This window comes from Tursiops truncatus, chromosome 9 (genome assembly GCF_011762595.2).
Source record: "Tursiops truncatus isolate mTurTru1 chromosome 9, mTurTru1.mat.Y, whole genome shotgun sequence".
In the NCBI taxonomy this organism is placed as follows: Eukaryota; Metazoa; Chordata; class Mammalia; order Artiodactyla; family Delphinidae; genus Tursiops; species Tursiops truncatus.
In genome coordinates this window covers 1,603,852-1,675,940 of record NC_047042.1, presented here as the reverse complement: position 1 = coordinate 1,675,940, position 72,089 = coordinate 1,603,852, and the positions used below count along the sequence as shown (strand labels likewise).

The 72,089-nt window shown below is 38.0% G+C and overlaps 1 long non-coding RNA gene and 1 other non-coding gene across 2 annotated transcripts; both read left to right on the top strand.

Annotated features, from left to right (window-relative positions):
* The first annotated feature begins 45,208 nt into the window (after nt 1-45,208).
* LOC141279450 (uncharacterized) lies at nt 45,209-51,291 on the top strand. The gene is made up of 3 exons (XR_012333702.1): nt 45,209-45,430; nt 47,428-47,764; nt 51,020-51,291. It is a non-coding gene; the product is annotated as an uncharacterized lncRNA (long non-coding RNA).
* A 2,952-nt stretch (nt 51,292-54,243) lies between these two features.
* LOC117313649 (5S ribosomal RNA) lies at nt 54,244-54,362 on the top strand. The gene has a single exon (XR_004528237.1). It is a non-coding gene; the product is annotated as a 5S ribosomal RNA (ribosomal RNA).
* Nucleotides 54,363-72,089: the final 17,727 nt, after the last annotated feature.

The following is a 72,089-nucleotide window of genomic DNA, read 5'->3' as shown; positions in this document are numbered from 1 at the left end:
CCCATCCTTAAGTTTCTTGAGTCTTTCTTCTGCCAATTCAAACTTCTTCTTAAATCTCTCTAGTGATATTTTAATTCAGTTGTTGTACTTTCCAGTTCCACAATTTCCATTTTGTTCCTTTTCTATAATTTCTATCTCTTTATTGATATGCTGTTTGGTGAGACATCATCCTCCTAGTTTGCTTTCACTTTTTGAACATACTGAAGACAGTTGCTTCAAAGTTTTTGTCTGGTAATTCCAACATGTGTGCTCCGTCATAGATAGTTTCCATTCATTTATTTTTGTGTGTGTGATTGGGCAATACTTTATTATTATTTCCATGCTTCATATTTTTTGGTTGAAAAGTGGACATTTTGAACTTTATGTGGCGACTCTGGAAATCAGATTTTCCCTCTCCTGCTGCTGCTTGTTATGGGTATTTTTTGCTTGTTTAGGGGGTTTTCTAAACGGGTTTTGTAAAGACTGTATTTGTCTAGTATGGGCACTGAAGGCTCTGCTCCAATAGCTTTGTGGTCATTGTGTTGTCTGACAGAAATTCCCTGGAATGTCTGAAGCCAAAAGAGAAATATTGATCCCAGCTTTGCAGATTAGCTGTGTGTTGGGGCATTCCTTCCACACTTGGTCTGACAACTTAAGAGCTCAGTTTCAGCCTCACTTACTGCTTGCACAGAGCTCAAATGTCAGCCAGAGGTGAAAGCGTGGTGTCTTTTCTGAGCATGTATCCAGCCTTGGGCTCACATCTGGTCTTCTAGATTCCCCGGATTTGTGGGAAGATTTTCAAGGTCCTTTTCTCTAATGCGTCTATTTCTACAGCCTGTTCCACCCCAGGCTTTTTGGTCTGTCTGTTGCTTGTCTGTCTGTCACCCCTTGCCCCAAGTGACTTTTACTACTGTATTCATTTTTAAATATTTTCAACCAACACCATCTGGGAGGCCATCACAACCTGAGAAAGTTCTGAAGGCAAGGCCCTGCGCTGATAGCTTAGCCCCACACAGATAAAACCACAAAACCTCAGTTATTCAAGGCCAAGGTCCATCTATAACCCTATGGCACCAGAAATCTGCACTAGAAATACCGTCCCATCTCCATGACCACCGCTGAGCTGAAAGTGGGGGATGGGAGGGGGTAAGTTAAGAGGCATTGATGCTCTCTTATAGAATTTCAGCAGCTGCCTTCTTCATTAAGTATTCTCCTGCTTATCACAAATTTGCATTAGGTACCTGAGTTTCAAAAAAGTTGATTCAGACAGTTTTTGCTAGCTTAATCATTGTTTTAGTGGAGGCAAAGTTTTGGAATTTCCAACTTTGCCATTTTGGGTGATGTTGCTCTCATCAGGTCCCATTTTTATAAAACCACTCCAAACCTTAACCCGTTATCCATTTAACTGCATCCAATATTTTTTAGTGTTTAACTTCCAAACTGCTCTTCCAAGTTCATTGACTTATTTTCCTCCACCCCCCTTTCCACTTTCTTCTATTGTTACATTTGAGCACATATATTGTACTATGAATTTCATAGTTTATTTTCTCACATAGGTCTTTTGCTCAGAATGCCTTTCTTTCCTATTATTTGTTTAATATGAATTTAATGAACCACATGCGCAACTATTCTCTTTTCTAAGAAGCATCTCCTAGTAGTACATCTAGGCATAAAATAATTGCTCCCTCTATTTTTCTTCTTTTATGTATGGTTTTGTATGTTAGAGAAACAAATACTTGCATTCCAGGGGAACAGATAACTGTAAAGATTGCTGTTATTTGTATTGTATTATAGTAACCATCTTCACATCTGACCCAAGAATCTTATGTTAAAATTTTCTTATTAATCTCCTCAAATATTCTTTGGACTGGTTTTAATCTTTTATGTGTTTTCTCATTAGGTTTAGAGGTTCTGTTGAGATGGTCAAGCAGATTCACTTGATCTGTTGTTGGAGAATTGAAATTCATGGTTATTAAAAGCCCAGAAATATAAATTTTGGACTACCAGAGCAGATTCCAAATGGCAATTGAACTTTAATTTTACCAACTAGCTACTTTTTTTTGCCTTACACAATTATGTTTTTGTTCTGTTTTTGATTTCACACAGCCAATAAATTATACCGATAAAAGATAGTACATTTTGGGAACTTGTGTTTATGGACTGACCATTTGGTGATCTCTGTCTGATAGATGATGAATATCTAGTGTCTGTTAAGTGTGAGGTGATGGAGAATCTGGTTTGTTTTCTTGATTAATATCTGTTCATTTATTTATGAGATCAAGTCAATTAAGACTTATATACTCAGTTGGAAGGACAGCATGTCTTTGATATCTGACCTGGTGAATTCTTATGTTTCTATGTTTACCTTTGCTCTGTGACTATGATATGCCACTGAGGCTGAAACATCTCTGTGTGTCTGATGTCCATGTGATGGCAAATAGGAAAGACCTTTATCTCTCATGGGTAAGGGTAAAATGTTTTCTTAAATTCAGAAGCTATTAATAAATTAGATTATTGTCAGTTGAATCGTAGGAGCTCTGTTCTTATTGGTTTGTATAGAAAAATAAAGGCCTATAGAAATCTAATTTTCCCAAATTCTATGGAAAATTAGAAAACTGAACTTCCCATACTTTAAAATTTCTAGCCTTAAAAAATGTTTCTAGATCAGAAATATATTAAAAATCCAACTTTACAAAATTAAGATGAGGCATTCACAAACCAACTGGTTTAATAATCTTGATTAAAGGAACAGCTTTATGTTTTTGCCTGTGATAATACAATAACACATTTTACTTTTTAGAAGATTTGGGTTTGCTCTCTTATGAAGATACTAGTTAATCAATACCTCTTAAATTTCTTATGTTGGCTTACTGATCAAATAAGATAACTTTACTCCTAGATACCTTTTAATATTGCTAAAAAATCCAATTTGTATTCAACTAAATTGAATGATAATTTTTACCAGCATATTAATAATGTCTGTTATGCTTTGTATTATGTCTGATTAATTATGAATTTCAACATACTTAGGAACTGTCAGCCCTGTACTAATATTAAACTGAGTTAATTAATGGATATTATAGGATACTTAGATTATTTCTATATATGATTGGATACTGAAACATTGATCAATTAACAATTTTAAGTTTAGGTACTTTTGTTTTTCTTATATTTTATAGACAGGTTTTATCTGTTGTTCAAGTTAAAGATTTTTTTTTTATTTAAGTGGTTATCAAAGGAATATATGTAGTGACAAGTATAACTTCTGTACTTTGATAAAATACTTATAAGTGACAGATTGCTCTCAATTATCTTCCTCCTAGTATTATATGTGTTAGAGAAAGTTTTACTTTGGGTTATAACTTTTAGTTATATAGAGAATTGAGTTTATGAGTAGAATGATTGTGACAGAAAAATACGATTTTTTAATCTATGATCATGTATGGGCTTTTGTTTTCCATCAAAATATGGAGAATAGCTTTTTCTTTTTCTTTTTTTTTTTACATCTTTATTGGAGTATAATTGCTTTACAATGGTGTGTTAGTTTCTGCTTTATACCAAAGTGAATCAGTTATATATATACATATGTTCCCATATCTCTTCCCTCTTGCGTCTCCCTCCCATCCCACTGATGCAGGTCCCGTCCCTATCCTTTTGTCTCTGCTTATTCCTTTTTCTTTTGCCCTACCCAGGTACATGGGGACTTTCTTGCCTTTTGGGAGGTCTGAGGTCTTCTGTCAGTGTTCAGTAGGTGTTCTGTAGGAGTTGTTCCACGTGTAGATGTATTTCTGGTGTATCTGTGGGGAGGAAGGTGATCTCTGTGTCTCACTCTTCCACCATCTTCCCCTCGTCCCCGCTTTTTCTAATATAGTAGTAATTTGTTCCAGAATATGAAACAAGTAATACAGAGAAAGAAAACTTGAGGAAGTTTAGCAGGCTACAGAAGATTTGAGGAGAGTAAATTTTATTTTCATAGTTTTATATGTAAGTCTGAAAATAAGCTATCAAATGTGTTAGAAATATTTGCAAATTCTTTTTGTGTTCTAAATTTTAAAATTGTGCATGTTATAAAAAGGCCCTAGAGACTTGTTAGTGACCGTGCTTTGCACAGTATGTTCAAATTATAGCAGAAATATTCATCAAACCCTTGTGAAAGAGTTCTATATTGTATGTACTATACTTAGCACATAATTTTACTCTTCTGTTATGATATTATTGATTAATATAATAAATTGATAAGAGCTATTTAGTCTTGTTATCAAACAGATTTCTGCCCCTCTCATGCTTGTCTGAAGCTCTTCTGTGTCCTACAAGCCAGAACTTTTGAATCTGTGAAACTCTAGCCACAAACTAAAATTTAAGGAAAGGACAGCTGGAACCTTGTGGAAAGGACTCACCAGGGACTCTGAACTTCTGGTGCTTCAGAGAATAGACAGTAGGGTAAAGGAGTCCAAACACAATTTGCTTGGAGAATTTTCAGAATAAGCCAGCCAGGTTTTCCAGGTAGCAGCAGATATACTTCATGAAAGCAGATTATTGACTCCAAATCTAGAAAAATTATTAATTTCATAGAACTGAATGAACTGATGAAGGAAATTTAATTATAGTTATTTGCTTGTAGTTTTATTGATGCATTTTTTAGAGTTTTACTGAGAAGTGACATACATATCTAAACTTGGACAAACACTACCCTTTTTCTGAACATTTGATATAACTGGAATCATACACTATGTGGCTTTTTGTGCTTGGCTTCTTCACTTTGGATGTTTTTGAGGTTCATCTATGTTGTATTATGTTATTAGGAGCAAAAACCTATTGTTGGACAGTAATTCATTATGTGGATAGGTCACATTTGTTTTTAACCTATCTACCAGGTGATGGACATTTGAATTTTTTCCACATTTTGAGTGTCATGAATACACAAGATTTAGTGTAGTGACATATATCCATTTTTCTTGGATAAATACCTAGAAGTGGAATTACTGGGTCATATAATATGCTCAACTTTTTAGGAAATTACCAAACAGTTTGCTAAATTGAAAATAGCATCTTATGTTTATGCTTACAGCGTGGGAGGGCTCCAGCTTCTCCACATGATCAAGAACACTTGGTATGTGGATCTGTTTGATAACAGCCTTATAGTTCACATGTCATGGTGTCTCATTCTGTTGGAAGTTACCTCCCTAATGACTGTTGATATTGAGCACAGAAGGCAGAGTGACTGGATTAGCAAAAACAATTTTGAAAAATAACCAAAGAAGAAAGTTGGAGGAATCACATTACCCAATTTCAAAATATACTCTATACCTGTAGCAAGTAAATCAGTATAATGTTGGCAGAGGATGGGACACATAGACCAATGGAACAGGCGGGAAAGTCTAGAAAGAGACCCAGGTGACCCAAGCGATTTTAAGAAACGTGTAAAAGCAACTCACTGGGGCTGGAGTAACTGGACACAAATAGGACAAACAAACAAACCTCAGTGTAATTTTCACACTTTATTGAAAATTGACTGAAAATGGATTATAAGTATAAATATAAAATGAAACACTATAAAACCTTTACAAGAGAACAGAGGAGAAAAATATCTGTGACCTAAGTTTAGGCAAAGCGTTCTTAGATGTGATCCTTAAAACATAGCCCATAAAGTAAAACAATAAAAATATAAATTGGACTGCATAAAAATGAAAACCTTTTGCTCTGTGAGACACTCTGTTAAGAAAATGAAAAGGTAAGTCACAGGTTGGAAGAAATTATTTAAAAATCACATCATCAGGTAGGGAATTTATACCCAGAATATATAACAGACATGCTAAATTCAACGGTAAGGAAACAAAAAATCCAATTAGAAAATTGTCCCAAAATTTAAAGTGACACTTGAACAAAGAAGATACATAAATAACAAATGAGTACATGAAAAGATGTTCAACATAATTAGCCATTAGGTAAGTGTAATTTAAAATCATGATCAGGTAACATGCACACACATTAGAAGAGCAAAACAAAACAAAACAAAACAAAACAAAGCAAGGCAAAAGAAAATAACTAAGTTCCAAAAGCTGAGGAGGATGCAGAGAAGCTGGATCTTCCATGCATTTTTTTGGAAATGTCAAATTGTACAGATGCTCTAGAAAATAGTTTAGGGTTTCCTATAAAACAAAACTAAACTCAGCTTAACACATGGCATAGCAATCACACTCCTGGGCATTTCTTTTAGAAAAATGAAGACTTAAGTTCATTTAAAAGCCTGTCTATGAATGTTTATAGCAGCTCTCTTTGGAATAATCAAAAACTGGAAACCACTCAAATGCCTTTTAGTGGGTAAATGGATAAATCGTGGTACCTTCCTACAATGGAATACCACTCTGCAGTAATAAGAAAAGAAGCTAGTGATACACTCAACAACTTTTATGGATCTCAAAGGCATTATTCTGAGTGAGGAAAACCAATATCAAAAGGTTAGATACTGCATGATTCAATTGATATAACATTCTCAAAATGACAAAAATATAGAGAACAGGTCCATGATTTTTCAGGGATTAGGGAGAGAAGCAGAAGATGTGGCCATAAAAGGTAGCACCAGGTAATTTCTTTGTGGTGACTGTCCTGACTGTGATGGTGGTTTCCATGAATCTATCCATGTAATAAATTTCCATAGAACTACACATACACACCTACAAAAGAAAATGAGCATATGCAAAATACGATAAATCTGAATTAGATGTGTAATCTAGTTAATTGTATTATGTCACTATCAATTTCCTGGTTTTCATAATGGACTAGAGTTATGTAAAGTACTGCCGTTGAGGATAAGTTCACAGGACTTCTTTGTACTTTTTTTTTTTTGCATCTTCTTGTGAGTCTACAATTATATCAAAATAAAAAGTTAAAAGCAAAAAAAATTTTATATAAAAATGTTAACAATACTTTTTTCTAGTGAGGTAACTTAGTAAGTGTTAGTGTTGAGATGTATAAAGCTTTCAATATTTCTGTATTGGATAATAAATTTTTTTACAGTAAGAATGAGTTGGTGAAAATAATTAAAATAATTGCTAAAGAAATAAGCAAATTGTAATTCTGGTTCATGAATCAGTGTCTTTCGAGATCAATTTCTAGGAACTTGTCTTCTGAATTCAAAATCTCTTTAACACACTCTATTTCTTGCTGCTTCTTCATAAGCTCATTTTAGAGAAATTTGTAATTTATTGTTGAAATATCCCTTTGGCTTAAGTGATCTTCTAGAAATTGCCAAAATTCAGCAGGTTAAAACTACCAGTATCTCCAGTATAGTACTGGCACAAAAACAGGAATATAGATTAATGGAACAGGATAGAAAGCCCAGAGATAAACCCACACACATATGGTCACCTTATCTTTGATAAAGGAGGCAAGAGTATACAATGGAGAAAAGATAGACTCTTCAATAAATGGTGCTAAGAAAACTGGACAGCTAAAGGTAAAAGAATGAAATTAGAACACTCCCTAACACCATACACAAAAATAAACTCAAAATGGATTTAAGACCTAAATGTAAAGCCTAAATGTAAAGCCTAAATATAAAACTCTTAAAGGAAAAAATAGGCAGAACACTCCATGACATAAATCACAGCAAGATCCTTTTTGACCCACCTCCTAAAGAAATGGAAATAAAAACAAAAATAAACAAGTAGAACCTAATGAAACTTCAAAGCTTTAGCACAGCAAAGGAAACCATAAACAAGTCCAAAAGACAACCCTCAGAATGGGAGAAAATATATGCAAATGAAGCAACTGACAAAGGATTAATCTCTAAAATATACAAGCAGCTCATGCAGCTCAATATCAAAAAAAAAAAAAAAAAAAAAAACAACAACCAAATCCAAAAATGGGCAGCTGACCTAAATGGACATTTCTCCAAAGAACATATACAGACTGCCAACAAACACATGAAAGGTTGCTCAGCATCACTAATCATTAGAGAAATGCAAATCAAAGTTACAATGAGGTGTCACCTCACACCGGTCAGAGTGGCCATGATCAAAAAATGTACAAACAATAAATGCTATAGAGTGTGTGGAGAAAATGGATCTCTCTTGTACTATTTTCGGGAATGTAAATTGATACAGCCACTATCGAGAACAGCATGGAGGTTCCTTAAAAAACTAAAAATAGAACTACCACATGACCCAGCAATCCCACTCCTGGGCATATACCCTGAGAAAACCATAATTCAAAGAGTCATGTACCACAATGTTCATTGCAGCTCTATTTACAATAACCAGAACATGGAAGCAACCTAAGTGTCCACTGACAGATGAATGGATAAAGAAGATGTGGTACATATTTACAATGGAATATTGCTCAGCCATAAAAAGAAACAAAATTGAGTTATTTGTAGTGAGGTGGATGGACATAGAGACTGTCACACAGAGTGAAGTAAGTCAGAAAGAGAAAAACAAATACCGTATGCTAACAGATATATATGGAATCTAAAAAAAAAAAAAAAAAAAAGATCTGAAGAACCTAGGCGCAGGACAGGAATAAAGACGCAGATGTAGAGAATGGACTTCAGGACATGGGGAGGGGGAAGGGTAAGCTGTGACAAAGCGAGAGAGTGGCATGGACATATATACACTACCAAACGTAAAATAGATAGCTAGTGGGAAGCAGCCGCATAGTACAGGGAGATCAACTCGGTGCTTTGTGTCCACCTAGAGGGGTGGAATAGGGAGGGTGGGAGGGAGATGCAAGAGGAAGGAGATATGAGGATATATGTTTATGTATAGCTTATTCACTTTGTTATACAGCAGAAGCTAACACACCATTGTAAAGCAATTATACTCCAATAATGATGTTTAAAAAATTAATTTATTAATTTAAAAAAAATCTCTGCCCTAACTTACAGGGATATTAAAAATAACTAATAAAGTAAATCTCCTTAAAGTATATATATATATATAAAAATACACTATCAGTATCTCAGTTGAGGAGCTGTGTGAAAAGATGTTTTCTCTCTGAAGCCTTGGGAATTTAGTCCATCACTTTTACCCTGAATTTTATTCTACTTTTCTGTTGCTGAACTGTCCTCCCTCTTCCCAGACTGAGCCCTCCTCAAGAGTGATACTTTCCAGGTCTTCCTAAATAACTGATTGAAAGAAACGTGGAGACAAGGGAATCCTTTTGTACTGGTTTTGTGGGGGGCATGATTACTAATTTAGAGTGAGAGATTTTAAGGCTTCCCTATGCCTACTTTATACAAAGCTTATTTTAGTTTGAAAATAATGGAAACACATTTCTACATATCTAGATCCCTGCACAAAATAGTTCTGAACTAATTGCAAATTAAACGTATTTAATGTCACCCTTCCCTCAGATCCTCAACACCTTTGTCGGTGCGGTAGGGAGGGGACGCATGGATGGGATACTGTCGGCGAGGACCCCAGGGTTAAGAGGGGTCGTAGATCGTGGATGGCAGAGGGCAGGGCTAGACTACTCAGAGAGGGAAGACTTTGTCCCAGACTGAAGGACATCACTTGAGGGCCTGTGTCATGTCCCCTCCACCCAGGGTCCAACCTGTTTCCTCAATTTTCCTGTGTTGGTGAGTCTGACCTTTAAGTGGGAGGCTGAGTCTCCCTTCATGGAGTTCTAAAACCATCATTTCTAAGAGAGATCAGGAAGTGATTCCAAAGAGAAGTCTTCAAAAACCTGTTTTTTTCACTGCAAAACGTTCTCCATCACAGGGGCATCGCCAGCAAGAAGAACAGCTCTGTCTGCAACATGAGTTCTGGGCTGTTTGCTCAGGGTCTGAAAGCCCATGTCCACCCACCAAAGCCAGGTTATGCCCACTAGGTTTGTTCCTATGGGATATTTTGGTCTTCACTAAGTATTTTCCCATGAGAATAGTATCCCTTAAGCTTGAGGTTCATTAAGGAAATGTTTCCAAAACCCAGATTCCATACGTGTATTTTATACATGAAACATGCCAGCTCTTAGTCACGTGTGTGGTGAACAGACATGACTATGGCTAAGATGCTGAGGCTGCAGACACTCTCTCCTGTCCTGGACTCAGGAGGGGGCATGGAGCCCCCAGCAGGTGAGTCACCCTGTAAATGTTGCCACACTTCAGCCCAGATGGATTTGACCACCATCTGCCAAGGGAGTTCGTTTGCTGAGTGGAGGCCGGCCTCACCCCTGAGCTCAGAAGAGGTTTAGTTTCCTACTTGGGTTGTTCCCCCTGTAATCACACCTTAGTAGTAGCTGGGAAAGGAAGCTGGAGGAAAAATTCCGCAAAATGATAAAAGTGGCATTTCCTGCTAAAATCTCAAACAGAATTTACTCATTTTCCTTTGCTTAATAAACTGACGTAATAAAGAAGACCAAAAATCAGAAAAATAATTCAAGTTTAATAGAAGTAAAAAACAGGACTAAATGTTTATGTATAGCTGATTCACTTTGTGAATGTTAAAGGCTGTGTCAGTCAGATCTGGTTTTTAAAGTTTTAAAATTCTTGTACAATTTTTAAAGGTTACTTTCTATTTACAGTTATTACAAAATATTGGCTATATTCCCTGTGTTGTACAACACATCCCTGAGCCTGTCTTACACCCAGTAGGTTGTACCTCCCCCTCCCCCCACCCCTATATTTCCCCCCGCCCACTGGTAACCACTAGTTTGTTCTCTATATCTTTTAGTCTGTTTCTTTTATGTTATATTCACTAGTTTGTTGTATTTTTTAGATTCCACATATAAATGGTATCATACAGTATTTGTCTTTTTTGTCTGACTTATTTCACTAAAGCATAATGCCCTCCAAGTCTATCCATGTTGCTGCAACTGGCAAAATTTCATTCTTTTTTATGTATGGCTGAGTAATATTCCATTGCATATATAAACCGTATTTTCTTTATCCATTTATCTGTTGATGGACAACTAGGTTGCTTCCATATCTTGATAATTGTAAATAATGCTGCTATGAACATTGGGGTGCACGTATCATTTTGAATTAGTGGATTTTTTTTTGGATTTATACCCAGCGGTGGAATTGCTGGGTCATATGGTAACTATTTTTAATTTTTTGAGAAGCTTCCATACTGTTTTCCACAGTGACTGCACCAATTTACATCCCCACCAACAGTGCAGGAGCGTTCCCTTTTCTCCACATCCTCGCCAACATTTGTTATTTGTAGACTTTTTGATCATAGCCATTCTGACAGGCGTGAGGTGACATCTCATTGTGGTTTTGATTTGCGTTTCCCTGATAATTAGTAATGTTGAGTATGTTTTCATGTGCCTGTTGGCCATCTACATTTCCACTTTGGAAAAATGTCTATTCAGTTCTTCTGCCCATTTTGGATCTGGTTTTGAGGGTGGGGAAGCTGGGGATGGAGGAAACCTCCTTGGATGGTCTATAAAAGTAAACTGTACATCCTCTCTACACCAACAATCCATATCTAGTTTGAAAAATTGACTTGGTCGGTGCTGGGTATCTTTCAGGCTTCCTTGATATGGATGGATGGAATATCTAAATGACAGCCATGGTATATGTTGGAAAGCAAGCTGTCAGCCTATCAGTAATAGAAAATGGGGGAGAGAAACGTGGGTGGCAATCAGCTGTGTAGCTAAGGACGCGGGTCAGCTGGAAATAGATAAATGTTGCATGACTACCTGAGAGAGGAACAACTTAATGAGCCTTGCTGGTGACCACACACAAGTTTAATTGGCCTGAAACAGACACGTAACTGCGAACAGGGGAAAAGGTTTAGAGGACTATCTGAGATGCCTGTGAATAAACTAAATTTCCTATTTCTGCCTTAGATTATACTTTAAAAAACAGCCACACTGTGATGGTTGTAATCTTCTTCCAAATTAACAAATGTGAAGAAATTGTAAAAGGAACACATTTCGGCAAGTAGAATGGAGAAAAACAAGCAATACAGTTTCCTTCAGGAGACAAGCAGACCAGAACTCTCCCCACAGCAGCATCCAGCAATTCCAGATACTGTAACCTCAGATACATTTACAGAAGTGGACCCTAATAAAGAGGAAATGCCTGTGTACCAGCAAGGCCATGACATCCCTGAGGGCATAACCCCAAAGGCTAGCACAGGGGTTTAATACCATGATGGGTCAGAAAATGAGATATAGGAGCTTCAGTATACATGTCATGTAATGAAATTGTCAAATACACATAAAACAGGAGTTCTAGGGGAAGAAAAAGTGGAGAAAATGGACAGGCACACTTCAAAGAGAAAATGGCTGATTTTATATGACTGAAAATCATGAATCCTAAGCTTGAAGAAACACAGTAAATGCTGAACTGGATTAGTAAAAAGGTAATCTACACCTAGAAACATCATGGAGTGCCAGTGGACTACTGCAGGCAATAAAAATCTTAAAGACATCCACAATCTTAAAAACAAAACCAAAAAAAAAACCCCAACCCCCCCCCTCAAAATACAGTGGAACACCAAAGCCAACAAAACTGATTACGTTCTTTCCAAAGGAAGATAATGCCTGAGGATAATATAATGATATTTTCAAAGTGCTGAGGGAAACCAATCCTCTAAATTATGATTAAAGAATGAGGATGGAATAAAAACCTTTCAAGTGTTGAAGTGTCTATAGCTCCATTCACAGACTGTGCAGGATATTGTTTACTGCATTCAGCATTCATTCTCAGCCCCCCCCCCCCCGCACACTTTTTTTGGTTTTAAAAAGTGTACATATAACAATGTTTGCAAAGGTTAAAAACTTATTTTTCCCAAATCCCTTAAAGCTGGGACTCGATATAATGTTGATTGTGCTGAGATCTCCTCACCTGAAATCTACAAGGAAGAAGAGAGATGGGAACCACTTGCCTGTCAGACCTCAAGGGCATGATGCTTAAAGGGGCTACGTTCACCCACAACCATCCTGAGTCAGCAGCTCCAGGCTGCGAGGACAGTTTTGTGGGTAACCATGGCAGCCCCTATTCTGACATCCAGGTGCTAGTTGCCATGGTGAGCCCTCGAACTTAAAGACAGTTCAGATCTTCATTACAACTTTCCAATGGCATGTCTATCTTATGTTTCTGTGGAACAATAGAGTTTTCTGATACATGAGAAGTGGGTCTTATTGTCACAAAAAATATATATATGGTTTTAGAATAGAGAGAAGGGGGAAAATCACTCAACTAAATTAATAAAATCTTGGAGAACTTACTTTGGCTTCTCTGAATTGCACTTTAGTCATCTTGTCAGTAAACACAAGGAAATCATCTACTACATGCACACAGCTATACATAAGATAGATAACTGACTAGGACTACTGTACAGCATGGGGAGCTCTGCTCAGTATTCTGTGGTAACTTATAAGGGAAAACAATCTGAAAAAGAATATATATATGTATACATACTGGTGTCATATACTGGTATACATGAACTCAAGGTAAATTCTATGATTTCAATTGGCTATAACACATCATTTTATGAAGCAACTTTACCAATATTCTTATTTTACTATTCTACTGCCAAAATAATTTGTGTTTTTCTTCTGCTGAAGCTGATAATTGGAAGTATTCCTTTCTTCTGAACTTCTGAGACATAACTAATATTTCTTAAGTCACCTGAATATGCTTTTGAATGGTAACATCATCAAATTATAAACTGAGTAGGAATTTAATAAAAATAAAAACAGCACTGCTCCTCCTTTATCCTATATCTTCCTCTGCTATTTCACTTAAAAGCGGAATAAAGCTCTTTGGAATGAAATGGCAAACTGCATCTCTTTGCACTGCAAATTTTTCACTGTAAAATTCTATGCTATCATGTCTTCTCTGGATTACTGTCATTTCTTTTTACTGGAATGTGTCCCACATACTTTCAGTGGTCATCAGTATTCATAATCTCCATCGAGGAAGATTCATTTCTGGAAAATCACTGTCATTACTGCAGCACCAAATCATGTTAGGCTCCGAATTACCAAGGAGCACACTTTTACCCAGACTCATTCTTTGCTCTCCTCCATAGCCCCCTCCTCAAATTACCTTTACTCTAACCTGAGATGTGGTAGAACCATCAGGTAACAATTTACTATTCTCATCTTTCATGAGATTTGGATGAAACCATGGCAGGAGACAAGAGATATCAGAGTTGAAGTTCTTTTCTGTGTGTACAGTTTCCTTATTTCAACTTAGTTAAGACCAGGAGCTGAGGATCTGGATCTGAAGACTTCTACTTGGGAGACAATGCCCACTCTGGAAAGCTGATATTTGGGGAGAAATGGATCAAGGCAAGGAGATATTTGTTAATAACTCATTATGTGGCAGTCATTCGTTATGTAATGATATATAGATATAGATATATACACACATGGTATTTGACTGAGCCTCACTGTAGTCACTTGAAATGGACATGATCCAAATTTTATATTTGGAAAAGTCCAGAAGAAATTTATTAACTTGTCCAGGTAAATTGTGGGCCTGGGATTTTAGCCTAGGTTTGCCTACCTTGGTCTATATTCATAGAAATGGAGTATAACTTAGTATGTAGACCCAGTGTTGGCCAAATTCTGTGAAAGATGGGCCTTGTAGATTGTCACTGGAAATCATCCATATTCAAAAAATAAGAAATAAAAACTTAAACAACAATAACAACAAAGACATCAACTAAACAGTATGGAATTAAGCTGGAAGTAGGCTATGCCTATGTAGTGAAAAAAACAGCTTTTCTCCAAGAGAAACCTTTGCCCTCAGCTTCTGGGGGATGGTCCCTAGGCCCTGTAATGTCCTGCCTGACTTTTGTGTCCTTGTTTCCTTGGGTCTCTGATCCCCAGACAGCCTAACACTGATTTATGATGTGGTTTTGGACCCTCTCAGATTTTGTTTTAAGCATCGTTTTTATTTATTTATTTTTTTTGGCTATAGTTCTAATTTGTTTCCTTTGGCTATAACAAAACCGTGACTGTAAGAATAGCACTTTTCTGAGTTCTGTGAGTTATTCTAGAAAATATCAAATTTAAAGGTGATTGTGGGACATCCCCCCAAATATTTAGCCAGCTGGTCTGAAGTGAGGTGGCCCTTGGGACCCCCGGCCTCCAGCTGGCATCGAAAGTGAGAGCAGCCCTGTAAGGACTGTTCCCTCAGATTCTGCAGTTGGTGTCCCAGAGTTTGTGCTGTTTTACTTCACTGCTGCCGAGGCTCACTGTGGCTTTTTTGTATTCTTGCAACTGAAGGAAAATTGCTTCAGTGGTTCCGAGGTTAAACGCTGCCTCTAATATGTGGGTTGAGCCTACATCTTGTCCTTTTACAGCTCTCTGTATTCTTCAAATCCCCAGGAGAGAAGTGAGCAAAGTGAACGAAAATATACTAAGTGAAATACTCTTGATCAAAGAACACATGAAGACACATTAAGCCACTCTACTCATCAAACGTGAACAATTTTCAGCAGATATTATTTACTCTTCCTACTCTTCACTTCACTTTGATAAGTGAAAAATTATAAAAGTGTATGTGCTCATTTATGTTGTTGTGTATGGGTTAGAATTTAGCAAAAGCTTTGAAGATAGAAGCTTTACAGTGTATTTCAGGAGTAAAAAAATAATAGAACTTTACCCATATCTCCCTTACTATGGATTCTCTCTGAAAGAATCAGTAAAAATGCACAGACTTATCTGCAAAAAGACCATCACAGTATTATTTATTTTATATACTAAGTACCCATATTGCTTAAAGAATTAAATTAAAATTATTAACCATTGATTGAACAATACAAACCCAATGAAAATGATGTTTAAAAAGAGAAGTAAGTGACATGGACAAAATGCAAGCTATAGTGTAAACTGGAAATGTATATGAAGTATATATACAAAGTTTTCTAAGTTGCATGAAGAAATTAATGAGTAATGAAAAGATTGTAGAGAAACACATCAAAATCTCACCTATGTTTTAGCCTTTGGGTGGTGGATTGAGGGTGTGTTTCTTCACTGAGCATGCATTAACTGTATAGAATAAATTTACTTCATGATTTAAGACATAGTCAATGTAGTATTTAAGATCCTCATCTATCTAGTTGTAAAGACTCTGTGACTGATTTCACAGGTCATGAAGCAGGTCATGACATGTCAACCCCGATAGATTCAGGCGTCCAAGTTTAAGTGGGACCAGAAATTTCCAAGACTCAGTATGGGTCTTAACCCACCTGCATGTATTACCATGACTTGTTAAATCAGATCCATTAAATCAGAATCTCTTGGAAAGAAGCCCTGGGGCCAGAGTTTTAAAAAAGCTTTTCAGGTGATTTTGTTGTGAAGTGGTGTTGAAATTCCCAGTCAAGTAAAAAAGCAGAAATTCCCAATCCAGGGTACTGTAATATTAAGATATAAAGCTGAGACAAAGCTAAAAGTCCTGAAAGAGTACACAGATTTCCAAAGGACTAAAGAAAGGTGCTTGAAAGGTGACAGAATTCCTTGGGGCTTGGAGCAGGTACTAAAATTGCATTAGAAAGTTGTATGATTAAATGCTTTTCAGGACAGTGGCTATCCAAGAGTTTAGCAAGGAAGAGACTGCACTGATCTTTCTAGACATTGTGAATAAAGTGCTTTATAGACAGTTAAATAACATAGCCTCCAACCTAAAGGATTAATGAGTGATAATACCCATTAGCATATTAAAGTTTCTTGAACTCTGTTCAATTTAGTTTAATCTAGGATTTCCTATTCTTCTTGGACATTAAACAATATATTTCCTCATAATGACTATTTTGATGATATCTTGACCTAACTTACTGTGGAAATTTCTTTTATCTGCTACAGTTAGGGAGCTGGTCACATGACAGCTCCCTTGTCCATGTAGACCCATCTTTCTGGAAACGTTGAGGGGGGATTACTTGGGGAGACGAGGTGGGGACCCCTGTGTGCACACAGGAGTTCTGTTATAGTAAAGGAAGGCTGCTGTGATCAGGGGGCCAAGGTAAGAAAAAGGATTCAACTTTCCTAAAAATTGCTCCCCAGTGGGAAGAAGAGTAATGGGTTCCAAAATAATTCCTCTGTATTTCCATCGAATGTGACTCTAATTTACCACCTATAATGACAAGGTAGGGAAAACTGGACTTAACCACATCCAATTATCCTCTCCTCCTGGAAACACAGAAGGACCTCCCAGCCCTCTTATCATTTTGTAGAGAGCACGTTTCTAGTTCTGTTGAAAAGGCTGGAAATGAAAGTGATTTGTGTCATTTACTTTATGAGGTACTTACAAACGAAGGCGATTCTTTTTAATACCACCTGTCTTCCTTCGCTGCAGAAAATATGAAGCTACATTTTGAGGCAGTGACATCTCAAGATTGCTCATTGGGTATAAAGCTTCAGTTACGTTGAAGAAGTAAGTTCTGGATCTGCTCTGTACAACATAGTACCTACAGTTAAAAATATAATATTTGTGTATCGTGCAGTTCAAGATTTGTGGAGAGGGGAGATCTCAGGTCAAGTGTTCTTACTACACACACACACACACACACACACACACACACACACAACAAGTGCACAAACAAACAACAACAAAACCCCCAAAACAGAGGGACACAAGGTAACTTTGGAGAAGTTAGGTATCTTTATTACCTTGATGGTAGTGGTGGGATCTGAGGGTTTGCATCTGTCCAAACTCATCAAATTGAACACATTGAATATGTGCAGTTTTTCTATCAATTATATCTCAATAAAACTGTATTTTTTTAAAGATTGAAGACTCTCCATCAGTCTCAGTGTCTGAGTAAGAACACGTTGTGTCTACCTGCACTGGACGTGTAGCAGGAGCAGGAAATATGTATTTGGTGTGGTGTTGTCACCAGAAGAGTGCCTGGCTGCTCACGGCTCTAAAGCCAATAAAGAGGCAAGGTTGGTAGAAAGGAAAGCTTGCTTTATTTTGGAGGCCGGTAACCAGGGGAAGGGTGGACTCATGTCCAAATGCCAACTGCCCTCCACCCCGCCAATCTGTGGGCAAGAGCTTTTATAGGGAGACAGAAGGGGCCATTCAGAAACAGCACAGTCAGCTCTGACACTCATCTTGAAATTGGTCATTGGTGCTCTGATCAGCATCATCTTGATTGTTTTAAATACAGTTAATCTTCAGTTCCAGGGTTGGTTTGTTCCCATTTCTTTGAGGCCAATTATCGGAACTGTGGCAGCTTATGTCTTGGCTACAATCTGGTCATCATGAAGCTAACTTCTTCCACCTGGTGGGAGATTCAGTATCTACAAAACAGCTCAAAGGACGTGGCTCAAAGTATTATCTATAGGCCTTGAAGAGGAACTAAAAGTCCTTGACTTTGCTTGGTGACTAAACTATTATTATTTAGTCTTATTGCACTGTCCTCCTTTGTTTCTGCATTTTCTCACTTCTCTGATTAAACTTATTTTTGGCTAAAGTTTTTGCACAGAGAAAAGGCTGTCTGAGGACATGGGGAGCAAGGACTATAGGGTCCTGCTTCATTTCAATGTCACTAGGATTTGGGGGCTAATTTGTTACTGCAACAGGATTTCATATCCACTGAAAGAAAGGCTGATATTATCAGCTTAGACATGTCCTTGTAGAGCCTAAAATTTCAGTGTTGTCTCTATCATTGATAGCTTTCTTCAGACTTTATCTGTTCATTTAAAAAGCTTAATCAAGGGTAGTGCATATCAGTATTCATTAATATTCTAGTTATAAAAGTAACTACCCACCCAATACTGGTCAAATGCGAGTTAGCCTACATGCAGTGTAACCCAATAATAAGCCAAAGTTGACTTTGAAAGACACAGTCATCATGTTGGCTGCTCAGAAATAAAATGTGATGAGTGAATCAGTATTTCCAACAAGGGACACACATTTCTCATCTGTGCAAATATATTTGTGGAATTCAGGAAGGAACAGTTATGAATGGTTCATCACAGAGTTCAAGGAATGGTCAGTAGGACTGAAAAAGTCAGTTACATCAGATATTTTGAAAAGAAGACCTGATATATGAAAGTCAGCTAGCCTTCACATCTGGAAAAAAACACACAAAACACACAAATTTATAGAAGACATGTTTTTGAATGAAAATTTAAGTTTAGAATGATTCTTTTTTTAAACCATTATTGCCAATATACACACTACTATATTTAAAATAGATAACCAACAAGGTCCTACTCTTTAGCACAGGGAACTATACTCAATATTCTGTAATAATCTAAATGGGAAAATAATTTGAAAAATAATAGATACATTTGTATGTATAACTAAATTACTTTGCTGTACACCTGAAACTAACACAACATTGTTAATCAACTATACTGCGATATAAAATAATTTTTTCAATAAACCATTATTGCAATTTGGTCATTCAGTTTTAGCCCTCAGCAGAATTTTTTTCCTTTAACATAAAAATTAATAATTCCTTACTCAATGAAATGATCGAATCCCTAGGAGCTCTTGGTTCCCAAGGGTCTTCATCCCATGCACTTCCCTACGTTCCCAGGAGGTGGATAAAGCAGAGCCCACCTGGTACATCCCAGAGGTCACCTCTCAATCTCCCAAAGCCTACATTCAACACAGGTAATTATTCTTATTTTCAAATTAGAAAACTGGTGTCCAAGCTTAACAGGCTCAGGGAAGAAAGATATTCACAACTGCACTTTACAAAACAATGTCATGATTTTTAGGTAATCTCATAAGAAGCAGAGGACCAGGAGATGCAAAGCAACCTGAATTCCAAATCCTAAACCTTGGACTTCACTTCCAATTTCCCCAGCGAACAGACCAGTCATCTTCAACCTGACATCCTGCTATCCCTCGAGGTACTCCAGAATTTCCGGGGATCACAGAACCATGGGATAATAGTAAAAAGTCCTGTTACCAGGGCCCTCACCACCGATGTCACCATGCTTGTTTTCAGGTGTATATTTTACAGTCATGTGAGACTTCATATCTTTCAAGGTGATTAATGCTGATTTAGTGAGGTTTCTACAGCCAATGTGGTGACTGCCCACAAAAGTCATGCTTATTTATATTTTTACTCAAACCCTTATCTCTCCTTTCATTAAGTCCAAATCAGAATTTGAGTGATTTGGGAATAAGTGACTTATTGAGGGTAATGACTGTGTTTTACTATTTAGCAGTGGCCTTTCTTGAATGTCCTCAGAGCTTCGTGTACTCGCACGATTTTTTGGAGGAAAGAAAAGGCGAATTCACTGAGGGAAAACTCTCATCACTTTGGCCGCCTGAACGTAGAGCTCAGTACATGCCACTGTGGGTCAAGATACTATTTAAGGAAGGACCTGAAGACCTGTGAGTTGATAACATTTTATTCAACATCATTGACTTAAAATTCAAGCCTTCCTTTTGTTTGTGTTCCATTTTAGTACTCTATTTGGATGGCTGTCAGACCCATCTTTTGTGAAGTGGGAGAGGTTAAAGAACATTCAATAGCTGTGGGGATGCTGTGTACATGAATGATGGGACATGCAGATGGGTGGCCCAGGGATGATTCCAATCGTTGCTGACAAAGACCCTCACGCCAGTGGAGCATCACACATGAGATCACATTGTACAAAGACGCAGACTGAAATGTCCCTGGTGAAAAGATAGGACATTTTCAAAATTTAACATACATGTAGTGCAACTGACTTGGGCTTTTGCTGGGTTCTGTGCCAAAGAATCTCTCTAGACAAAGCTGCTGCAATTTCCAAAAACAAGAGCAGCCTTATTGCTTTTATCCATGATTTCAATCCTATTTATTGGGTGAATATTTTTCTGCATGAATAATTGTTGGTTGCCCAAGTGTTGCATTTTGCTTCCTATGAAGCATCAGATATTGCTGTACAAGTATGAAACCAAGGACATTAAAGTTGTGCCTTTTTCAAAGGGATGTGTGAGGACATGGCATTCATTTACATTGAAGTGGTCGTCATAGGGATGCTTATGTTTATATGAGTGGGAAAATGAAGCCAGACTTTTTCTGAAACAAAGTTAACTCTGATCTGATCTAATTGTTTTGTCAATAAGTTTAGACTTTGGAGATTACATTTTATTACAGACATTTTCCATACTTCAAATGAGCTGAGCTCACAGGTCCAGTTTTAGCCAAAAGAGAGGAAAGCATTCCCTGGCAGTCAGGAGCCGATGGTGCCCCCACATGGGCTGTGTCTCAGGCTGGGATGCAGCTTTCCCAGGCCACTCTGAGACTAGGACAGCTCAAGACCAAAACAAGACCTCCTGATAGTCAGGCCACCTGCACACGAACATGAACATTGTCGGAACACAAAAATGGCCAAACTCCTGTTTTCTAGCTAATATGAGGGACTGTTGCTTATTTATCCATCACAGATTTAGCTTTGGTTCATTCCTGTATCTTTGTGGATGGGACTTATTAAGACATCCAGTCACAGCACCATCTGTTCCCTGTTTGTCCCTGTTTGACCCTGTCATCTGTTTGTCTCTGTGTCCAGCCTGGTCAGTGTTGTGTGTTGTTAGAGAAACCCCTGTGGGGAGAACGGCTCCAGGTCTACTGTTTGTCACCCAACTGGCCCCTCAGCCCTGCGACCTGTGTGTCCCTGAAACCCACCTTGTGTGGCTTCCTCTGTCAGGATTTGGGGTTTGTCGGGTCCTTTGTCTCGGATGACTAGACTTTGGCCAAGTGGTAGCGATGCAGAATCACAAAAGCTCTCTGTTTACAGGTGGCTCACTTCTCCTGGGACGCTTCGGAGCTAAACCCCTACCTCCTTGAGTTTTGATGTGATGCAGGTTCGGGTGCCTCTCTATCACTGGTACAGTCTCACCAGGGTTCCTTTCAGATCACAGGGCAGCTTTGGGCACGACCAAGAAGGTTCGTTTGAAAGGTACCTCAAAGCAAAACCCGAGGAGGCTCATGAGTGGTCGAATTGTTTATCTGAAAGAGAATCCTTTTCTCTAACACAGGAGACGCCTCTTCTATGTTTCTGTACTTGGAGGGTTAATAGGGCGTTTTAATGGTGTAGATTGATCAAATTGTCAAAGGCCCAAGTTATGTCAAAACCCACTTTTGTGTGTGTTTATATCACCATTTCTTTTTTCTACATCTAAACATCCTTCCCAGGAACATAATTAGCCCTTTAACAATGATAATTTTACACTTGTCACATTTTCATTTTATTTTGTTACTCTTCCTTTTTTTTCTTTTCTTGGAAAAATCTTCGACCTGGGAAAGATTGATCAAAAAATAAATCATTCACTTTTTTATGTGTATCATTTATGGCAAATAGTCAAAATATCTAAAAGAAAGGAAGAAAGATAAAGTTATTAAACTGTATTCTTTTTGTGGACCCTTAAAAGTACATTTATAAAATAGCCTTTGTTACTAAAGTCACGAGCTTAAAAAATAGCCTCATTTCTAAGATAAAAGATAAGTTTGGGGCAAAATCAAAGTCTTTAAAAACTAGTTTACTATATAAAAATAATAAGCACACAATATTTTTGTTTGTATAAGACCACCATTAAGTGTTTTCCTGATTCAAACTTACTAAAATCCCTACATGAGTTTTATGAATTAACCATTTTTTCCATAACTTCTTTAGAATTAAAAATATGTACAAAGTGGTATTCAAATGAATGGAATGATAGTAGATGTAGTTTTACAGAGATAAATTTTATAATATTCTCATGATGCAAAAAAAAAAAAACACATAAAGTTTTAACGTATTAGCTAAAACTTTAGTTTCCAGATACTTAGCTAACTTTCAGACTTTAGACAAATGATTAAGTTAATTAAATAATCTCTGAACAGCTAGACACTTTCTAAATAAGAAACAGGAGAAAAACACTAATTTCTAAACATAATTCTAATTGATCCTTATTTCTTAAAATGGCAATAGATTAACCACATACCAAATGCCTTCTTGCAGGCTAAGGGTTGGGGACCCCTCTCAGCCCCTGGAGGTTACTCTCAGGTTCTTGCACTAAGAAGCCTCCTTAACCGCGCCCCCCCTCATCCTCTCATTTCTTCTGATTCTCACAACCTTGGTCTGCATGTGTCCCTCCAAAATTCATAAGTTGGAGCCTAACCCCCAAGGTTCTGGTAATAGGAGGTGGGACAATTGGGAGGTACTTAGTCATGAGGGTGGAGTCTTCATGACTGGGGTTAGTGCCCTAATAAAAGAGACCCCTCAGAACTTCCTTACCCCTTCCTCCATGTGAGGACATGGTGAGAAGTCGGCCCACGGCTACCTGGAAAATTGCCCTCACCTGACCATGCTGACAACTGATCATGCACTTCCAGCCTCCAGAACTGTGAGGAATAGCTTTCTCTTGTTGATAAGCCACCAGATGTGTGGTCTTCTGTTATAGCAGCCTGAGCAGAGGAAGACACTGACCTCAGGATCCTCTTCAAAGGGCTTGACTGATTAGGGCAGGCCCACCCATGCTGAAGGGCAGGTGACTGTATAGGTGTGCAGCCCAGGGGAGCAGAGGTGATGGGGGTGACTTTGGCAGGTCACTGATGACCAGCACAGAGGCAGGAACAGTAACTACATGCAAAAAATCTGTTTCCAGGATTCCAGATCCACAAACTCCTCTCTTCTCTTCTCAAAAGTTCTGGACAGGGATATCATCAGGGACCGTTGCTTACTTCAGTCTTCTCTAAAATGCAGTAACCAAGACATAACCAACTTATCTCAGAGCTACAGCAGCAAAAGGAGAGTGTGTGAAAACTTCAGGTGATTTCAGTCTGGGATTTTTTACTAAACTTAAGGGTTTTCTGTGTTGTACAGACACATTTACGAACAGAAAACTTTCAGCACTTTTGAGCTATCACCTAAACTCCACTCAAATTGCTTATTATTTTTCTTTATGTATAACAGCCCATTGCTACAACACTTTAATAAAAACTAGTCATCACCCCTTTTCTTACCTGAGAAAAGAGAATTGCATGATGGCTTAACATCTATCAGGGGACTATGCATGTCCTGTAGATGTGGGTTCCTTTGGATAATCCTGATTCCTATGTATTGAAAGTTCACACATATAAAGGAAAACTAAAGCATGCTAAAGAGGTTATGCTACCGCAGACCTAAATTTACCCTTGAAATAAAAGCTTTTCATAAAAAATAAATCAGTTTAGATGGTTAAATTAATTGCATTTGCCCAGATCGTCCATCTGACATAAAATAAAAGAGCAAATTTTACACTGATGGGAGGTATATGATAGTGTATTATCCCATAAATTTGAATTTCTTTAGAAACAAACATTTCCTGATGACTGCTGGCACCCATATGAAATGAATCATAAGTTACAACAATTTCTTGAGAGGCTTTGCTATTAGCTAAGGAGTTAACCATAGTAAAAGGAGGGTTTAGCAAACATACTTCATGGTATTACCTACGGTAGCAGAAAAAAATTTGAGCCTGACATTGATCCAACATTGATCCGATAATTTTAAGTATTTCTGAGGCAGTTTCCAATACATGCCCATCTGTCAACGGCACAGTCCTGGAAAGAGTGTGACACCAGACACAGACTAGAATCAATGCCTTAGAGCCATTTTGATCACTTCCAAATGGACAGTGACTCCATTCTGATTCTTGTTGTTTAGTCTTTAAGTGGGTAGCTTCTGTTGCTGGAAAACAATGACTATCATAATTATAAACATTAAAAATAATTAATACTTGATCTTATTTTTCCAACTTGGTGAATCCTAATTCTTCTCTCCACTAACAAGGGCATATATTTTACTGGTACTGTATCCAACTGCCCTGAGGAGCTGACTTTCACTCTCAGACTTCTACTCTCCTGTCAGTCCACAACCTCATGGGGCTAACAGAGATGGAGAGAGAGAGAGAAGAACCAGGGAAATTATAAAACCAAAATTATTAAAGCTCAAAATCTTTCAAAATTTCTAAAGCCCCCAAATTCTAGGTTCCACCCCACAACAAGCTTGGGAATCATATAGTATTCCAGCCTTATTACCAACAGGTACAAGCTGAATTTCCAGAACACTCCCCCATGTATCTTCCTTGTAAACTGAAGCCTGAGCTTTGGTTTTCTCAAAAGGACAGCAGGGAAACCCCTATCTTGAGTTCAGTGGAAGGGCCTTATCCTGCACTTTAACAGCTGACAGAGCAGCAAATCTCCAAGGTGTTTATCCTTGGATTCATGTTTCTTAACTTAAAAAGCCAACACCAATGTCTCTTGACCATGTGCTATCCATTACACAGGGATGCCTTAAATTGAGAGTTTTTAGGAATCACCCCAACTATGCTGACATATAGCTGACACCCAAATACTGGAACAAGGCATTCATTAAAAAGTGGACTATCTTTACACCAAATGATAGACCAAGATTAATTTTCTTATTCTTCAGCACCAATGTATGGCCCTGTGCTCTGCTGTTAATCTCACCAATTCTTACAATTCAACACTCTCTGGAACAGCACCTCTCCACTGGGGACAGTTTCATCTCACAGGGGACATTTGTCAAAGTCTGGAGATATTTGTGATGTCACAACCAGAAGGGGGCTGCTAGTAGCATCTAGTGGGGAGAGATGCAGCTGAACGTCCTGCAATGCACAGGATGGCCCCATGACAAAGAATGTCTGGCCTGAAATACCAGCAGTGTTGAGGCTGAGAAACCCACTCTAGAACATTGATATCATATCCCTTGTTTCACCTTATTATATTCAAGTTATTGTTTAATTTTTATGTAATCTTAAGCTTACAGAGTATTGAACGCTGGCACAGAAAATTCCTAAAGATCATCCCCTTACTTCCTCCTATGCTAAAACAATCATAGAACATTTATTTCATAAACTAATTTTGGTTGGTTAGCATAAAGATACAGAATCTACTGGAATTTCACCATTTCTCTATGAATAACCTGTTTCTTTCTCTATCATCCCATCCAGGACATCTATTCCATTTCATTGTGAATCTCCTAATTCTCCTCCAATCTGTGTCAGTACCTCAGTCTTTTATTTCATGACCTGGACACGTTTGAATAGGACCTTTCAGTTGTTTTGGGGGAATGGTCTCAATTTGGATTTGTCTGATGTGTTCTCATTATTAGATGGAGGTTGGGCATTACTGGGAAAGATCCCACAGGTGCCCTTCCCAGTGCATGGTATCTGGGGTACACATTATTGGTTTATATTACTGTTCATGTTAATCTTTATCACTTGGTTGTGTGGTCTTATTTATATGACACTGTATTTATGTCAGTGTGGAATCAAGAATATATAAATTGTTCCTTTGTTTAAATGCAATACTTATTTATCTTGTTGCTCAAGTCATTCCAACTTGGGCTAATGGGAATCCTTTCAGGTTGGCCTTTCAGCATGTCTCTTTATTGTTGTTGTTATTGTACTTTCTTTCTAGCATGTAAGATACTCCAGGCTTTTCTTGTTTCTCCTCTACCTCAACCCTGGAATCCTTTCTACATGAAGCCTTGGTTCTCCTGATTAGAGAATGGTATTTAGAAACCACTATCTGGACATGAGATGTGCTCATAGCCCCTGTGGTGTCACCAGCCCTTCTTAGCAGGTGGAAGTAGGAAATATATGTAAGTATACTAATATGAGAATACACAAACATCTGTATTTATTTTTAAGCCTTTATCTTCACCTATATCTTAATTTTTTGTATAGGTTTAAAGTATAGGTCAACATTTTTGTTTTGTTTTTTACTTTTCTGCATATAGAAGTTTAATTATCTAAGCACCAAGTTAGTGAAAAGAGTCAATTTTTTCCCTTTGAATTGCTTTTTGCACTTCTGTAAGAAATCAGTGGTATAGGTTTATTTCTGGGCTCTCTATTCTGTTCCACTGAGCTATGTGGCTATGTCTATACTTTCATCAATACTACATTTTATTAGTTACTATACCTTAATAATAAATTTAGAAATCAAGGAGTGTGAGTTCTCCAAATTTGCCAAATAATCATAGGCAAATAAGAATAAAAGAGATCTTTGAAATTAACACATGAATTCCTGTTTATTATTGTCAGACAAATTGGGAAAAGAGGGAAGTTGATTTCAATCCCAGGAACTGAATTAGTTTTATTTGCAAAAGTTTTTAATCCCTGGGTATAAATCCTTTGTCTTGCCTCAATTGTCTGCCTTCTCCAGGGCAGATATTGATATGCAAACTAAGGGGAAGGGAAGAGAAACACTGGGTAACCCACCTTGAAGCACTGATTTCCTTTGCCTTAATCCTGCAGCAAAGGTCTTCTTAAAAGATAGATTATATCTGTTCATTCTTCCTTTCTTTGCTATATCTCGAAAGGTATAGATGTTGTTTTACCTATTAGAAAAAATGAATCGTTTGTGTAATATGAGAGTCAGCCCATTGTATACCTGTTAGGTAATCTGTAGTGACTCTGCAAAATTAGTTCCCAGCGTCCATAACATCCCCTTTCCCTTACCTCATCACAGTTGACGTGTTATCAGTAGAATGAATTTGTGCATGGTGATTACAAGTGGACAGAGCCATGGGCTATCCAAAATTCAATAAAATATCATATAGGCCAGAGAATATAGAAGGACAAGACGTTCCATTATGTCCAAAAGTCTTTAGACCTAGGATGAAAGACATTTCTACTTCTTAGGAGCCAACGAAATGTGAAATTCAACCAGTGGTAACCTGAGTGTACCTTTCTATGGGTACCTAACTTGAGTCTGGGGCTGAGTGCCCCTCTAAGTCACTGATGTAGCAATATAACTGGGATTCAGTGTGTCCCATCAGAATTACCTAAAATCATCTAGGCAGAACTCTTTGGTGTTAAGTAAACTCAATTAACTGGGTTTGTGCTGTTTTCTTTAAATGTTTACTCCTCTTTTCACAATCTAAGCATTTATAATTAGGAAGAGAAAGGGTTAAAAAATCAAAACCAATTAAGATCTATTAAAATTAGAGAAATTGGTTCATAGTTGGCATTTTATATAATTTTGAGGTTGTGATGTTCAAAAGAATTTGGACACCCTGTATCTACAATTTTTTAATGTGTATTGAGTAATTAACTTTTATCTGTGAATTTTACATTAAATAATTATTAAACTATGCATGTTATTGGATTATCTAAGAAAATTTTAAGCATAAAGTAGATTTAAATAGATATAAAGTATAAAGCCAGAAACCTATTAAATTTAGAAAGTTTATTTAAGCTCTTGAGAATAAACTGTTTCTTGACTATGAAATTAAAATACTTAAGCTGGAAATTAAATATATCATTACAGATAAGTAGTTTTCAAAGGTGACTAACAAACTTTGCAAATGGTGCTATATATTATTCAAATACTCTTTTGAAGTGATTGCTAAAATGTGCAAGTGTATAAATAGAATATTTTGTAAGTAAAAGCAAAGTATTAATGAAGATCTAGTTTTTTGTAGCTTTAATAGTTTGAATACTAATTGTTTAAAATGCAAATAAAACTCTGATTAGACTTTTATTTGTTATATTAAATTATTAAAAATAATTCTCAAGGGCACACAGATCCCACAACATAAGGGACTAAAGATCCAAAATAGATGTTTCCCTTCCCAAAGTCTGGGAACAAGATCAGAAATTTTCACATTTGAAAATAGTCTAATTAATTACACAAAAGATTATTCTGGCAAAGGTAGTCATGTGAATAAGTGATTTAGAAAACCATTATAGAGAATGTGTAGTAAATATTTTCAATCAGACATGGTGTTAAGAGCAGGCATCTATGTCAACAAAGCTTCACCCATAAGGGTGTGGATATTATGATTATTCCTATATTACAGATGGCAAACAGAAGTCTGGTAAGGTTAAGTAATTTTCCCAAAGACGCACGGCTCATGGGAAGTAGAGGCAGCTTGAAAACACTGATTCTGAGCACAGCAGGTTGCATCATTCCATCAAGGGCATGGAGGCTCTTCTCGTAGATTTAGAGGACCAGACTTCTTTTTCTCTACCTAAAGATGGGACCACTGGTTCCCTCAGTTGCTAGTACTCTCATTGCTGAATAACAGTCTGTAAACTAACATGCTGATGGGGTAGGGTGTGCTCGAAGGTGAGCTTTGTGCATATCTGTTCTGGGTTCCTGGTTTAAAATCTCCCATTCCTCCCAGTAGAGATGGCTTGTGGGGACTTCTCAGAAGGAGTCCTAAGACACCAAGGCCAGAAGTGAGAGCATCCTTTTGCCTTGGCTGCAAGAGTATGGTCTAAGGATGAGTGCCCACAGGCACTTATATATATATATATCACTTTGCTTGTACACCTGAAACTAACACAACATTGTAAATCAACTATACTTGAATAAAAATAAAATTTAAAAAAAGAAACGACAAGAAAAGAAAAATGAGATTCTAGCATGAGCACTGTAGCCCTGGCTAGGTGCTGCTAGGGACAGGGGAATGAACGGTAGATTCTGTGTGTACCTGGGGACGTATTGTGTGCACAGTCAGACCATGTAAGAGTCTCAGGCGAAGAGGGGTGTGTGTCTGTAAAAGGAATTTTGTGGAATGTTTTAGCTTAGTTTGCTGTGTGAGCATAAGGACGCCCAGGAGTTTTGGAGAGGGACTTAGGTGCTGACCTTTGTTTCTGAGAGAGGGGGTGCAGGATCTGATTTTTCTCTGAGGTTCCTTTGCTGCCCTAAGAGCTGCTTTTCCCTCAAAACCTTCCCAGAGGGGCTGCATTAATGGCCTCGATCCATAAGTACCCACCAGCAGGCATCCCTCCACCCACCACTGGCAGGCAAGACACTGTGCCGTGAGCCAGGTGGACCACTGAGAGGGACGCCAGCTGGTCTACTGCACCAGCTCCTGATGCTCCTGGGCCTCGGAGACCTCGCCGCCCTTTGTCCTGCCCTGCTCAGCAGGGTCGCTGAACGATGGATGTGCATGCCTCTTGGGGAGCGTATTTGCTCTCCTAGCCATCTCCCTCTCAGGAGGAAGAAATAAATGTGATTCTCATTTGACTCCATGCACGTCTTCACTCTTGTCACTACACATACCTAAATTCTATGAACTCATCTTTAGCTCACAAAGCTAATCATTGGGAATACTTGGGCGTGGAGCCTGGGATTACAAAGATGACATTGCTCTATTTTTTCACTATGTCCATGGGACTGTCTCATTACCAGTCCTGCTGGGAACTGGAGTCTTTATATAGGTGAAGATTCCCAGGAGTCCTTCTAAGATGGAGGAGAACTCAACCAGACACCATGCACATCTCTCTGCAGTAATGAAGAGTGATGTGACACTAGACTCAGCAAATGGAAAGGGGATACTAGGTACCCACCTTGCTGAGCAAGAGCTAGAGCTTGTTTATCAGAAAGAAAATATTCAGGTTTTCTTTCTGATAAACAAAGAAAAAAGCTTTAGGGGAAGGGAAAAAGTCATCTTGCTTATGGAAACATTTGTTTTTAACCTTAAAACATTTTTCTTGCTTCCCATGTACAGGGACTCACATGTTCTTAAGAGCTAGACAGTACCCCAAAGACCACTTAAAACAGTTTCCTGCAGAAGTAGAGTTCTCTTTTATAACAGCCACTGAAGATCACCAGTTCATCCTCAATTTTACACTGGAAATAAGGAACTCAGAACTTTAGGAACTGACACATTCTACTTCTGAACAGTGCTTATTATTTGAAATGTTTTTCTTACCTTAGGATAAAATTATTTCTTTGACATCCCCACCACTTGTCCTAATTCTACCACAGAATGGTAGAATCTCTTTTTTTTCCCCTCAAATAAGTCCTTTGTACATTTAAAGACAAATTTCAGAAACTCCTAAATTATCTTTCCTGTGATACACATTCTAAATATATTCTTTCTTTCAACATTTATCCAGTGCTTATGTTATCTTTCAGCATCACATGCTGGTTGCTACCTAGAGACACAGAGGTGAAGGGAATGGCCTTTGCACTTAGTCCATCAGGGAAGATGTTCAAGGAAAAGTGAAGCATAGCATATATACATGTGAACTAAATATCAACATATTCAACAAGTATTAAAAAACCTTTTTACTGTTTGATCCATGGGTAACATTGATCAACTATTGCTCCAAAGTTTAAAAAGAAAATGTTTAGTAAAATGTATCACATAGATAAAAAAAGCAATATTAACTTTAAGTATATTAGTTTGATTTCATATTTTGAATTTTAGAAAGACAATTGTCTTTGCAAAAAAAGTATAAAAAAATAATAAGAACACTAAGCTTTTTTATTTAAACATTTGTCATTTCTACAATGTGTTCGTCTATTGCCTGACTAGTAAATATTGGCAACCTAATCAATTTGCATGTCAATTTAAGAGGAAACATCTCCTTTGGTTAAATGTATTGCTTGATTCATCAAAATGAAAGACCAATTTACTCACAACAGTTAATCCATAATTTGACATAGATATTTCCACATTAATAGCTGAAGGACATAAAAAGATCTTATTAGAGAAAATAAAATACAGCTAGTTTAAATCAGCTTAACACTTTACACTGGCTGTCAGCTGAAGATATTACTAAAGTTACTTTAACAGTAACATTTTCACATGGATAACTTTATGAGAATGTATTCAAAATAGAATAATTTAGGAAATTAAAGAGAGAAATTCTATAAATTTTAATAATCTTATAATAATCTTTTAAAACAATGTAAAGTATAATAGGATATAATGCACAAAATATACTTTGTACTATAATTATAGTATGATATATTTACATGTTAAATAAAATATGTGACATCACAAAGAATATAAATATATTTTAACATATATATTCCAATTCCATTGATCTTACAATATATTCAACAACAAACTTAACAAACATAAAATAAAGATTTGGTTTTGCTTTAGCAGTGGAAGATCTAGGAGCAGAATAATGATTTTGTATTTTTCAAGAGATTTCTTTGTTTAAACAATATCACTATGAATTCATGGTAAATAAAAGATACCACAACTTTCCAAATCAGACTGCCTCTGATTTTACTCCTCACAAGAAAATTGTGAATTTTGTATTGTTATTTCCATTTTACAGATAAACGAGTTCAGAGGAGTGAGGTGACCTATTGAAGGTCACACTGTTGCCAAGTGGCAGAATTGAGACCCATTCCCTTAGCCTTGATCCATGATAACATTGATCTTGTCATCATCTGTACTTGAGTAGGAGGCTGCCAGGATGTGAAAGTGGCAGCCATTGCTATGGTTTATCGATTGGGAGAGAAATTCTGTATGGGGAGAAATCTTTAGAACTTGATGTTGGAGTTGGCACTTCAGCTGAATGCCTCCTCTTTGTGGAATATTAAATTTCAAATCTCAAATCTACAATTGGGATACCCATTTCACTGAGTGGTGGCACGGGGACACCCAGCTAGATAGAGAAGCTATGGCAACCGATTTCAAGCACAATTTTTAAAAGAATTTCAGTAAGAACAAGAGAATTCCATCATATTTGAGCCAGGCAAACACATTCTTTCTTCCAGGACTCAGAGTAGAAATGAGATAGATAGTCAGAGATTAATGTCTATACGTTTATCACCTACCCAGGCTCTTTCTGAAACACTGAATTCTGATGTTTTCCCAGTGGACAAGGCCCTTTAGTTAATACTAGGCAAGACCAGGGTCAAAGCCATGATTCTGTCCTATTAGTGACTCTGACTACACCTGCAAGATTTAAAGTTTTCTGCAGGCAAAGACTTCAAAGGCAAGGAACTAAATAAGAGCCCAGCCTTCATGGGACCCTCACTATCCAGACAGCCACCTACCTCAGGGACAAATCTGAAATGTCTCACCTTAACTTCTTGGTATGAATTTAGGGCTATCGTGAAGAAGCATTGTACCTTTATTACTATCAAAAAGACACAGAACTTCAGACTATCTGTCATACTGACAAATACTTTTAGGTTCATGAGAACAGGCTCTGGACACTCTTGACATTCTTGCCACTGGAAACCTGGTCATGTTTGCTGTGGACAAGAGCATAGGGGAAAAGTACAAGAAAACAACTGCCAACAACACTGCCCTTTAAACACGGAAAGTATTGAGAGGCTGGTGACTGTGAGAAGCCAAGAAACAGGGTGTCTTTCTACAACTTCAGCTTTTAATACAAAGAACACCATGAAAGATAGAAACTCCTAAGATCAATGAAGAGGAGAAATGGAAGATTCTTAAAAAGTGCAACAAAGCCATCTCCCTTCTGGGCAAGGACACAGATGTCACTGGATCTGTTGTCTCATCGGGAAAAGCTGGAGAATGTTGGCAACTTCAACACCCCCAGGAGTGTCTGAATGCCGGGGACAGGCTCAGGGCTCCCTGCATCTCGAGAGCTCTGTCCACAGCTGCTCCCTGATAACCTACTCTTGGAAGTCATCTCAGAAGGCCAGAGGAGCACAATCCACCCAGCTGGCCACAATCTTGGACAGACCTAAATTTTAAAGCCCAACAGGTTGAGAGAAAGTTAACCTATATCTGAGCCATGCTATGAATTTCTAGATACCGAATTCTTGAAAAGGTGCAAGGTGAAATAAGTGAATTCCACAGCATCTATTGGAACTGAAACCATTGCCAAACACAATTTACATCCTCTACTGACAACTAGTACCACAGAATAAACAAGTACAAGTAGTCTTGTGAAAGTTTCAAACAACAGAAAGATGTATAACTCAGAAAGTAAATTTCCCCATAATTAGGGTTACGACTAAGAACTGAAAAAGTAACAGGGACATCTTTTGCAAACGCTAACTTTGTAACAGAACAAAGAAATTTAATTTATGTTTGGCAGGTGTCATTTGCCAGGACATGGTGAAAAAAAAAAAGATGTGTTAAAATATCCCTTTGGTGTGGTGGGTGGGAGTTGATGGAGGTGAAACAAGAATGGTAGAATGTTGATCATTGGGATGTTAAAACCTTTTCAAGACCTTGAGGACATTATGCTAAGTGAAATAAGCTGGTCACAAAAGGATGAAAACTGTACGATTCCACCACGAGGAGATCCCTGGAGCAGTCAGAATAACAGACAGAAAATAGAATGGAGTTGTGGCAGGGTAGGGGGGTGATGTGGGCAGAGTTTTAACTTGAGAAGATGAAAGGTTCTAGAGATGCATGGTGGTGGTGATGATGCAAAAACATGAACGAACGTACTTAATGCCACCGAACCGTACACTTAAAAATAGTGAAAATGGTAAATTTTATGTCATGTGTATTTTTACCACCACCACCACAACACAATCTAACAACTCTATCCTTGGATAAAATTTACTGACTCAAAACGGCAGATTCAGAACAACCCGTCTGATGTTATTACTTCCTTTAAAGCATATACATTTGCCCTGAAGGGAAGGTTCCATTCAGTTTCCACAATACCTAACAAGAAGCCTTCTTTCTAAAGTAGCTGCTCATTACATGGGTTTTGTTTGTTTGTTTCTTTTGTGATAGAAATGAGCTTGTCAGAGAAAAAGCTATTAAAGTCATTATACCAAACATTGTTTAATTTTCTCTCTTCATAAATCTATGTGATGACAAATAATTTTTTGCTAATGTGTTCTCACTAACTATCCAATATTGTTTACTTTTAGAAAAGTAGGGACATGCACTTATCACATGGAAATTTGGGAAAGAGTATTCATATGAAATAATAGAAACAGAAGAACAAACATCAAAATATTTTTAGTTTGGGGACCACATCACTAGGCAAAGTAATTTGAACAAATAACTTCAAAGTAGCAATTACCATGTCACCTATTTTCAAGTGATTATTGGAATTTCTTAGAGGTAACATGGATGAAAATTGTCAGGTTTCCTCATATAGTTGTTTACCTTCCCGTTTATCACACAGCCAATGGATAGCCGTTTGAAATATTATAGAAAATACTGCAAATGTGGTCACCTGCCTGCTGCATACATGCTTCATCATTTGGTAAAAGAAGAAACAGGAAATTATACGTTCCGTCTTCAGAAATCATTTAAAACTCTTCTTCTTTGACTCTCTCTTCATCTCTGATACATCCACTCTAAAAGAATAAACATGGATTTTTAACCTGTCAAATAAATGAAGGAGGACCTGACTACTGTTTCAAAAATCCCTTTTATCTTTAATGTTTATTTCAGAGTCTTGGAGCAGGTCTTGAATATTACTCAGAAGAGGGGACAATCAGGCAGTGATCTGTCCTGGCACAAATAAAACTGATGGCTGTGGAAATGCTCCTAAGCCCCCGCAGAGCCACAGCTGCTCTGAGCTACATAACACTGAAGCAGGGGCTTGAAAGCACAGCGCACCTGGATAGAAATGGGCCTCATGCACAATGTTCCGAAAGAGAATTTTGCTAAACTGGCTTTGTTCACCCCAGGGACTGAAATCTCCACCGAGACTTCCTGTCCTAATATCTCAATTTAATCCTACCTAGAGGGGTCCTTTAACCCAGGATCAGATGAAGACCTCAAGTGTGTGAAGAATGACTCAGCTCACACGGTGATGAGAAGGAGAACTGATGAGCTGTGTGCACACCAGCGTCCAGATGCCGAGTCATCCACAGTGCATTCTGGGAATCTCCAACTCCTCCTTTAATAATAATAATATAATTATATAATAGTAAATGAATTTCTTCTCTTTAAGTCACTGGACAAAGAAAGTGGTGTCTGAGTTAATATTGGTGTCTGTTGCTCAGGCTAGAGATGGGGTATTACCATGAAAACAAATCACAGCTGAAGGCATCCTAGGATTGACCAAACTGAGTAGGCTGAGAAGCATGGTATGCAGAGGAAAGGGTCCAGGCTGGACCAACACAAAGGGTGTTGCCCTCGCTCTGCCACCCTGGGGCCATCAGCAGTCATGGAGAGACAGTTAAATACTGGGATTGGCCAAAAAGTTCCTTTGGTTTTTAAGTAAAAATAAAAGACACATTTTTCATTTTCACCAAGAACTTTATTGAATAACTTATTCACCCTTTTGTTCCACTACCTTCTGTCATTTATCAGACAACTTCAGAATTCCATCTTCCCAAAACTTTTTATCTTTTTGAGCAAAGAACTGTTCCAGGTGCCTTTTACAGTCTTCCAGTGAATTAAAATTTTTTTCCATTAAGAGAAATTTGTAAAGACCGAAATAAATGGAAATCCAAAGGTGCAATGTCTGAATACAGTGGGTGAATCAGAACTTCCCAGCCAAGCTCTAACAGTTTTTGCCTGGTCATCAAAGAAATGTTATCCTGATGGAAGATTGTATGTTTTCTGTAGACTAATTCTGGACGCTTTTCTTCGAGTGCTACTTTCAGTTGGTCTAATTGGAAGCAGTAGTTGTTGGAATTAATCGTTTGGTTTTCCGGAAGGAGTTCATAATAGAGGACTTTCTTCCAATCCCACCATGTACACAACATCACCTTCTTTAGAGGAAGAACGGCTTTTGGTGTGGTTGGTTCATTTCACTTGCCCCCACAATCTCTTCCATTCCACATTATTGTACAGTATCCACTTTTCATCACCTGTCACAATTTGTTTTTAAAAATGGAATGCTTTCATTATGTTTAAGTAGAGAATCACATGTAGAAATACGGTCAAGAAGGGTTTTTTCACTTAACTTATTTGGAACCCAAACACCAAAGCGATGAACATAGCCAATCTGGTGCAAATTATTTTCAACGCTTGATTTGGATATTTTGAGTATGTCGGCTATCTCCCACGTGGTATAACGTTGATTGTTCTCCATGTCTCAATTTTATATTTATCAACTTCAACTGGTCTGCCTGACCATGGAGCATCATCCAACGAGAAATCTCCAGCACGGAACTTCACAAAGCACTTTTGATACGTTCGATCAGTCGCAGCACCTTCTCCAAACACTGCACAAGTCTTTTCTTACATTTCAGTTGCGTTTTTACCTTTCTTGAAATAATAAAGCATAATATGCCTAAAATGTTGCTTTTTTTCTTCCATCTTCAATATTAAAATGTCTACACAAAAATGCACCAATTTTGATGTTTTTTTTTAATGCACACTAATATGACGGCTGTCACAATACAATGTAACAAGATTATTTCAAACGAAGTTAAAGACAACTAAGTGCTACTAGAGCAATCTTACCGAAAAAAAATACCGAATGAATTTTTTGGCCAACCCAATACCAAGGCTAATAGAAGCTCTTTGGAAGCCAGGCAGATAGCCCCATCAGTTATAGAGTGAACTCGGGTGTTTCCAGCTGTGAATCTGAGTTCCTTCTATGATAGAAGGAAGGCATCGAACCACAGAACTTTTTTGTGTGTGGTCAATGAGGTGACATATGCAAAGGGCTTAGTGGACTGCCTGGAACATAGTGATTCTCCATGAAGGTTAACTCAAGTACTCAAGTAATAATAATAATAATACTAACAATAATAATATACAATATCTATTCATAGCCTCACAAATCATGACATGGGAGTTTCCATCAGCACACTGAGAGAATTTCCAGCCTCCAAGAGTCAATTCACATTCATAAGTAGCTAGTGATGTTAACTACATCAGAATTCCTGGGACTTCCTGGTGGTCCAGTGGTTAAGACTCTGTGCTTCCAATGCAAGGGGCACAGGTTCGATCCATGGTGGGGGAACTAAGATCCCACATGCTGTGCAGAGTGACCAAAAAAAAAAAAGAATTAATATCTACTTATTTGTCCTGGTGAGGTTTATATCCTTTATATCACAGAAATACTGAAATTTTTTATTTTTCTCCATAATTTCTTCCTCCTCGTGACATTCAGTGTTTCTCACACTCTTTCCACTAGCACTTCACCTGCCCACCCCTTAATTGCCTATCTCATATTCACTTTTTATGTCTCATCCTGAATGTCATGTTTTAGGACTTCCTAAAGACCTAAATTACCATAGTGTGCCTTTCTAAGTGATCTCTCACTCCTTACTTCCTGGGATGTAGTGGAGACCTCCCATGTTGGTCTGTATGACTTGGTGAAGGGGGTAACCCTGTGTGATCCCCTTCTGTTCCTCCATACCCACCTCATGCTTGTACATGATGTGCACCCCATGTATGTGTGTTGAAGTGAATTGAATTTGATAATTAAGGTTGAGGTACCACTGGTTATAGTGTTATTCATTCTTCAGAGTCTTGCTCAGATTTTATCCTTCCTTCACAGACTTTCCAGAACATATTTTGTTGCTCCATCTTTGTGGTCCTATGTATCCTTTCCTGCTCTAAAACCACCTGTCCACCCACTAGTTAGGCAACAAGAGGGCATGTACTTATCTCTACACTGCAAAGAGGAAGCTAAGAGGGGCTAAATTATAATTATAACTTAATTTAAATTATAATTCAATAAGACATTTTCTCAGAGAACAAGAGGAAAAGGGGGAGGAGTCTACTTAGAGTATTGCTCAAAGAAGAAGCACGCTATTAAACTTGTAATTCAGAAAATGAGGAAAAGGGCAACTAAACAAAACATGAATACAGAAGTGATTAAACGTGGGGGGAGCCTGGAGAGGGAGCTGGTGTTTGTGAGGGTCCCAACCTCAGGAGGATAAATCTACAGGTAAAGTCCTTGTGGAATTTCCAGTCACCATCGTGGGCTAGAGTTTCAGCACTTGATTAGAGCAATAGTTGGGAAGCTTGGAAAATTTACCAGCCCTCCAAAACACAATTCATAGCTTTATTTATTTAATTTTTTTTTTTTTATATTCCATCTATTTCTGTGTTTGCAAATAGCAATAAAAAGAGGTGCTTTTCTATGGGGAAAGTGGACTGAGTCCCAAGGATCCAAGGAAAGAAACTCAGGGAAGGACACCTAGACTCACACTCTGGGCTTCACAGTGATCCAGATTGAATACAGAATCCCTCTATGTCCCTTCACTATTTCTATATTTGCTTCTTGTTTCCACATGGTCATTATAATCTTCCAAGATGACTGTTATTATTAGTGTGATGTCAAGACTTATTACAGATTTCTAGTGAGAAAGACAATGTGGCATTTTTATAATGAGAAACAAACAGATTAATGGAATAGAATAGAGAGAGTGTCCATATGTAAACTCACGTGTATGGACAGTTGAGCTTTGATAAATGTCCGAAGCCAATTCAGTGAAGAAAATATGGTGTTTACAACAAATGTTGCTGGAACAATTAGATTTTCATAAGCAAAGAAACATATGAAGAAGAAGGAAGAGGAGGGGAGAAGGAACACACACACACACACACACATAGTAGGTATCCTTGTTAGTTGTGTGGGTATGCACACCACTGGTGAAAACAGCCCTCCTTATTCTTCAGTCAGAACAGAATCTCCACTCATGTCCAGTGTCTAGGATTCTAGGCTCACCTAAAATTAATAGTTCAAAGTTTAGAAATCAGCACGCCAGAATCATGACCATATCAGTAAATCTTCCTTTCTGCTGCTTCTTGCTGCCAAGCTAATTAAATTTTTCATGGTGTCAGTTTATGTATGTGATGAAGAGATAACTCAGATTCAAATTAGAAAAAAAGAAATCTGTCATTTATGAGAACTGCACTTCAGGGAAGGAAGGAAATGCAAAGATCTCTTTGTGGGAACAAAGGAGGCTTGTCTACAGGGGCAGCGGGCCCAGTGAAGGGGAAGGGGATGGGGACCATGACTCTGGACAAGCAGGAGACAGACATCAGCCATGAAGCTGGCAAACTTAAATAAATGCCATTTGGATGCCGTGCTGATAACGTCTGGACACGGAGGGACTGAACTCCTAGTCAGGTCAACGGCCACTGATGCCGGCATCTTTCCATGTGTTTCCCAGTGATTCTGAGTCAAGAGCAAACATAGCTGGCGGACTGTGTAAGGATTCTCCTGCATTTTACTCCCCTCTCCAATCAGTCAGTTGGTCAATAAATATGTATGAAGCTACCACACAGTGCATTACCTGATTGAGGTGCTGGGATTTTCAAAGGGTTTCGGAGCACTGTTCTAGTTCTTAAGAATATTAAAATTCAAGAAAAAGAAAAGAGTTATAAATAAACATTCTGCATTTTTAGCAATAATCATTTGCAATCTCAAATATGGAAGGAACTTTCATGGTCATATAAGCCAAAGCAATTTTCGAAATGCGTGGCTGGTGAAGCACTCACCCACAGCGTATGCAAGAGGACACTTCTGTTAGAGAAGGAAAGAAGAGACTATCTACTTCTGGTGCTTTCTTTTGATGTCGTCCTTTGGGTGCATATTTATGCATTTTGCAATCATTATAATATTTTATTGCAGGGAGACACCCACACATGAGATAGATGCTCAAATCTGTGAAAAGGTATGCTTCATTTTTAAAGCTTGAAGGCCACAAATATATTTTTACCTTCATTAGTACTTTCGATATCGTATACTACAGCTTTAAATAATCACCATGCAGACTATGATTTAAAACATGTTCCAGTGACCGATGTATGATTATTTCTGACCTTTAAGGAGCCTTGTCATGAAGATATCACATTTGAAAACTCTCCATGATGCACACCAGTTTCCAGGCAAATTATGCTTTTCTACAAATTTCCTCTTTCTTCTATGACAGTCTCCTTTCCAAGGGGAGATGAGTTTCATCTGACAGAGATTTAGGGACCTCGAACCACTTCTGGATGATCAATTTGTTCTAACCCAAGTGGCTCACACATTTTATTAATGATCTGTTCTATAGTCTTATTTATGGTGAAGGCATAATTTTATCGCCCTCTCTATCGGCCACAGTCCTCATTGTTATTACCAGTATTATTACACAAGTGGTCAGCATAGCACCTCAGGCATGACCAAGCACTCACTATGGTGACTATTGTTACTAATGTTGAAACACCATTTATAAGCGGTGGACCATTGTTCTGCTTTTGTTAAAACTAACAGATCACTTTGTCATTACTAAAAATTTTATAATAGTGTTTCTTTATGGCTTTCAAGTATTCATCAAGTCTATTCACAATTCTTTAATTCCACCTGGATTATTCTTTTTAAAAAATCCCACTAAGAGATAAATCTTTTTTTAAAGATTTTTTTGGTTATTGAAAGTTCGTTATGTATACCATCTTGTTGAACTCTCATGACAAGCCAAAAACATAGGGATTATTTTCATTTCCATTTTACAGACAGACATTGAGGCCCAGGATTTCATTTGTCTTTCCTGAAGTTATAGAGCTATAAGGCAGTAGAGCCAGGATTTGGATTCATCGAGTCTGAGTGCAGGGCTCATACTCTTTTTAAAAATTTTTATTGGAGTATAGCTGATTTACAATGTTATGCTAGTTTCAGGTGCAGAGCAAAGTGAATCAGCCATACACGTACATACATCCACTCCCCTTTACGTTCTTCTCATATACAGGTCACCCTGCACCACAAAGCAGGTCCTTATTAATCATTATTATATACATAGCAGTGTGTATATGTGTCAACCTTTAAAAAAATATTCCTAATGTGAGCGAGTCTAGCATCTCGACGTTACATTTTTGAGGGGCCTCCGACTTCTCTCTACATTTCATCTTTTGCGCCATCATAATGACACTTTTGGGTGCTTCCTACCTCTGAAAATTGTTTTCTTTCACAGTTTTCTTTTCTATAATAAAGCTTATCTTCAGTAACAGAGTTTTCTTCTTTTGGCACTCACTTTCCCTAAAATTTAAGGTGTGTGTTGGATCATACTTGGCCTGAACCAACTTGAGTACTAAGGTAATTTGATCTCTCTTTCCCAATGATTTTTCCCTCATTTTTTAAAGCCACTAATTGCTTCTTTAAAATACACTATAGACATGCTCAGGTCTTTAAGAATATCTTTTTTCCAGCTGTCTATTAATTTTGCTGTTTCTGCTCCTGCTTTCAGCTGAATTTCTATAACTTCTCTTGGCTAGGAATAATCTTCTTGTGGTAATCTTAGCCCAAATTTATAATTTTAATGTTCTTCATTGTTTTAGAAACACTTTTTTGACAGTGATAATTTTGCAAATATTATACTGCAAATAGAATACTCTCTCTTTAGCACAAATGTGCTAATATTCTGTCTCTGCATCATAAAATTTTCTGGCTCCTCAAGCCCCTGAAGACCCCTCAACATGGCCACATTTTTCTACTTCTAGCCTCATCCTTACCATGAACTTCTCCTTATATGCACATCAGACCCACTGAATTTCTATGCCGAACACTTTATCTGCAGAGAATTATTTAATCTTCACAAAAATATTTTCAATTAGCCATCCTTTCCCTATGTTATACATGAAGATATTAAAAATCAACACTTTATATTCTTTTCCAAACATCAAAAAATGCTGAGATTTCTTCTGCATCTGCTGGGTCTTCTCAAGTTTAATTATTTTCACATTAAATTACATAGGCAAGAAAAGCCAAAACTGGGCAAGCCTTCCAGTATGGTGGTGTAAGGACTTACAGAAATCTGTTCTTCCTATAAAAGCAATGAAAATTGTCAGAAAGCATAAAAATTAACTTTATTCGGAACTCTCAGAATTAGCCACTGGCCCGAAACAATCTGAAGGGCCTTTACCTCGGGAAAACTGCATCACTTGGGTAAGAACAGCAGGTGCGCAGCTCTGCAGCTTCACCTCCTTCCACCCCCTCATGACAAAGAGCAGCCTTGCAATCTCTCCAGGGTAAGACTTAGGGCTCCTCATAAAACCCATCAGCAGAGCACTGTCAATATCAAAACTCTGGGGAAAAGCCTTATTTATAGGGCATTTAACCTTACTTTTAACCTTGTATCCTTGTTTGCAACTGGTATCTCAGGTTAAAAAAGGACAAACTGTTGTTAATGGTTTAAACAATTATTTAACCTGTGATACCAGTTGCAAACAAAGGCCTAGCCACAATTTAAAAAAAAAGTCTGGGAAATGATATATCCACAGAGGGCTGTAGACAGTTCTGACATAGTGTAGGGGATTTAGAAGGCCCAGAGCAGGACAATGAACACATGTAAGACTGACTGAGTGGGCCCTGGTCTCTCACCTGCCTGATGTATGGTCTTTTGCAAGCAAAGGAGAATGAGGTGAAGTTGTAAGGTGAATGTCTAAGCTACATCCTGACACATTCTTAGATCCTCATGGCTATGGGTGGAAAACATATTGATTTAAGACATTTAAGGAAATCTCTGCCCATTTATTAGCTGGCCACCAAGCTAACTGACTCTGTGACCACACACAACAGGGAAATAGACTGTAGAATTAGTCCACGAAGAAATTAAGGCATTCTCAGAAAAACAAATAAAAAAATAAACCCAAGAGAGTTTTCTCCAATAAACCTGCCCTACAAGAAATATTCATCAACTGATGAATGGATAAACAAAAGTGGCATATCCACACAGTGGAAAATTACTTGTTCATAAAAAGGAATTCAGCACTGATACATGCTACAAATTGAACTTGGAAAACATTGCTATGTGAAGAAGCTAGATACAAAAGTACATATATTGTATGATTCCATTTATATGAAGTATCCAGAATAGCTACATCTATAGAGACAGAAAAGTCAGTACTTCCCAAGGGGTGAAGTTGGCAGGGAAGGAGAGTGACTGCAAAATGGCTCTGCTTTGCTTATTTGGTTGATGAACATGTCCTAAAAATAGATCGCAGTGATGGTTGGATAACTCTGTGAATATACTAAAGCCAAGAAATTGCATACTTTCAGTGGGTGAACTTTTTTTAATGTATATAACAAAATATATATTTTTTAACATTTTCATTGGAGTATAAGTGCTTTACAATGGTGTATTAGTTTCTGCTTTATAACAAAGTGAATCAGTTATACGTATACATATATACCCATATCTCTTCCCTCTTGCGTCTCCCTCCCTCCCACCCTCCCTATCCCACTCTTCTAGGTGGTCACAAAGCACCGAGCTGATCTCCCTGTGCTATACGACTGCTTCCCACTAGTTTCTATTTTACGTTTGGTAGTGTATATATGTCCATGCCACTCTCTCACTTTGTCCCAGCTTACCCTTCCCCCTCCCCATGTCCTCAAATCCATTCTCTAGTAGGTCTGTGTCTTTATCCCCATCTTGCCCCTAGATTCTTCATGACCACTTTTTTTCCTTAGATTCCATATATGTGTGTTAGCATACGGTATTTGTTTTTCTCTTTCTAACTTACTTCACTCTGTATGACAGTCTCTAGGTCTATCCACCTCACTACAAATAACTCAGTTTCGTTTCTTTTTATGGCTAATACTCCATTGTATATATGTGCCACATCTTCTTTATCCATTCATCTGTCAAAGGACACTTAGGTTGCTTCAATGTCTTGGCTATTGTAAATAGAGCTGCAATGAACATTGTGGTACATGACTCTTTTCGAATTATGGTTTTCTCAGGGTATATGCCCAATAGTGGGATTGCTGGGTCCTATGGTAATTCTATTTTTGTTCTTTAAGCAACATCCATACTGTTCTCCATAGTGGCTGTATCAATTTACATGCCCACCAACAGTGTATGAGGGTTCCCTTTTCTCCTCAGTGGGTGAATTTTATATGTGAATTAAATGTCAATAAATTAATAATAATAATATAATAATAATAATTGAATGTCAATAAAACTTTTTTCACACACATACAAATCAACACCATTTGGAGATGTGCAGGTTTTGAAAGGAAGCAGTTTTCAGTCACTTATGCTAAATTCCTGAATTTGAAGACTTCAGTCACCAAGACCCTCTCAGATACTCTCTGCTCTTATCAGAAGAGAGTTGTAAGTCTTATGAGCCAGCAAGAGCAGGGGTGAGAGTTTCCTGTTAGTCTGGTAAAGTTACCACCCAGGCTCCTAATTGCTCTCTTCCCTTACGTGTTAAAGCTATCCCTGGAAACACTGCTTTTGGAAACATCTTGAACAGATGTTTTGTGCAGCCTTGATGAAGTAATGGCTGCTTCTGTGTGATCCAAGCCATCTAGTGATTCTACATTTGTACAGTGTGAGCTAAATCTGGGGACATGGGGTCATAAATTCCCTCCATCCCTTTGTTGCCTTCAGACTTAGAAGGTCCAACCTCTGAAAGGTCCAGTGGGGAAATATATATCTTCTTACATCTTTCTTTTTTTCAAAGAGAAAACTGATATCTAAAGAGATCATTTTCTAACCTGTTCCCTGAGATTTTATTATTATTGGCGTACAGAGTACATTGGATAGTTGAAAGGACCAGAAGAACAATTTTTGAGCGTCCTTTATTTAACCTCAGTGTGGTCAGTGCTGCCTTCCTTTCACCTCTATTTTTAATTCTTGCTGTTGCCACAAAGGGACCTTTCGATGGCTGATTAGTTCTGGAGAATAAGGAGCAGAGGCAGCATAAACGCTGATGTCATAGAGAGAGCCTGGTGACTGCACCCCTACCCCAACGTTGGCATCATGTGCTTTCCCTGGACCCTCAATCTACACAATCTCACCAAGTGCTGGATGTAAGAATCCAAAAAGTTTTTCCTCAGGAGCCAAGAAGAAATAAATGAAAACACAGAACTTAAATATTAATCCAAACTGGGTTTCCAGTAGCTAATGTCAGAGCAGCACTAGGTGGAGATGACAAAGGAATGGATCCTGGTGGACCTTGCTTAGATCTTCCAGAACCAGAGATTTTTGCCCCTGTCATGAGATAAGTGAGTTCCTCAAGGGCTGTAAGTGCTGTGTCAGCCTCTGATGTAAGGTCGAGGGCTGATCAGAAGGACCTTCTGCTTGTGGGTTATGGATGGTGGGTGTGACGGGAAGTCCTTCCCTCGGGGTTTAGATTTCAACCTAAGAACAAGACCAACCATTGTCAATTAAGATTAATGTTGGGGCTTCCCTGGTGGCGCAGTGGTTGAGAGTTCGCCTGCCGATGCAGGGGACGCAGGTTCGTGCCCCAGTCCGGGAAGATCCCACATGCCGCGGAGCGGCTGGGCCCGTGAGCCATGGCCGCTGAGCCTGCGCGTCCGGAGCCTGTGCTCCGCAACGGGAGAGGCCACAACAGTGAGAGGCCCGCGTACCGAAAAAAAAAAAAAAAAAAAAAAAAAAAAGCCTGTGTACAGCAAAAAAAAAAATTAATGCTGGAAAAATTGACCAGGGTTAATATCTTAGAAATCTATTTTTTGTCCTTTATATATTATCTATTCTTTCTTTATATCTATCTATTCTTTCTATTTCACTCTCTAGTTCCCTGGGAAAAATGGGCAAAGTACCTTTATTTTCAATGGTCCTAGGTGGGCAAATGTGGGTGCCATCTCCAATGATGGAGAGAGAGTAGAGGATGTGTTACATCCTGTCACCAGCTTGGTGGTAAATATTCCAAAGGATGGAGTGAACAGTGGTGCTTGTGCACAGGAGAGAGATCAGGAATATTCTGAGGTCTGACCCAACAAAGTCCTTCACCTGGTCATCCCCAAAGAGAAATAAGTGTTGAGCATAGGGTAGGAAATTGTTAACTCCAAACTCCTCAAATGAGGGAACAGAGGGAAATGAGGACTGAAGTTTCAGGATGTTATGTGATTTACTGCTATTTGCAATACTATTTATACTACTTTTTAAATTACATGATGCCTAATTTGAGAGCAGGCCAGGTGGGTTATGGCTTTCAAGTATCCCTGTCTTTAGCATGTTCACAGCTGTGTTTGGAGGATGGGAGAGGACCTCATCTCAGGGAATGTGCCAACAGCTCTGTGCTTGTCCTTCCTTACTGTCCACTTGGATAGAACCCCACCCTCCACCCCCACTTTCTCTACAAAGTCAGAGGCTATGCTCTGGGACCTCCATCCTTCTGAACCACTGTCCCAAGGCAGAGTGAGAACTATCATTTCCCCTTTCCACAGTCACACACCAAGACGTGTGTGAGCACACATCCAGACACACATGTCTGGAGAACTGAAGGAAGGGAAGGAGACTGTTACAGACACCTCAAAAAAAATTTACAGCCTTGCAACAGAGGGAGATCTTGCATTTCGGAACCACATAAAGACACTAATAAAAGATAAAAGAGGGACAGATTGACTTGCTTTTTCCCAGGACATGGCATGAGAAGTACACTGATTATGCTTCTCAGGTCAAATCTTTTGACTTTGTAGTTAATAAAAATTCTTCACAGTGACATTGAATGTTAAGCTCTGCTTTTCAATATTGCTGGGATACTTTTATCTCTTTCTATTCCCACAACCTGGGAAAGTCTGTGCCAGAAGTGCAAGTCAGATGCCACTTAAGACAGAGAATTAAACTGTGTTGTTCTAAAGAAATAGTTTCATACATGTTCTGATTTTCAATGAGCTATGCTTTGACTTCTATGGGGACCTTAGTTAATTTCTAGCAGCAGATAATGATCTTGTTCAGGAAAAAATAGAATCTGATTCTTTAAAATCACTAGTGAGGGAAAATCACGTTAAAGGACCAGACATCACCTTTGCTAGTGTTGTATTTTTTCTATGGTGTCATTAGAAAGAGCAAATGCTTTTAGTGAGTTTCAGTGGATAAGGTGGTCTCTATCATCTTTTTCAACTATATTCTTTGATTCAAATCTGTAGCAAGCAGATAATGGAACTCTACTGATTAATATTTTAAATATTATTTGCATGATAACTGTTTTTCCCTAATGAATCATCATCATTTGGATGTTCTCTTTCCATCCATGCAGGAACAATAATTACATGGCCACATGGGGAAAGAGAAGAAGTCATGACTAAGTGGCAGTCTAACCAGGCCAATGTCCAAAGAGCATGTGATACAAACGTTGAATAACTAAAGTTTATGGCAACTCAAATATGCTACAAAGTATATGGTGACCATAAAGGAGGTGGGAGAAGAGATAAGACAGAGGAAAGCATGATGTCAGGCAGGTTGTAGTTATTGGTATCAGTCCAGGCTGGAAAAGTAGAAGATTAAGATCAAAATATTTGACACAACATTGTAAATCAACTATACTTCAAAAAAAAAAAAAAATCCAAGTACCTGAGTGAGGCGTATTCATGAAGGTGAGTTATACAGAATATTGAGTATCTACCAAGACATCTATGATGTTGGACAGTGTTCTGCAAAGTGAGGGCTGTGCAGGAAAGTCAATGCCATTATATTCACTTCTTTAATCTAACTTCATTCTTTTCAAACCGATTATTTATAAATGTTTTGACTTTCGCAAGCACTTTTATTAAGGTATAATTACGTACAATAAGCAGAATCTGTTTTAAGTGTGCATACAGTTCAATGAGTTTTATGTAATGAAGGGTGTGAATCACCACCACAATCAAGATATGGAATATTTCCCTCCATAAATCTCCCCCTGTGCCCCTTCCCAGTCAATACACTCCCCACAAAGCTCTAATTAATCTCTATGCTGTTCTCTGGCTCACAGAATAGATTGCCTTTCCTAAATTTCACACAAGAGGAATCAAACAACGTACATTCCTTTATGTTTGACTCTGTTCTCTTTGTTCCTTAATGTTTGACTTGATTCATACATGTTATGATCGGTAGTTAGTTTATTTTTTATTGCTGAGTAGTATTCAAATGTATATAGAATATACATATAGTATTGAGACTACGTTTGGAAACAGTGTCCAATTCTATTATATGTATCAAAATGTATTTATCCACTCACCTATTAATAGGCATTTGGGTGTTTCCAGTTTTTGGCTATCATAAATCAAGTATAGTGTTACGTATGTTTTTATTTCTCTTTTTTATGTTGTTGGCACATTAGTATTTATTATTCTTAAAAGTATATATATACACGACATACTATGTTTTGTATAATATATTTAAAGATTAAATAGATTTAAAAATATAAGGTAAAGATGACAGCTTCTTACAAAAATTAAGTAGTCTAAACAAGATGTGTCTGAAGATATATTTGGGCATGAATATGTGAGTTTGAATTGCTTATAATAAATTAAGTATAAAATAGTCATATTATCTGCAAAAGATATATAAATTGTAAACAAAAGATGAACTATTTCTCTTGAGTATATACCTAGGAGTGGAATGGCTGCCACATATTAAGCACTTAATTACTTTTTTAAAATTAGCAAACAGTTTTCCAAAGTGGCCAGACTGTTACACCCGCTCACTAGCAATGAATGAGAGTTCTGGGTGGTCCACATCCTCACCAACACATATTCTAGTGTTTTACAATACAGTCGTACTAGTAGTGTGCAGAGGAATCTCACTGTGGTTTAATTTGAATTCTTGATGACTCACAAGGTTGAGATTCTTTTCATGTCCTTACTGGGCAATCATATATATATATATATATATATATATATATAGTGATGTGTTTGCTCAAATTTTTGCTTATATTTTTATTGGAATTATTATGAAGTTATAGGAGTTAATTTTTATTAGTTTTATACTTTGTAAATATATTCTCCTTGCCTGTGACTTATCTTTTTCTTTAACAGTAGCTTTAAGAGTGAAGTTGTTTTTTTTTTCTAACATATTTGTTAGAGTATAATTGCTTTACAATGGTGTGGAGAGTGAAAATGTTTTAATTTTGATAAAATTCATCTCATTTTTTTTATTATGTGCTATGCTTTTTGTGACATGTGTTAGACATATTTGTCTAACCCAAAGTCACAAAAATGTTCTAACTGGTTAATAGCTACTTATAGTGCTTACTCTTGGGGAAACTCAGGAGGTATGGTAATTTGGAGGTGCTTGGTTATACTTATTACAAATAACTTCTCACTCTTAGTGGCTCAAATTTTCAACCACTTAGTGATACATTTTGATGAGAACACTTTTATTAATGGAGTATAATTTGTAAATATTTTCTTTTGCTACTAATGCTGTGTTTTTTCTGTTTGGGAAATCTACTCAAGGTCTTGCATATATTCATTTATGCTATCTTTTCTAAGCTTAATTATATGACATTTTTATGTGGTTTTCAAAGCACCTGAAATTCATTTTTTGTATGATATGCCCAAAAGTCAAGTTCTCCCTTCTCCTTTCTACCTCATTGATATCCAATAGATATCAATTTATTGGAAAAGCCATCCTTTACCCCTGCTCTGAAGTGTCATCTTCATCAGGGACAGGTGTCCAGACTTATGTAGATCTGTTTCTGGGCTTTCCATTCTGTTCCACTGAAGAATTTGTCAGCTGATATCACAGTGTCTTTATTGTACCTTTATAAAAGACTTGATATTTGATAAAGTAAGTTCCCCTATATTTTTCTTCTTTTTTATCAAGATGGTCTAGGCTTTTCTTGATCTTTTGCATTTCCATATAAACCCTAGAATCAGCTTGTCTATTTTCACAAATAAACATGCACTCATATTTTGTTTTGAATTGCCTTTAAGGTTATAAATTAGTTTGGTAAAAATTTAATAGAGAACATATAAATTTTGTTTATATGCATTATTAGATATTTAATATATTTTTGTTTTTATAAAAGACACATTTTAATTTTTGTTCAGAAATACACAGTTGAATTTGTATATTGAATTTATATCCTGCAACCTTGCTCACCTCACATATTAATTCCAAAATCATTATCATGTCATCTATGACATGATACTTCCAGTTCTCATAAACATTGCATGATTACCTTTCTTGCTGCCATGGCTAGTACCTGAAATATAATATCAAATAGAAGTGTGATGGTTAGCATCTATGTTTCATTTCTAATCTCAAAGGGAAAATTTTCAACATCCTATCAGTATAAATACTATAGTGTTTTTGGTCCATATTCTCTATGAAATTAAAGAAGTTTGTTCCTACTATTAATTCACCAACTTATTTTTTAGCCTTAATGGATGTTATGGTGGTGTGGTGTGGTGTGGTACACTACAGTGAGGTGCAGTATGGGGGGGTACAGTGCAGTGCTGCATTGTATGATGGGACATGGTGTGGTATATTAACAGATGGCTACCTTGGTGGACTGTATCAAACCCTTAAGTTAGAAATGAACAAGTTACTACAAACCCTTCTAAGAATAGAAAACCAGAAACTGGAAACCCTTCTCAACAGATTTTATGAGGTCAGCACATCCTCTGTACCAAAACCCAACCAAGAAAGGAAAACTTCAGACCAAGCTCATTCATGAAGATAGATGCAGCATTCATAAACAAAATACCACAAACCAAACTGAGCAATCAACAGTGAGTTGTTACTTACAGTAATGGTGTTATTACATGTTAAGTAATACACTTTGTCCTCCTAGTAGCTTAAATTTTTCCTTCTATTCTGTACCCTGTGGTGACGTCTGCCATGAACACTTCTGCTGTCTTCAGACCTGCCTGGAGCTTTCCTGACACGGACATGGAGCCCTGCCATGTTGGTGGTCTGTGGTCCGTGGTCCTTCATCGTATGCCTTGGTTAATTGCCAGTCCTGCCACCAGAATGTAAACTCCACAAAAGAAGGAATCCTGTTCACTAAGTACCCAACAGTGGTTGGAACTTGATGAAATCAAGAAAACAAAACAAAACAAAAAATATAAACAGCAACCTAAGTATAGAGATGAAGGTACCTCAATAATTGTTTCAGTGTTTCCTGACGAGTCACTTCCGGCCAGTTATTCCCAGAAGGTTAGAGCTGGTTTCCCTCTGGCACTGTTGCCTCAGATGTTACACAGACACTGAGCTTTCCCAAGGCACAAAGGGTGCTTTCTGGAAACCTTCAGTGGGAAGAAACTATGCCGTGTTCTGCAATTATGGAGACAGAACATCCTTCTCATCTCATTCCCTGTGATATTAGATATTTCCTCCTTGGCCCCAGTGTCTTCTGGGGGATCTCAGGGAAAGACCTCTTGGGGAAAGTCTTCCTCTCAGGCAGCACATGTGTGCTATTGACTTACTGGAGATAAATATAAATGACAAACACCAAGTTGTGTGCCTAGTGTTTCCTCTGTTATTTATCCAATTTTGTCTCCCTAAGTATTTTAAAAATCCAAACTGAGTCACTGTACCTTGTAAATTTTTAAATTATTATTATTATTTAACATCGTTATTGGAGTATAATTGATTTACAATGGTGTGTTAATTTCTGCTTCTTAACAAAGTGAATCAGCTCTACGTATACATATATCCCCATATCTCCTCCCTCTTGCATCTCCCTCCCATCCTCCCTATCCCATCCCTCTAGGTGCTTGTAAAATTGAATTTTGATACTTTACATAATCTTTCAGTAACTCTGGTTCTGTCTCCTTTTCTCCCACCTTGCCCTCTTATGTTCTAAGGTATTAGAAATCTGATTCTGGAATGTTATATTTTCCTCTTTCCTCACACAGACAGACACAAATAAACTTATTTTAGTGTTATCTATAAATGTGATCAGCCCTCCCCCAAAGGATACTTCCAAGTTCCAAGTTTTCTCTTTCATTCTGGACATTACACTAAGCCAAAGTATAGTATTACCTGTTTTGACAGTCATACAAAACTGTTAACAAAATAATTCTTAGATTCTGTGTCTGAGCAACATTTTTCAGCAAAGCATTTTGAGCATGATGACAAGAACAAAAATAAAATGGCAGTTAGAAAACATATATATGTAAGGTCAGGACTCTTATGTTTATATCTACTTCTTTACCTTGTTTGTGATTGGATCATATTTCCTGTGTTTGGAAGAATATGTTTTTATAAAAACCTTTTATCATGAATTTGAATAGTGAACTTTCAAAAGCTCCGTTCCCATCAGAATGTCATGTAGGACATGGCAAAGCCCATACATGTCCTGAAGGGCAGTGATTCTCAAGGTGTGGTTGGACCAACAGCACTGGCATGTGCTTGTGAGAAATGCAGATTCTCAGGACCCACGCCAGACCTAGCCAGCAAGGGTCTCTGGGGTTAATGCCCATGACCCTGTGTGCTAAAAAGCCTTCCGGGTGAGTCTGAGAACCATTTCTGTGGAGAAGTGGACAGTGGTTGACACTGGCTTTCAGGTTAGAGTATCCAACTCTTATAAATCCTCCTTTCTGTGCTCTCACCCAGCTCACATTCCTCCTTGCCCTTAAAAAAAAAAATCACAAAACAAAGTAAACGACACTGCCAACCTCTTGCTTAAATGCAGTGACACAAGCTCTAGCGCTTTCCTCCAATCTACCTGGAGCTTCCACCACACACCTTGCTTACAGGCCCTGTACTCAGAGAAAGACACCCACCCTGACCCCCATTCCTACTCTAGCAGAGGGAGGTGTTTTCTGAGCCTCACTTTTCTCATCTATAAAATGCTGATAGGAAGTGACGCTACTGTGCTGAATTCATTAAGTTAACACCAGCGTTCCAATAAAAATGTGGGCCCGTTCTGACTCCCTGACTGGGGTCCAGAAGAGGCAAAGAGAAAGGGGTGAGATCAAGCTTTGCAGTCTGTGTAGTTAGTGACTTTAGCACACGGCATTCAGCACAGTGTCTGGGCCGGGGTGCGCAGGTGATGAAGGGCACCCCCACCACTTAGCTGCCCAGGGGAAATCCCAGGCAAAGGAGCGTTGAGTCGCTCTGTTTGCTTGATTCTGATGCAGGTTGGTTGTCACCACTGCCTTTTCCAGAGTCAAACAAGCCATGCTTCCTGTGATCTGTTTAATCGATGTGCCTGTTCCTTTCATTTCTCCTGTTTTCCAGCTCTTTACTCTTCCTGAAACATTGCCAGCCCCACCCTGACCATCTGGGTCACATGTTTTCTCCTTGTCTGGAGAGGTGAGGTCATCTCCAGGGTCTTGGGGCAGAAATGCATCTCAAGAAAAATGTTTCCTTAAACTTCTCCCCTATCTCAACTGAGAATTCCTTTTTCCTATAACTGTCTTTCATTTCTAGTGTGAAAATCAATCTCCTGGCAGAAAAGACATAAACCAAACAGGATTTGGAGCAGTTTCAATTTCCCCCAGTTTCTGTGAAAGCTGCACTTGTGGTCACATGCTCTGCTGCTGAGAAGCTGGGCACCCTTGGGCAGATAACACACATCCTCTGTGCCTTAGTGTGTTTGCTCTACAGGGATGCCAGGTACAGTTTAAAAGCAAAAACATCCAGAGAGAAGACCACTTACATGTAATTTCATTATTACATTCTGAGGTTCCTCAATATTTTCCACTTGGTTTCCCATGAATTTTGGAAATGTGTTAGCTGATATACTACATGTTAACAAGATATTACATTGCAAAGGCAATGAAGCCATATTCTATACGTTGAGTTACCTTAATACCAACTGAATGATTAGGCAAATTATTTTATTTGCAGTGCTCTGTTTCCCTACCTCATAAATGACATTGAGAATACAAGAATGTTGCTGCTCATCCCACAGACTTAATGAAATGAGTACACAGACTTGATGAAATAATATAAATAAGTGATTGTCACACTGTCTGCCATATCCAAAGCACACAGATGTTAGCAAGTACTGCCTACTAGAAAAATTTATTCGAGTAACCTAACTTTAAAATTTTTGTCATCTTCTGATTCTTGAAGTTTTTAAAGTCTTTTTTTTTTCCCAGAAAGCAAGGGAATGTTTGAATAAAAATGCTAATTAGTCTATGGCCATACCACCCTGACTGAACCCGATCTCATCTGATCTCAGAAGCTAAGCAGGGTTGAGCCTGGTTAGTACTTGGATGGGAGACCAACTGGGAATACTGGGTGCTGTAGGCTTGGGCTTCCCTGGTGGCACAGTAGTTAAGAATCCACCTGCCAATGCAGGGACACGGGTTCAAGACCTGGTCCGGGAAGATCTCACATGCCACAGAGCAGCTAAGCCTGTGAGCCACAACTACTGAGTCCGTGTGCCACAACTACTGAAGCCCGTGTGCCGAGAACCCATGCTCCACATTAAGAGAAGCCACTGCAATGAGTAGTCTGCACACTGCAGTGAGGAGTAGCCCCCATTCACTGCAACCAGAGAAAAGCCCACATGCAGCAGCAAAGACCCAATGCAGCCAAAACTAAAATAAATAAAATTTTTAAAAATGCCAATTAGCACAAATAAACACATTAAACTCATAATTTTTCCAAATTTAACAGGAGTGAAAAATGGATTTTCATAGAAATTTATAGGCTGATATTTTTTTCAATTAAAGGAGTTTGAAAAAGTACAAACCTCTTAAATATTTATGAAAAACCAGCTTAACTTTTTTATCTCCTATTATTAAACTATCCATTAAATATTATCATAAAAAACTAAATAGTAACATATAAATGGATACTTCACAGTTCAGAAATGTATTTAAGTAACATGATACAATATTAGAAGCAAGACATTCAAAATTAACTTCCTAAAATAAAAGATAGCCAAAATATTAATAAAACATAATTTTATGTCCCACAATAATACCTCTGTGAAACAGTTGAAAACAAAGAGTAAACAGACCATTCCTTCATTTTTAATTTCCATTTTCAATTTGATGGAAAGAGAAATGCAGGGACTGTCTCTTAGTTTTATGTGACAGGTGCTCTGAGTGATGAAAAAAGCATTTGAGAGGGATTTTCCTACTGAGGCAAATAGAGAAACATAGGTTCAAATAAGAAGACACAAACCACAAGCCAGAGACATAAGTATCTAGCAGAATGAAAGTGCCTGCACTCTCTGCTTGGGTCTGACAACCCTGTTGATGAAGTGCTCTTTGGAGTTTGTGGGCTGCTCCCCAGGTGAGGGCTTAGCACTTGGAAGGTACATCCATCTTTGTTATTTATTGAAGTCACTTATTTCCTTCTCTTAGTGACATCTCTTTCTTGGATATGTTGTACAGAATGAACTGGCTGCTCAAATAATGGCCTCATGTCTTGACATGTTAAGTGTGGGGTGGATTAAAAGGGAAAGTATTTGTAACTGGAAGATGAGGGAAGTGAAGGGCAATAACTACTCTTTATTGAGATTTACTGTGTGCTAATTACCTTTAGAAACTTTGCCTGCCTTATCTTACTGAATTTGTCCATTACCATCAGGAGTAAACCCAATTGAAGATGAGGAGCTGAGTCTGTAAGACCATTTGATGGTACTCAGCACTGGACTAAATGAGAAGGAGCTGTCAAGGAGCTTCAAGCAAATGTCCATTCCTCCAAGGTTTACTTGGGGTCAGGGAATAAACTGCTCCTGATTTCAAACTATACTATAGAGCTACAATTATCAAAACAGTATGTTACTCTACAAAAACAGACACATAGCTCAATGGAACAGGATACAGAGCCCAGATATGAACCACACCGAGGGGCAATTATACTGTGACAAAGGCAGCAATAATATACAATAGGGAAAAGACAGTCTCTTCAACAAATAGTGTTGGGGAGACTGGAGTTACATGCAAAAGAATCAAACTGGGCTACTCTCTCACACCATGCACAAAAATGAATTCCAAGTGGATTAAGACTTACATATAAGACTTGAAACCATAAAACTGCTAGAAAAAAAACATAGGCAGTGCCTTTTCTTGGCATCAGTCTTTGTTAATTTTTTGGATGTCTTCTCAGGCTAGGGAAACAAAAGCAAAAATAAATAAATGGGGCTACATCAAACTAAAGAGCTTTTGCACTGCAAAGGAAACTATTAACAAAATGAAATGTCCTCCTACTGAATGGGAGAAGATATTTGCAAATAGTTGATAAGGTATTAATAATCAAAATATACAAAGAAAAAGAAACAATAATGAAAATATATGTCAACCCCTCCTTCCAAACAACTGGATTAAAAATTGGGCAGAGGATATGAACAGACATTTCTCTAGGGAAGACATACCAACAGCCAACAATTAAATGAAAAGATCCTCAACATCACTAATCATGAGGGAAATGCAAATCAAAACCACCATGAGGTATCACTCCTGTCAGAATGACCATCATCAAAAGACAACAAATAACAGGTGTTGGCAAGGATGTGGAGAAAGGGAATCCTTGTGCATTGTTGGGGGGAATGTAAATTGGTGCAACTACTATGGAAAATAGTATGGAGGTTCTGCAAAAACTAAAAATAGAACTACCATATGATCCAGCAATTCTACTCATGGGAATTTATCTGAAGAAAATAATAATTAGAAAAGAAATATGCACCCCTATGTACATAGCAGCATTATTGGCAAGCTATATATAGCCAGTTATAAGATAAATAAGTACTAGGGATGTAAATGTACAACAAGATGAAGGTAACACTATTATATGTTATATATGAAAGTTTTTTTTTAATTAATTTATTAATTTATTTTTGGCTGTGTTGGGTCTTCATTTCTGTGCGAGGGCTTTCTCTAGTTGCGGCAAGCATGGGTCACTCTTCATCATGGTGTGTGGGCCTCTCACTATCCCAGCCTCTCTTGTTGTGGAGCACAGGCTCCAGACGTGCAGGCTCAGTAGTTGTGGCTCACGGGCCTAGTTGCTCCATGGCATGTGGGATCTTTCCAGACCAGGGCTCGAACACGTGTCCCTTGCATTGGCAGGTAGATTCTCAACCACTGCACCACCAGGGAAGCCCTATATGAGAATTTTTAAGAGAGTAAATCCTGAGTTCTCATCACAAGAAAAACTGTTTTTTCAGTTTCCTTATTTTATACCTATATGATATTATGGATGTTCACTAAACTTATTGTGGTGATCATTTAATGATGTATGTAAGTCAAATCATTATTCTGTACACCTTAAACTTATACACGGCCATATGTCAATTATATCTTAATAAAACTGGAAGAAAATAAAATAAATAAATCTAAAAAATACCTTCCTTAGTTTATTATCATCTTTAAATTAGAGTTGGTGTTCTTCCCCAAACACAAACAAGGGTTATCTTGCCTGAATTCTTGTGGCTTCCATGATCAAAATGCTTTCAGGATGTTTCCAGTCTTCAAATTTTGCTCACAGAGACATTTCCATTAAAAGATTACCATGGATAGTACATTGCACTTTCACATGTCATATTTCATGTAGCTTTTCTATAATTTATTTCACTAATTTATTTTAACAATATCTATTTAATCCATCCACAATGTATTTAGATTAAGGTTTAATGTATTAATCACATATGTTTTTTCTGCAAATGTTTAGGCAATTTTTTGTGCTCCTCTAACATCTAAATTAACTCACTCATGAAACTATCTAGGATAGTGTCTATTTTGGAATATTTATATATGTTTAAATAACATTTCCAAATTCTAATTATTGGTGTATTTAGGCTTTCCACCTTTTTGTGAATATGCTCTCACATTTTATATATATATATATATATATATATATATATATATATATATATATATATATATTTAATCCATCTGATCTATATTACTCTATTTTTCTGCAGCAGAGCCCCATTTTGGTGTCATGAATTCACTTTTCTTCCTTCTTATTCTGTGTAACTTGAGTTTGCAGTTACCCCTACATTGAATTTAAGGGTGTGATTCAAGCAGGAAAATTACAGGATCAGTTTCCTCTGGCCTCAGGGATTGTTTAGATATGTGTGCTCCTCTCAATTAGAGAAAAAGTAATATGGAAACATCCTTATAATCTATTGGAATGAAACATGCTCTATTTTCTTCTGCACATTTTTTCCCTATATTGCTTAAAATGCATTAACCTATATTTCTAAAGTGAGGCATTGTGGTTGATGAGGAAGAGAAAGCTCTTGCTAATGCTTTGGTGAAAGAGAAGAACCAGGTTTTGGATTAACTATGATAATACATCTTTTCTTATCATCCCATCAGCTTGTCACCATGGAGATCATCAGCACACACTAAATTTCTCTATGCCTTTCTGATCACCTCAGTGAGGCACAAGGCACAGTTTTCTGCACATATTTCCAGTCCCTTTCTATGGCAGTCACTGGGGATCCCCTTTACTTGTCTCCTCTATTTGGTCTCCTATTTCCTGTTTCCCATGTATTCCTCCTTCTTTCCATGGCACATACACTCCGGGAGCATCTTGATGCAAGGTAAGTGCATTTTGGGAGATCTCGTCCATCTGAACATGCCTTATTTTACTCTCCCTTGACTGATACTTTGGTTGGGAATACAATTACAGGTAGGAAGTTATGTCTCAGAAAGTTGAAGGCACTGCTTTTTGCCCTCATGTTGCTGTTGATGAGTCCAATCTTTTCTCTCTATGGATCTTCTAAGGATCCTAAAGATCTAAAGGATCTTCTCTTTGTCCCAGGTCTGATATCATTTCTTAAAGGTATGCCTTCATTTCAGTCTATTGAACTGTCCATTCTGAATGCTTTGTGGACCCTTTCAATCTGCCTAACCAAGGTCTTAAGGATAGGGATAGGATAGGATAATTAATTAGTCAGTTTAGAAATCCCACTAGGGAACTAAGAACACAAATGGAATTTTAAGGGAGTTTGGGAAACTACTGTAAGCTAATGACCACTCAAGAGAAGAATCCAGTAAATTAGCAACAATCTACACTACGTTGAAGGAAGACAAGGTGCATCCAAGTGCCAGGGACACTCAAGCCCCAAACCCTGAGAGTTAAAACACAAGACAACAGATATGGGTTCCGAATCTTGTTCCATGAAGTTGGGGAATTAATGGTCCTTGAAGAATAACACTTCTGCATGTAGCCAAGACAGGAACATAGGTGAAAGGGGAAAGAAACTAGGTGAAAGGGGACATTATACTGAAGCCTGAGATGAATTACCATATTTTAGTATATGTCACCACACTTTTGCTAATATACATATGGTTTAAGTAGTACCATGGCAGTCCCATTTAGATCATATAGGGCCAAAGGAGGAACTAATGATGTAAGCCTTGACGTCTGCCCAAGAATGAGGAAGAAGGTGGTCTTCTCCCCTCTACACTTTTTCTTTGATTATAAAAGTGTAGCCCTCTTTGTTCTCAGGGCTGCATTCCTTTGCCTGCCAGCTCGTATCAGAAGCATCCTATGCTAATAAACTTGTTCTTTGCCTGCCTCTTTGCCTCACTCTGAATTCTTTCTGGGATGAAACAAAAGAACCTGAGCTTCTGTAAGTCCTGACACCAGGTGAGTGGTTTCAATCAAAAGACAGTGGGTTCGAGTTCCTAGTCAGGGATCGTGGGTTCAAACCCAATCTGAGGTGTGGGTGGGTTCCCAGCCGTGAGTTCAAGTCCCGCTCGAGAAGGAGTGTGGTTTCATTAAGTCCTGGGACATTGTTTTGAATTATTCATCAAAATTTATCTTCTCTTTTGTCTTATTATTTGAAAGCTGGTGTTCATGTGTTTACCCTTTCTTTCTTCACTTGAAAAAAATTTCCCATGTCTTTATCACCTCTTTTACTTTTTGCTTTATTTTCTGAGATAACACATCAACCTTATTTTCCACATCTTCTTTTGATTTAACTTTTACTTTATTTTTTATCATGGCTTTAATTTTCAAAGGTTTTCTTTGTTGTTCTTAGAGAGTTATCTTTTTAAAAAATCCTGCTATTATAGTTTTCAAATTTTTCTTCCTGTAGTTTTTCATTTCCTTCATGTGTCTAGATTTTTATCCTGTTTCTTTATACTTGTGTTATCCAAGAAATAGGATATGCTGATATACTGGAAAAACTTGAAAGTCTTCTCTTGAGTAAGAATGAACAGTTGAAAAACTGACATAATATTCTGAACATTGGATGTGAAGAGGGTTTCCTGTCTCTGAGCTTCACTTGGGATGATCAGGGAGGCTTTTTGCTGGAGATTCTCTGTTCTTTTTCAGCATGGTGAGTTCTCCAGGAAGAGTCTTCAATCTCCTGTTTGGACAGTGGTGGGCTAGCTTTCAGTGGTCTAGGACTTGCGTGCAGCACTCGTATATAGATGAACATTTAGTCCTTTGATTTAGCTGGGGTACCTCGGCCCTCCCCTGTGCCTGGGGTCCCAAGTACAGAGGTCATCTGACTACCTTCTTTAGAGAACAAGCCTTGTATTTGTTGGAGGGGGAAGGATGGTCAACAAGCAACATGTAGCAGGTGAAGGCGTTTAGCAACCTTTTTCTGAAATGACTTGAAACTGTTCCTCCATATTTCAGGTTCTTGGTGCTTCTACCTCAAGTGCTTTAATCATCTATGGTGAAAATAAAGGATCTACACTTGCCCCACCAAAGAGCTGTGCTGTCCTCTGACTGCTAAACTGGATAGAACTTGTCCTCCTGCTTCCTAGCTTCCCAAATTTTATCTCCTCTACTTCTGTGGTGTCCTCTCCTTTGTGGTTTCTGTGGAATGCATTGTGTTTCCCCCTAAATTCATATGCTGAAGCTCTAACTCTATATATAACTGTACTTGGAGAAGGGGTCTTTAGGAGGTAATGAATGAAGGGATCCCTATTATGATAGGGCTGGTGCCTTTGTGAGAAGAGGGAGACAGTAGAGTTTTCTCCCTCTGCCATGTGAGGACACAGGGAGATGGCAGCCCTGCAATCTGGGGAGAGAACTGTCACTAGACACAAATGCTACTGGCACCTTGATCTTGGACTTCCAGTCTCCAGCACTGTGACAACATAAATTTCTGTGTTTCTGTTGTTTAACCACTTGATATATATACATAATGTTTTTTTAATGGCAGAGCAAGACTAATACAGTGGCATTATATTTTCTAAAAAAGGAAGATAGATAGATCTTAACTGGAGAGAATGAGATTGGATGTGTATAGTGCAGGTAACATCTTAATTAAAGCTCTGTAAATTAATTTTTTATTGAGGCTTTGCACCTTGAAATATTGTTGGAGTGTGTTTTACATGTGTTTTTAATACTTGATTTTACATGTTAAATTTACTTTTATGAGGAGCTGACATTGCAGCAATTGTATTGGGACTTAAAAATATATTAAGAAGCTGAATTTGACTTAAGTAGAAGTTGAAAGGAAAATAGGCACTAAATTTTACAGCATCTGTTGTAACAGATGCCGGGTAGATGCATTATATTTGCATGCTGATTACCTGAAATGGTACCTAGGAACTTAGGACACAGTGGGTGCTCAATGAACTTTTTTGAAAAGTTGATTCATGATGAATAAATAATTCAATAGATGCTAGACTCAAATGCAGACACAGGCTAATCCAGTTGACCCTTTTTTCCTCCCTCCCTCCCTCTCTCTCTTCCTTACCCCTTGCTTCCTCCCTCCTCCCTCTTTTCTTTCTTTCTTTCGTTCTTTCTTTCTTTTGTTCTTCCTTCCTATATTTCTTTCTTTCTTTCTTTCTTTCTTTCTTTCTTTCTTTCTTTCTTTCTTTCTTTCTTTCTTTCTTTCTTTCTTTCTTTCTTTCCTTCTTCCTTGCTTCCTTTCCTTCCTTCCTTCTTTCCTTGACCTTCTGTGTTTATGGCACTTTTAAGTTCACAGAAAAATGGAGGGGTAGGTACACAGATTTTCCATACACTTCCTGCCCCCATACATACTTAGCCTACCTCATTATAATATCCGGCACCAGAGTGACATATTTGCTGCAGTTTATGAATCTACATTGATACATCAGAATCTACAAGGTCTGTAGTTTACATTATAGTTCCCTCTTGGTGTTGTACAATCTGTGGGTTTGGACAATTGTATGATGGCATGTATCCATCATTATGGCATCACACAGTATGTTTCTTCCCCTAAAAGTTCTCTGTACTCCACCCTTCCACTCCCCAACCCCTGGCAACCACTGATCTTTTAACTGTCTCCATAGATTTGTCTTTTCCAGAATGTCATATAGTTGGAATCATATAGTATGTATCTTTTCAGATTAGCTTCTTTCACTTACTAATATGCAATTACGGTTCTGTCATGTCTTTTTGTGGCTTGATAGCTCATATTTATATTTAGTTATATTTAGTTTTGTAAGAAAAGTCCAAACTGTCTTCCAAAATGGCTGCACCAGTTTGCATTCCCACCAGCAATGAGAGTTCCTACTGCTCCACATCGTCAGCATTTGGTGTCAGTGTTTTGGATTTGGGAAATTCTGATAGGTGTGTAGTGGTGTCTCATTGCTGTTTTAATTTGTATTTCCCTGATGAACATCTTTTCATATGCTTATTTGTCATCTGTAGATCTTCTTTGCTTAGTTGTCTGCTAAGCCCTTTGACCGATTTTTTCATTAGGTTTTTCATTTCCTTATTATTGAGCTTTAAGAGTTCTTTGTAAATTTTGAATAGCATTCCTTCATTCGTTTTGTCTTTTGCAAAAATTTTCTCCAGTCTCTGTTTATCTTCTCATTCTTTTTGTATTGTCTTCACAGAAGTTTATCATTTAATGAAGTTTTTTAAACAAGTATTTCTTCTATGTATTGAGCCTTTAGGGCTGCACCTAAAAAGTCATCACCTATGGTGGCCTTTGGATGAAGTCTTTCAGACTGTCTCTAGATTTGCTCTGGTTTTGGTGTAGTCAAGTCCAGGCAATTTTAATATTCCCCTGGTGAGCCATTTTAGTTTATCCACTTACAAAAATCTAGCCAATATAGATTAGATAATATCTAGATATATTTGTATTTTCTCTCAGTCTCTCCAGCATATCTTTCTTCTTGATACTAGATGAAAGCTGGTGACTTGAGATTGTGAATGCCTCATTTTCTATAAAGAGTCAGACAGTCGAATTATGTGACATTGGACATTAGGTAACATCTCTGAACTTAGGTTCCTTCCCCGTAAATATAGATGATTGTATATGTCTTACAGGGCTTTTTGAGGATGAATGGAAATGATGTTTAAGAATATATTTTGAAGGAGACCTTCAAGACGGCAGAGGAGTAAGACGTGGAGATCACCTTCCTCCCCATAAATACATCAGAAATACATCCACATGTGGAACAACTCCTACAGAACACCTACTGAATGCTGGCAGAAGACCTCAGACTTCCCAAAAGGCAAGAAATTCCCATGTACCTGGGGAGGGCAAAAGAAAAAAAAAAAGAGACAAAAGAATAGGGTTGTGATCTGCCCCTCTGGGAGGTAGCTGTAAAGGAGGAAATATTTCCACACACTAGGAAACCCCTTCACTGGTGGAGACAGGGGTGGTGGAGGGACGCTTCAGAGCCATGGAGGAGAACGCAGCAATAGGGGTGTAGAGGGCAAAGCAGAGATATTCCCGCACAGAGGATCAGTGCTAACCAGCACTCACCAGACTGAGAGGCTTGTCTGCTCAAACGCCAGGGCGGGTGGGGGCTGGGACCTGAGGCTTGGGCTTCGGAGGTCAGAGTCCAGGGAGAGGACTGGGGTTGGCTGCCTGAACACAGCTTGAACGGGGCCAGTGTGCCACAGCTAGCCAGGAGGGAGTCTGGGAAAAAGTCTGGAACTGCCAGAGAGGCAAGATACAATTGTTTCAGGGTGCGTGAGGAGAGGGGATTTAGAGCACTGCCTAGAAGAGTCCAGAGACGGATGCGAGCTGCGGCTATCAGTGCCGACACCAGAGATGGGCATGAGATGTTGAGGCTGCTGCTGCAACCACAAAGAAGCCTGTGTGAAAGCACTGGTCACTATCCACACATCCCCTCCCAGGAGTCTGTGCAGCTCGCTACTGCCAGGGTCCCGTGATCCAGGGACACCTTCCCCGGGAGACCACAGGGCATGCCTCAGGCTAGTACAACGTCATACCGGCATCTGCTGCTGCAGGCTCGCCCTGCATTCCGTACCCCTCCCTCACCCTGGCTTGAGTGAGCCAGAGCGCCCTAATCAGCTGCTCCTTTAACCCCGTACTGTCTGGGCAGGGAACAGAGGCCCTTAGGCGACCTACATGCAGAGGCAGGGACAAATCCAAAGCTGAGCCCCAGGAGCTGTGCAAACGAAGAAGACAAAGGGAAATTTTTCCATGCAGCCTCAGGAGCAGCTGATTAAATCTCCACAATCAACTTGATGTACCTGCATCTGTGGAATGAATACCTGAATAGAGAGCAAATCATCCTAAAATTGAGGCACTGGATTTGGGAGCAACTGTAGACTTGGGGTTTGCTTTCTGCATCTAATTTGTTTCTGATTTTGTGTTTATCTTGGTTTAGTATTTAAAGTTTATTATCATTGGTAGATTTGTTTATTGATTTGGCTGCTCTCTTCCTCTTTTATTTATATATACATATATATTTTTTTCATTTTTCTCTTTTTGTGGGTGTATGTGTATGCTTCTTTGGGTGATTTTGTCTGCATGGCTTTGCTTTTACCTTTTGTTCTAAGGCTTGGTCTCTCCATTTTATCTATTTATTTATTTATTTTAATAGCTTTTAGCACTTGTTATCATTGCTGGATTTGTTTTTTGGTTTGGTTGCTCTCCTTTCTTTCTTTTATGATTTTTTATTATTTTTATTTTTAATAATAGATTTTTATTTTAATAACTTTATTTTATTATTATCTTCTTTCTTTCTTTCTTTTTATCCCTTTTCTTCTGAGTTCTCTGGCTGACAGGGTATTGGTGCTCTGGCCAGGTGTCAGGCCTGAGCCTCTGAGGTGGGAGAGCTGGGTTCAGGATATTGGCCCAAAAGAAACCTCCCAGCTCCATGTAATATCAAATGATGAAAACTCTCCCAGAGATCTGCATGTCAATGCTAAGACTCAGTTCCACTCAACCACCAGCAAGCTACAGTGCTAGACACCCTATGCCACACAACTAGCAAGACAGGAATACAACCTCACCCATTAGCAGAAAGTCGGCTTAAAATTATAATAAGTTCACAGACACCCCAAAACACACCACCAAATGTGGTCCTGCCCACTAGAAAGACAAGATCCAGTCTCATCCACCAGAACACAGGCACAGGTCCCCTCGACCAGGAAGCCTACACAACCCACTGAACCAACTGTAGTCACTGGGGACAGACACCAAAAACAACGGGAACTACAAACCTGTTGCCTGCGAAAAGGAGACCCCAAACACAGTAAGTTAAACAAAATGAGAAGACAGAGAAAAACACAGCAGATGAAGGAGCAAGGGAAAACCCACCAGACCAAACAAATGAAGAGGAAATAGGCATCTACCTGAGAAAGAATTCAGGATAATGATAGTAAAGATCATCCAAAACTTGGAAATAGAATTGAGAAAATACAAGAAGCCTTTAACAGGGCCTAAAGAACTAAAAACCAAACAAACAATGATGAACAACACAATTAATGAAATTAAATATTCCCTAGAAGGAATCAATAGCAGAATAACTGAGGCAGAAGAACGGATAAGTGACCTGGAAGATAAAATAGTGGAAATAAGTACAGCAAAGCAGAACAAAGAAAAAGAATGAAAAGAATTGAGGACAATCACAGAGACCTCTGTGACAATGTTCAATGCACTAACATTTAAATTATAGGCATGCCAGAAGAAGAATAGAAAAAAAAATAAAAGAATGAGAAAATATTTGAAGAGCTTATAGTTGAAAACTTCCCTGGTATGGAAAAGGAAATAGTCAATCGAGTCCAGGAAGCACAGAGAGTCCCATATAAGATAAATCCAAGGAGAAACACTCCAAGACACATATTAATCTAACTATCAAAAATTAAATACAAACAAAGAACATTAAAAGCAGCAAGGGAAAAACAGCAAATTGCATACAAGGGAATTGCCATAAGTTTAACAGCTGATCTTTCAGCAGAAACTCTGCAAGCCAGAAGGAAGTGGCAAGACACATTTAAAGTGATGAAAAGGAAAAATCTACAACCAAGGTAACTCTACCCAGCAAGGAAATCATTCAGATTCGACAGAGAAATTGAAATTTTAAAGACAAGCAAAGCCTAAGAGAATTCAGCACCACCAAACCAGCTCAACAACAAATGCTAAAGGAACTTCTCTAGGCAGGAAACAAGAGAAGGAAAAGACCTACTATAATCAACACAAAACAACTAAGAAAATGGTAATAGGAACATACATATCAATAACAACCTTAAATGTAAATGAATTAAATGCTCTAATGAGAAGACATAGACTGGCAGAATGGATACATATATATGTTGTCTATATATATGTTGTCTACTAGAGACCAACTTCAGACCTAGGGACACATAAACACTGAAAGTAAGGGGATGGAAAAAGATATTCCATGCAAATGGAAATCAAAAGAAAGCTGGAGTAGCAATTCTCACATAAGACAAATAGACTTTAAAATAAAGACTGTTACAAGAGACAAAGAAGGACACTACATAATGATCAAGGGCTCCATCCAAAAAGAAGATATAACAAGTATAACTATTGATGCACCCAACCTAGGAGCACCTCAATACATAAGGCAAATGCTAACAGCCATAAAAGTGGAAGTCGACAGTAACACAGTGATAGTAAGGAACTTTAACACCCCACTTTCACCAATGGAGAGACCATCCAAAATGAAAATAAATAAGGAAGCACAGTCTTTTTTTTTTTTTTTTGCGGTATGCGGGCCTCTCACTGTTGTGGCCTCTCCCATTGCGTAGCACAGGCTCTGGACGTGCAGGCTCAGCGGCCGTGGCTCACGGGCCCAGCCGCTCCGCGGCATGTGGGATCTTCCCAGACCAGGGCACAAACCCGTGTCCCCTGCATCAGCAGGCAGACTCTCAACCACTGCACCACCAGGGAAGCCCGGAAGCACAGTCTTTAAATGATATATTAAACAAGATGGACTTAATTGGTCTTTATAGGACATTCCATCCAAAAACAACAGAAAACACATTCCATCCAAAAACAACAGAAAACACATATTCAATGCAATCCCTATCAAACTACCAATAGCATTTTTCACAGAACTAGAACAAAAAATTTCACAATTTTTGTGGAATAACAAAAGACCCTGAATAGCCAAAGCAATCTTGAGAAAGGAAAACGGAGCTGGAGGAATTAGGCTCCTGGATTTCAGACAATACTACAAAGCTGCAGTAATCAAGACAGTATGGTACTGGCACAAAAACAAAAATATAGATCAATGGAACAGGATAGAAAGCTCAGAGATAAACCCATGCACTTATGGTCACCATATCTTTGACAAAGGGGGAAAGAATATACAATGGAGAAAAGACAGCCTCTTCAATAAATAGTGTGGGAAAATTGGACAGCTACAGGTAAAAGATTGAATTTAGAACACTCCCTAACACCATATACAAAAATAAACTCAAAATGGATTAAAGACCTAAATGTAAGGCCAGACACTATAAAACTCTTAAAGGAGAACTTAGGCAGAACACTCTATAACATAAATCACAGCAAGATCCTTTTTGCCCCACCTCCTACAGAAAAGGAAATAAAAACAAAAATAAACAACTGGGACCTAATGAAACTTAAAAGCTTTTGCACAGCAAAGGAAAACATAAACAAGACAAAAAGACAACCCTCTGAATGGGAGAAAATATTTGCAAATGAAGCAAGTGACAAATGACTTAACTCCAAAATTTACAAGCAGCTCATGCAACTCAATATCAAAAAAACAAACAACCCAATCCAAAAATGGGCAGAAGACGTAAAAAGACATTTCTCCAAAGAAGATGTACAGATTGCCAACAAGCAAATGAAAGGGTGCTCAACATCACTAATCATTAGAGAAATGCAAATCAAAACTACAATGTGGTTTCACCTCACATCTGTCAGAATGGCCATCATCAAAAATTCTTCAAACAATAAATGTTGGACAGGGTGTGGTGAAAATGGACCACTCTTGCACTGTTGGTGGGAATGTAAATTGATACATCCACTATGGAGAACAGTATGGAGGTTCCTTAAAAAGCTAAAAATAGAACTATCATATGACCCAGCAATCCCACTACTGGGCATATACCCTGAGAAAATCATAATTCAAAAAGAGTCATGTACCACAGTGTTCATTGCAACTTTATTTACAATAGCCTGGACATGGAAGCAACCTAAGTGTCCATTGACAGATGAATGGGTAAAGAAGGTGTGACAGATAAATACAATGGAATGTTATCCAACCATAAAATGAAACGAAATTTAGTTATTTGTAATGAGGTGGATAGACTTAGAGTCTGTCATTCAGAGTGAAGTAAGTCAGCAAGAGAAAAACAAATACCATATGCTAACACATATATACGGAATCTAAAAAAAAAAAAAAAGTTTCTGAAGAACCTAGGGACAGGACAGGAATAAAGACCCAGATGTAGAGAATGGACTTGAGACATGGGAATGGGAATTGTAAGCTGGGACAAAGTGAGAGAGTGGCATGGACATATATACACTACCAAATGTAAAATAGATAGCTGGCAGGAAACAGCCCCATGGCACAGGGAGATCAGCTCAGTGCTTTGTGACCACCTAGAGATGTGGAATAAGAAGGGTGGAGGGAGACACCAGAGGGAGGGGATATGGGGATGTATGTATAGCCGATTCACTTTGTTATACAGCAGAAACTAACACACCACTGTAAAGCAATTATACTCCAATAAGGATGTTAAAATAATAATAATATATTCTGAAGATCAATCACCCAGTATGACCTTAATGAATTCTTCTGCAATTAATGACACACAACTTTCTTTTCTTCTTAATATCTTTCATAAAATTCACAATTCTGCATGTGCCTCATGAATAACTTAATATATCACTCTGTATTCCTTCTACCTGTACTTTGCTTTCCCTTCAGCTGAGGTCCTCTTGCTTTACTGCACTAGGGGACATTTGGGCAGCAGGACCTAAAGAAGAAATGGAGTCCAGAGAAATAGACTGTACCTCATTTGTTTTTTAAAGATTCCAATTAAAGAATTTACGTTCATTGAACCTGGATGAAATGAGAGGGAATTTGGTATTTTGATTTTGTGTATGTGTTTTTACTGGTGATGGTGATGTTTTCATAAGCCTAGGAGAGGCAAAATTTCTTTTGTTCAGTGAACTTGGAGACTTGGATCATATTTCCTTGGCTTACCTCCAGGAAGAGATAGGCCCACAGGATGCTTGGTTCTCCCCTCTCCTGATGATCTCTGAGTGCCTCTCCATCTCTTGCTTGCTTCCTTAGCCTTACCCATACTTCTGTAAGGACCAATTCCTTCATACTTCTTCAGTATCTTTTACACAGTAAGATGACCATGATGTCCTGAAAAACATGTATTTTCCCTCTACCTTCCTAGTATAATATTACCTAACCTATAGGTGTTATTATGTGACCCTAGGAAAGAAAAATGATATCAACAGTATTTAAAATTGACTTTGTCACCAAACTATCAAGGTGAGGGTTTATAGTTAGTGTCTAAATGAGTTGAAGGAAACAAATTTGTGTTTTATCAATAACTTTGTGATTTCAACTCTATATCCATGCCATATGTAAAAGCATATGGATAGCATAGGACTGTTGTGATTGTTAAATAAACAAAAATAAATTCACATTACCTAATTCAATACCTGAGGCATAATATTTGCTAAGTAAATGATGGATGCTCTTTTTTTAAACTTAATTATGGTATGTAATAATATACATAATTTATTGTCCATGTGAAGAAAAAAAAAGTGAGTCACATCCATTTCCTTAATAAAGTGGTATGGAAAATGATCCCAGGGCCTGGGTGCAGGCTGAGCCCTACGTGGGCTTGGACCACTCCTCACTGTGAATGAGGGAGCATGTGGTCAGTTACATTAGCTTTACTTGGTTGCTGATGTCTTTAATCACCCTTATGTATCTTTAGGATCGGATTGATGTAGTATGTCTCTGGGAGAGCTATTTAGAATAGTTTTCTGGACATTACCTACATGTACCTGTGTGTCCCCATTCATGTATAATGTGTGATACAACATCCACTAGTAACAGCACCATTTGTGTTACGAAACTGGGAATAACGATAGAATTAGTGATGTTTCCTAGATAAAAGGAAGACAACTACATGGTATACTGTATACAGCAAAGCCCTGAATTTAACTCTGTAAGACTGTGGCAAAGCTGAGTCATCTTCCCAGGTCTCTGTATCAGCCTGAGTGTGATAATAAGATTTTTCACAGACTCTAACTTCCTGACAAGTTCAATGCCCCTTCTCAGTGAGGGCTTGTGAGGTCCATATGCTTTTCAAAATGAAAACTGTGGGTGGGAAATACACCCCTAGTGTCTAAGAAGCACCCATTTTCTTCAATAGTGCAATCCTTTAACACTAAGTTATTAAGAAACCATACAATATTGTAATAATCATCTTAATTCAGTAAGTATGGAAGTCCTTCAACCATAGAATACATTTTTCTTTTGAAAAGCCTTTTCTTGGTGCTGCCTGATGAGAAACTCAAGAGCTTACCTGGCAATCATAGCTTCAGTCAACCTCAGGATGCCCACAATTCATTCTTTTTGAATGTTGAACTTGTCAACTGGTTATAGTAAGCCATCTAACCAAGGAATATTTGTTAGGAAATAACTTTTCTATTTCTGTTACATGACTTCAAAATACTGTCATGTAACAGAAAAGGTACATGTGTTCTTTGTCACACCTGAGAAATGAAGCACAAGGAAACAGAGCCATTCTACATTGGATGAGTCCCACTGTAAAGGGATTAATGGTTTTCCCCAAGCTAGGGACATTCAAACAGAGGAGGGAGGAATGGACTTTTCCCTCTTTGCAGACAGCATTCCTTCAGTGGTCAGAAGACTGAGCCAGGAGATGTCCGAGGTCTCCAGCATTGGCAAATCTGAGTGATTCTGAAACAAGAGATCTACTGAGATGTAGTATGACATTGACTCTGATCCTTGTATTCTCCAATTAAAAATTAAATAAAATCCATTATATTAAAATAAAATTCGAGCTCAAAAGTAAAACAAAAAAGAGCATATAAGTTCATTTTTTTTCTAGTGGTTTGTGGAAAGACACCTTTTCTGAAGCCAGAGATTCTGAACTATCAGCAAGTTTCTTAAATTTCTGGGTCTCGATTTCATAATCCCTTATCAGTGAAATAGGTTTAATGATAACATATTCTCAACCTCAGAGTGGTCGTGAAGATCAAATGCCAAAGTGCTTGTCAACACTTGAAAGCAGTGATGATATATACTAGGATGAATCATTATTCTCTTCAATAAATTATAAATATCTGCAAAACTCAGATGGTGACATGAATGGAAAAGAACTTTCTGGAATGGTTTTGAAGAAAGAAACAACATAATGTTGGTGAGTTATTGGCTGGGAGAGTGGTAGGAGAGCAAGAAGAGCTAAAGTTGATCCATATCCATGCACCAAAGTCAAGGACTTGAATGGTCATCAGCTAGCATGGAGTCCAAAGTGTGATTCTGAAGGAAGAGGATGGAGAGGTCCATGGAGAGTGGATGGATGACCGAGTGGACCTTACTTAATGTAATGAATAAATTAGCTTCAGGCAATAATGTAGAAGTATTTCCCTGCAGTCTTTTAGGGAATTCAAGGTCAGGACTCATCGAAATCTGTAAGGCAGCTGCTTTACAGATAACCTGATAACTCCAGGAAGTAGAGCATGCTGGACTAATTTCATTAAGCCAAAACAAGGATATTTGGTCTGTGCTGAAAATGTTCAGATACTTGGGATTTCTTAATAAACACTCTGTACACAGGAAATTATCTTAACTCAGCATCATAATTGTGTGTTCAAAAGATGAAAAG